We start from the raw sequence: 72089 nt of genomic DNA, 5'->3' as shown, positions 1-72089 counted from the left end.
ACACTTCCGCAACTGCGATACGTGGAAAGTGTCATGAATCTGACCCAACTCTGCAGGTAGCTCCAAGCGATACGCTACCCTGCCCACCCTCGCGATCACTTTGAACGACCCAATATACCGAGGTCCCAGCTTGCCCCTCTTTCTGAATCGTATCACTCCTTTCCAAGGAGATACCTTAAGAAGCACCAAATCACCGACCTGAAATTCGAGCTCGGATCGTCGTCTATCAGCATAACTCTTCTGGCGATTCTGAGTGGTCAACAACATCTGCCTGACCTACTGGATATGCTCAGACGTCTGAAGCACTATCTCCGTACTACCCATCACACGCTTCCCCACTTCTCCCCAACAAATGGGGGTCCAACACCTCCTCCCATACAACAGCTCAAAGGGTGGCATACCAATGCTCGAATGATGGTTGTTGTTGTAGGAAAATTCCTCCAAGGGTAAGTACGTGTCCCAACTCCCACCGAAATCCAACACACATGCCCGGAGCATATCCTCGAGCGTCTGAATCATCCGCTCACTCTGTCCGTCAGTCTGCGGGTCGTACTCGGTACTGAAATGCAGTCTAGTACCCAATTCCTCATGGAATTTCTTCCAGAATCTAGAGGTGAAACGCACATATCGGTCTGAGACAATCGAGATCGGAATTCCATGCCGTGCTACCACTTCCCTCACATACATCTCCGCCATCCTTTCCGCGGAAGAGCTCTTGCTAATAGCGAGGAAATGAGCGCTCTTCGTCAATCGATCTACAATCACCCAAATCGTATCGACGCCCCTCGCAGTCCTTGGCAATTTGGTGATAAAGTCCATGGCAATCTGTTCCCACTTCCACTCGGAAATCTCCAACGGCTGCAACTTGCTGTGAGGTCTCTGATGCTCGGCCTTAACCCTGCGACATGTTAGACACCTCTCCACGAACCATGCAATGTTCCTCTTCATACAAGGCCACCAATACTCCCTTTTCAGGTCCAAATACATTTTAGTGGCCCCGGGATGGATCGAGAACTTCGATCGATGAGCCTCTTCCATCAGAATGGTACGCGTTCCGCCCACATGCGGTACCTAGATCCGACCCTAAAACGTCATAAGCCCCCGACCATCGGTGACGAACTCTAATACTTGCCCGAGAACCCGCTCTCTCTTCTGGTTTTCTGGCCTAACGGCCTCGGCCTGAGCTCCTCGAATGGTGTCCAACACCGAAGTCATCACCGTCAACCTCATACAAATGTCATGCATCGGAACACTCTCCGCCCTACGACTCAAGGCATCGACCACCACGTTGGCTTTTCCTGGGTGGTACAAGATCTCGCAATCATAATCCTTTACCACATCCAGCCATCTCCTCTGCCGCATATTCAGGTTGGGTTGATCCATCAAGTACTTTAGGCTCTTGTGATCCGTGTATATGGTACACCGGACCCCATATAAATAGTGATGCCAGATCTTGAGGGCGAACACCACTGCCCCCAACTCCAAATCATGGGTAGGATACCTCACCTCATGAGGCTTCAGCTGCCTCGATGCATACACTATCACATGACCCCTCTGCATAAGTACTGCTCCCAATCCTAATATCGACGCATCACAATATACCATAAAATCCTCCATTCCCTCCGGAAGGGCTAACACCGGGGCTTCGCATAATCTCTGGCAAAGTGTCTCAAAGGAGGCCTGCTGCTCTGGACCCTAAGCAAAAACTACACCCTTCCGGGTCAACTTGGTGAGTGGCACGACGATCTTGGAGAAATCCCTGATGAATCTCCGATAATAGCCTGCCAGCCCTAGAAAACTCCTGATATCTGTGGGTGACCTCGACACCTCCCAACCCATCACCGCCTCATTTTTTGCGGGGTCGACCAATATCCCTTTCTGGTTAACGAGATGTCCCAGGAACTGGACCTCTCGTAACCAGAAATCACACTTGGAGAACTTGGCATAAAGCCTCTCCGATCTCAAAACCCCTAGGATCTCCCTCAGATGCTCCTCATGCTGCTCTCTAGATCTCGAATACACCAAAATGTCGTCGATGAATACGATTACCGAGCGATCCAACATCGGTCTGCACACCCTGTTCATGAGGTCCATGAACACCGCTGGTGCGTTGGTGAGGCCGAAAGTCATCACCACGAACTCGTAATACCCGTAACGAGTCCTAAATGCTGTCTTCTGAATATCCTCATCTAGCACCCTCACCTGATGATATCCAGACCTCAAGTCGATCTTGGAAAACCAAGACGCTCCCTGCAACTGATCGAACAAATCGTCAATCCTCGACAACGGGTAACGGTTCTTGACCGTTAATTTGTTCAACTCCCGGTAGTCAATGCACATCCGGTGTGAACCATTCTTTTTCTTGACAAAAAGGATAGGAGCTCCCCACGGTGAACTACTCGGCCAAATAAATCCCTTCCCCAGCAGCTCCTGCAGCTGCGAGGATAGTTCCTGCATCTCTGGAGGCGCAAGGCGATAGGTCGCCTTGGCGATAGGTAGCCTTGGCGATAGGCGCAACCCCCGGAACCAAATTGATACTGAAATCCACCTGCCTCACAGGAGGTACGCCTGGCAACTCCTCTGGAAACACATCCGGGAACTCATGCACTATCGGAACCTCTCCCACAGACCTCGGTCTCTCCGACTCAACCCTTGCGTCCATAACATATGCCATGAATCCCTTACATCCCTGCTGAAGGCTCTGCCTCGCCCTGGCAGCTGAGCAAAATGCTGAACCGGAACGTGTACCCTCGCCGTACACCGTAAGGACTCCCCCACTAGGGTCTCGCATGATCACCAGCTGTCGCTTGCAGTCGATGATCGCTCCAAATCTGCTCAACCAGTCCACGCCCACGATGACACACACATCCCCCATCGCAAATAGGGACCAAATCTATCGGAAACTCAACCCTGAAAATCTCGAGTACACAACCACGTATCACCTTGGTGGAATACACCGCTCTCTCATCCGCTATGGAAACTCTCAGAGGTCAACTCATCGCCTCTCTACTAGTATTGATGTGTCGGCTAAAGGCCAACGATACAAAGGATCAACTCGCACCCGAGTCAATAACACTAGAGCAGGTACAGAATTCACAAGGAAGGTACCTACGCATAACATAATATAAGCACAATCATCACAAAATGTAAAGGAATACATGAAAGAGTACATACCAGCCACGACATCGGGCACTGTGCGGACCTCCTCCGGAGTCAACTGGAAGGCTCTCCCACGTGCGTTCGGTGCTTCAACCTTCGCAGGCTGAACATTCGCAGCTCTCACCGCAGCAGGGGCTGATCCCGGAAATCCTCCCTGCGCTGACCCCCGCAAATGTGGACACTCTGCCTTTCGGTGTCCAGTCTGGTTGCAATGAAAACAGACTGAAAAACCCTTAGGGTAATCCTTGGCCATGTGCCCCTCCTCTCCACACTTGTAGAAAGACCCTGCTCTGCAAATCCCCTCGTGGCTCTTGCCGCACTTGCCATAAGTGCGGCCCTTCTGGTTCCCAGATCTTGAATCAGCGGGTTTGACTCGCTTGACTGCCGGCTGAGACTGAGTCGGCCACCGATCCTTTCCCTGAGTCTCAGCCTCCTCCCTGGCTTGGGTCTCCAACTCTATCTCCCTCTTCCGGGCATTTGCCTGAAGCTTGGCAAATCTCCGGTACGTCGAGTTCACAACGAACTCACGTATATCCCTCCTCAAAATGCTCAAATATCGGCTCATGCGTGCCTGCTCGGAGGACACGTGCTGTGGGCAGAACATCGCCCGCTCATGAAACATCCTCGTAATCTCCGTAACAGAGTCAGTACCCTGCTTGAGGGTCAGAAACTCCTGGGCCAAACGCTCCCTCTCCACCTGGGGAACGTACTCATCTCGAAACATAGCGGTGAACCTCTCCTAGGTCACCCAACAAGCTCAGCAGGTGTAAAGTGCGCAGTCACAAACTTCCACCAGTCCTTCGCTCCCAAGAGAAGCTGGTTAAGCACGAACCGGACTCTCAAATGCTCTGGAGATGAGCAAGTAAAGAAACACCCCTCTATGTATGAAATCCATCTCATCGCCGCGATCGGGTCCCGAGTCCCGTGAAACTCCGATGGTTTTGTGTTGTTGAACTCTCAGAATAACAATGCATCACCACCCTTCGGCCTAGTCACAGCTACAACTGCAGTGGCCGCAGCAACAGCAGCCTCATAAAGAGCAGCGTATCTCTCATCAAATGTATCCATAAGAGTGGTCTTGACAGACCCGAACATCTCTGGTATCTCTGCCCTGATGGCCGCAACCACCTCCTCCTGGATGATCCTACAGATCTCATCATCACTCGAACTGCCGATCACTGGTGTGTGGCGCGTCCCAGCCATGGTCTCATTCTGAAATACAACATAAGAATATTAGAGACCCTTTTCGAGTATAAATACACTCAATAACTCCACCATACTCGTTCCTTGGCGCCCAAAGGATTCTTACTTGGACTGCGTACCAACCCGGTATCTTCAGTAGTACGGACCCATTACTACCATCCATACCGCGTTGGCATTCATCCCAAGTCCTCCTCCTTGAGCTTCAAATCCCAAGTACTCTACTCTTTCTGTCAATATCTACTCACTAACAAAACTCTCATAAGCACCTCGCTGCTATCTAAATCACTCTTAAGCATCTCTAGCAGCGAAACCCCTAGACTAAGGCATCATGTATCAGGCCACTCTAGTCCTAATAAGAATATGTATTCTACTTTAGCCTGCATATCGTAACTCATCATATAGCATACATAACATATCTGATAATCACTTATTAGGAGGGTATTTTGGGAAATCACCGTTCGGGCGCTGGTTGATCGTACACACGGCTCTGCTCTGTTTGTCTCAAGACTCTTTTTACTCTTTTCAAAAAATATTAATTTATTATTAAAAGTTTCCTCAAATCCCCAGTTTGAGTTCAGATACGCCCGAAGATATATCCGAATCCCTCAAACCAAGGCTCTGATACCAACTTGTAACACCGTAAAAATTTGAATTTGAAATCATAAACAAATCATTATATCAACATTGTATCAATACAAAACCCAAGATCAAAATATTTATATATATATCCGGTATGCGCGTGTACGAATCATGCCGGCGCCTTCCCGCGATCATCACTGGTACCTGAAACACATAACACTGTAAGCATAAATGCTTAGTGAGTTCCCCAAAATACCACTATAACACATAATAGCCACTCGAGGCTGTAACTTTGTTGACCCTCAGGTCTATGTGTCTCAGTGGGGCCCTCCATCCCCAACTCTCTCTATGGGCCCTCTGGCCCTAACTCTGTGGACCCGAAGGTCCTAACTCTGAATCATACATATCACATATCACAATAAATCATAGCACACAAATAACATGCAATTACACTGGCATATAACTCTAAAATACTCTATCACATAACTCTGTTACCACACTAGGTAAAGTATAGTGAGAAGACTCACCTCAGACGTCTCGGTAAATCTCTGAATCGATACGAATATTGCCTAGTCTTCGCCTATTCACATAAAGTAAATACTCTTATAAATATAATTCTCAAGACTAGACTCAGCCTGCCTTTGGCACCCTCAGGAGGGAAAAAGGCTATTTTACCCCCCTCTCGACACAAGTACTCCATTGACCAAACCCTAAAAGTCAACGGTCACACTTTGACCCTACTCGCCGAGTGCACCCTGGTGACTCGGCGAGTTCACACATGTTCTTTAACACTTTGTCCCGCTTGGCATGCCGAGTCCCTCCCTATGCTTGACAAGTCATACTAGGCATGAATGGCGGGGCCAGCACGACTCAACTCGCCGAGTTTCAAGAACAACTCGGCGAGTACCGCCTTGAACTCCAGTCCTATAACTCCCTTCTGACTCATTGAGTTATCCCCCAACTCAGCAAGTCTACTCACTGAGCAATTTACATGAAACCCTAACCCTACTCGCCGAGTCTCAGGAACAACTCGGCGAGTTCATGCCATGCACAAACTCTACTGGCCTCCTGAGGTCAGATCTGTTTCCTCAAATCAAAGATCTGGCCTTCCCAAGCATGAAAGTCACGTAAAGCTCAAAACTTGATGCTTGTATAACAACAACAAGGCATCAAAAGGATATTTAGTCCCAAAAATGGCAACCTAAGTCCAATAACCCCAAACTGATCCATAAAGCTCCAAGGGTTAAGGTCTCTAGACATCTTTGAGTCCAGATCCAAGGCACAAACTCGAAGAGGGACCCTTTGCTCCACATAATCACTCTCCAAAGGGGTTAGAAAACCCTAACTCTAATGATCAACACCAAAAACTGAAGGAGGTTCGAACTATTACCTCAAAATGAAGTCTCTGAATCCCTGGAACTGCTAGAATCGCACCTCCCCTCTTGCTCTTGCACCTCCTTCTTGCTAAACCAAAGATACAAGGATCAAAAGTGACTTCTTCTTCCTCACAACGATTTGGCTCACTTAGGTTTCTCTCAAGGGATTGGTATCTGCAATGAGAGGCTATAAGTGCCCTTAAATAGGCTCCAAACTTGGGGATTTAGGGTTTCATTAAACAGCATGGACTCGCCGAGTCCAAAGCGAATCCGGATGAACAATCACGACCCTACTCGGCGAGTCTATGCATCAAATCGCCGAGTTCCTTCTCATAATTCAAAATAATTAAATAAAATAATATACCTGGAAGCCCGACTGTTACATTAATAGCATTGTACTTTCAAGAAAATATTTTCTCCCTTTCATTTTGATGTCATTTATTGCAGTTTGCTTGCTTTTTATATTCATTTGTTGTACTTATCTCGGATTGAAGTAAAAAATTATATGTATAAATATGATGGTGGTTACTACAGTGTTTGGAAATTTATCTATACAGCCTGTTAAAATTACATGCTCTACCCCTTATTGGTAATCTGGTGACATTAGGGGTCACACATAGATTTAAAACAAGAATCTCATGTTGGAAGTTTACAAGCAGTGTTACTTCATGGTTCTGTTGGCACTTTGAAAATATGGTGAATATGAGGATAACACATCTTTTTCTTTGATTTGAGAAAATTACCCCTAGATGGTACTGAAGGCCCTGATCCCATCTTCGGTTAATGAGATTTTGTTATATAATTCTCTTCGGTTACCAATGTTGACAAAAATTAACCAGATAATCTTCTTTATTTATTTTTTTTTTAAAAGTGACATTATTATCCTTGGTGTCGGTAACTATGGCTTCGAGGAATGGAAAATATTGAAACTTTATACTCCTTAAAGTTGACAAAATTTGTTATGGGTGCTTTGTATAAGATTTGCTATGTTTACAATTATAATAGTTTTTCATCTTTACCCCTGGCATTAATTTTCTTAAAGACTCAGACCAAGATATATTGATTGTTGTTGTTTCATTTGACCTTAATCTACAATTATGTTAATTGTGTGTCACAAGAGCTTATTTCTATTATAAACTTACTATTATTTTCTATTTTTCCTTCCATAGGCATTAACTTGGTGAGGTTTAATTGTAGGGAAAGAAGAAGGATGGGGTCGGTTGGTAGAAAAAAAACATGGAAACAAAGAAGAGAACGCCTAGGCATGGGTGATGTTTTAAAAATGTATCAGCATGCATGTCCATATACGTCTCAATATGCATATATATATATATATACACACACACACACACTTCATATGTATATGAATATGCATATGCATCTTAAGATGCATATGCATATAAAATGTAAGTGCAGATGTATACGTTCAAGCATATGCATATACTTATTCTTATTCATATACATATACTTTGTCTTATGCATATGCATGTGCATATGCATATGTATATACTTATTCATATGCATTTACTTATGAATATGCATATACTTATTTTTATGCATATACATATACTTATTCATATGCATATGCATATGCTTATTCTTATGCATATGCATATGCATATCGATATACTTATTCATATGCATATGCATATATACTTAATTTTATGCATATATATTCCATACTATTTTTGTGAATACACTTATTCATAAGCATATGTATATACTTATTCTTATGCCACATACTTATCAATATCCATATACTTATTTCTATGCATATAGAATATTATGCATATGCATATACTTATACATATGCATATACATATACTTATTATTATGCATATGTATATGCATAAACTTATTTATATGGACTATACTAATTGCTTTACATATATCATATTATGCATATGTATATGCGTATACATAAGCATAATCATATATATTTAATTACCTTATGCATATACTTATTCTTATGCATATAATTACCTTATGCATATACTTATTCAACTGCATATGCATATATTTATTCTTATGCATGTGTATATACATATGCATATGATCTTCATAGTATGTTACTTTCACCTGCTACTTTACAAGTATAGAACCGTCATATGAATATAATTTCAAGGTGATATAGGAATATAAAGTGGTCAATATTGTGTAAAAACCATGTGTATATACATATGCATATGATCTTCATAGTATATTACTCTACCTGCCTCTCTGGAGGTATTCCAAGCAGCTCATCTGGAAATACATCCGCATGCTCTCGTACCATCGGCACGCCACTCACCATCGCCTTGCCCGTCTCCCTGGTATCCAAGACATAGGCGACATACCCTGCGCACCCCTACTGGAGGTGACGTCTAGCTTTCGCTGCAGAACATAAAGGTGGTCCCCGATGTGGCCTCTCACCCTGAATCACAAGCTCTCCCCCACATGGGGTGTCCTGACTTGGACCAACTACTGCACATAGTCAATCACCGCCCCATTAGGGCCCAACCAATCCATGCTTATAATAACCTTGTTCCCCTGCAATGGTATGGGAACCAAGTCTACCAAGTAGCACTCCTCGAACAGTCTCAAAACACAATCCCTAAAAACCTCTGATGCTCGCAATGATCGGTTGTCCGGAATCTCGACCTCTAAAGGGCAATCTAACATGCCCGAAGACTCATGGAACCTCTTGCTAAGCGCAAGATAGACAAATGATTGGGTATCACCCGAATAGAACAACACCTAATATGGGATATCGTTCGCATGGAACGATCCTTATAAAACATATAACAAAATACATCAATATCACAAGCGACATATAATAAAAGTTAGAGAAAAGAAACCATACTCGTCACCACATCGGGTGTGGCACGTGCCTCCTTGGCTATCAACTGAAATGCTCAGTTCCTCACCACTGGAGCCTCTGACTTGATCTTCTGGCCATCTGTAACACGTGCGGTCGCTGGAGTCGGCTGTAACACCCATAGATCCAGACTAATCAATTTAATGATAATAGGGGTCGAAAATGACTTTTCGACAAAAGATTAATTAGAATAAATATTCTTAACCAAGTTGTAGAATATGTCTCAAGGGCTCCGTACATATAAAGAGCGCCGAAATCCGAGTTATAACGAAGAAGTTATGACCCGTCTAAGTTTTGCGACTAAACTGGCATGGCACCAGGGAGATGTAAATATTGAATTTATGATAGAGCAACTTTTAGCCATAGTGATCTAAATTAAAGTCATAGAATATGTTAACCTGATAGCGTCCATAAAAGAACGCCCAAATCTGACTTCGTATGAGGAAGTTATGATTTTTCTAAGATTTGACTTAGCAATGCACGACCCGAAACTTGAATTTTAGTTCAAGAGGTTTTTGGCTTACGCAACCTAAATGAGATTTGAATATCTCATTAGTAGGAACTCAACAATAAAAAGATAGATGAAAACGGAGTCTGTGTGAAGGAGTTACGAATTTTTCGCGGTCATTTAACAGTTTAATATTCTCGTACTGTTAAATTTAAGATCGGTCGAAATTAGTCGACGGAGTCAAAATGAAAGTTGTAGATCTTATTTTTACATACGCGTGGATATAAAGAATGTCAAAAATGGTTCTCGTATGTGAAAGTTACAGATTTTAGAAGTTGGAAGTGTGCTGTGCGAAAATGGGTGACGTAGCACAATCTTGGTCATTGCTCTCTCCCCAAGTCTTGCCACCAGATGGTGACATGTGGCACCAAGTTCAGCCATATTTACCCTATAAATAGAACCTCTCACACCCTCATTTTCTTCACACATTTCCCATTCTTTCTTCTCTTTACTCTCTCTCTCTCTCTCTCTAAAATCTCTCTCTAGCCCCGAACCCCCCCCCCCCCCCCCCGAAAAGCCTTGGGAACCTCCCTAGCATGAGGCGGAAGCCCCGGAGTGCTCGGCAGCTCCGAGAAGAAGAGATTTTTAGCTCGGGAACGCTACTCCAAGCAAAGTCCGGTTTTCTATAAAACCCGCTGTAAGAGAGCTACACCTACGCTATTTTTAATATAACTTTTATTTAATTATAGTAACGTTATTAGGAACTTATAATAAGTACTTTGGCTATTATTATGAGTTATATAAGTATTGTTTAACGCTTGTATAATAGTAATAATAGCTAGACTATTAATTAGTCTCGGTGAATAACAGACTAAACTCTAGTGGTAATAATACTAGGTTTCGTCGAAGGAAATTATTTTTAAAAAGCGAAGCGCTGTCTGAGTTCGGAATCACCACCTTTTAGAGTGAGTGCATAGTTACTTTCATCTTACACATAGATATGAAGTATTTTATATAAATTACATGCTATGTGTGCATATTATTTGAATACTTGTTGTCTATGTTAGATGAACGATCTTATACATGTTTTAAAAGATTTAAACGGTATATTTATTTTATATCTACAAATATTTGCGGATGAAACATGGATAGATGAAATAGTTGGTGTGAGATAAAATAAAATGATGAGAGATAGGTGATGATAGAAAGGTGATGATAATTAGGTAAATAGATGATGATGAATAGGTGATGTAGGATGAAAGGAGATACCATAACCTTAACCTGCAATGTGGCGATGTAGTCATCTACCAGAGTATAGATGGCGACCACAGACTATTCTAGACAACCCCGTGGAAACACCAGCAGGCCCATAACATGTAGGTGATGACTTATGAGTTTAGACGATGTTGTAACTACGTATTCATGCGATGATACTCTGACCCATTACTATGAATTACGAGTTCAGGCGATGTTGTAACTACGTATTCATGCGATGATGCCCTAAACCTTGTTGGGCATGTATTGAGGGAGTAATCCCTGAATCAATACAGTATATGCGATGTAGGCGATGATCCTTAGGGAGAGTCCTTAGGAACAAACATATAAGGAAATGCGATGTAAGGAAATGAGAGGTAAATATGATGTAGGAGACGATCCTTAGGATAAATCCTTAGGGAAGGTACTTAGAAATAAAAAAGATAATGGGGATGGGTAATTAGGTTAATTGTTTGATGATTAAACATAATAATTATATTACTATGGGTTGAAAACCCTATGTACTCACTAGGTTTCCCAACCTGAACCACTCAATTTACTTATATCATAGGTGACGAGGTGAAGTTACATTACACTGAGAGATTAAGGAGATATAGATCACTAGTGTCAATGAATGTAAGTTCTATTTATGCTCATGTTCTGTATTGATGATGACATCCCAAATGTTTTAAAATGAATAAAAATACATTTCTTCGAAAATGCTTTGATAATGAAATTATCATGTTTTTCTGGGAAGAAATTCCGCAATGTTTTTATTAAAAGAGATACTCTAATTTTTTTAAAGCATAAACAAAATCGGTATTTTCTGGCCGTGAAAATGGGGATGTCACATTTGCATGACCACTGGCGCAGCCGCTGCTGTCAATCTAGGGCAATTGGCATTTTTATGGCCCCTCTGATTGCAATGAAACCAAATCAGGTATGATGTCCGAACATTAGGGGCAGGGTAGTATAATCCCTAACAAGGTGCCCCGTCTTGCCTCACTTATAAACCCCTGATGATCCTGTTCTACAAGCTCCCTCATGCGGTCTGCCACTTTTCCTGCATCGGCTCTGGCCCGGCTGACCCTTTGACCTCCTGTTGGATCCCTTTGGTTTTTTCCCCGAAACCCCTATAACCTGCTCCGCTCTGCATTCCTCTTCCTGAGGTGCTCTAAGTCAATCTCTCACTCTCCCTCGCCCTATTAATCATGGACTCCAGGGTCGGACAAGGTGAGTAGCTGACATGTTCCCGAATATCATCCCTCAACATATCATGATAGCGGGTCTTCTGCATCTCCTTATCCCCTGCATAGTAAGGTACCAAAAAGGCCCTCTCTCGGAACTTGGCGATGATCTCCGCCACTGACTCCGTAGTCTGTCTCATGTCAAGAAACTCCCTGGACAGCTGTTGAAGCTCCACAGCTGGCATAAACTCAGCCCTAAACTTGGTCACAAAATCAAACCAAGTGTTATTTCTCTCATTTTAGTCTATCCAAATGCATGATGCCATGCAACCCAAATGGACCATGCCGGGTCGGGTCAAGTATATACCAATCATAGTTATGGACTTAGACACTAATCTAACAAGTATAACATTGAAGTTTGTTGAATATGTTTTCTTCTACCCTAATGTGGTCAAAATTTGAATGATGTTGACTTATTAGATAAGACTTACACCAGATTTCCTAGTTCTGACAACTTGCATCAAAAGCAATACCATTAGTCCAAGTTCACAACATTCCCTAAGCTTATTACCCAATTGTTATTGGATGAAAAAGGATAACATCGTTTTAATGAGAAATAACAATTCTCGTCTAGTTGCGACAAAGGAAATTCCAATGCCTGATGCTAATAATGTTTGCGGGTCTCAACCATGAAATAGGAACTGAGACAAGGGTCATTGTCTAAAAATACAAGGAATCATGGTGAGCCTAAAGCTCACAAAGCCAAGCGAGGCTTGGATTCTAATCTAAATCGACGCCGTGTGGTTCCCGGGAAATTTTGTACCATGAAGAACAACAATATGGTCAATTGTCCCAAAGTAACAGATTATGCTAATGATAAACCTTTATATTATAAATGTGGTGTTGATGTTCATATGCAATGGACTTGTAATGCTACTCCCAAAGAAGTTGAAAACTATAATAAGGGAAGGAAAGTTGAAGAAAATGCTATGAAAACAAACACACTCCTTGAGATCCCTGATTTTGTGGCTCAAATGGAATAATAGAGCTAAATTTTAGTGTTGGTATTTTATTCAAAAATTGTTTCCAAAACAAAAGATTTAGCAAGAGAAGACTTAGAATTTGCAAAACATAAAACTAGTTTTATTCCCACCAACGGATCTACTTGTAAGGATTGGACAGAAAACAAAAACCATGAATGAGGAGAAAGTATAACAAACTTTGTATACCTTTGAATCCTCGAGGGAAGGCAAGAAAGTTGATGCAGAAGGCAAAGATCCAAGATAGAATCTCTCTAAATGTATACACCCAACAAGTCACCAAAACCACCAATTGATGTTAGTCCTTCACTTGATTTTAGATGTTCTAAGCCTATAAGACTTATATCAATTAAGTATTCAAAGTAGAACAAACTAAATCACCATAAAATAGCAACAAACTTTGCAACAGAAATAGAGAAGGAAAGAGGATTGCCCTCGGATTTTTCTAGAAAAAGAAGAGAAGAAAAACTTTCTAGTTTAGCTTCTATTTTATACTTAAACACACATGATGTATCCCATACTTCCATTAAATGAAAAAATGGCTTGAAATAAAGTAAGAAGGTGTAAGAGTCTTAATGTCAAAGAAGAAACATCCATATCTCACTAGATATGGAGTAAGAAAGAGTTAGTGGATTCCACATCATCACTCTTATACAAAATGTAGACAACATATAAAATGATCTTCTATAAGTTCGTTATTTTGTACATGAAAATTAAATCACACTAAGTGATTAAATGTCACTAGTTATACTCCTTTTAATTATTATCTTTCATAAAACAATAATTCCCCAATTAAATACAAGTGATGATTTAATTTCTTAATAATCATATTACATAATAAATAATCAGTCAATGTTTACTTGTTATATGGTGTGACATTATAAGATCATACATTATTAGCAAATATCATTTCATAATGATCCTTAAGTATAAAGTTACTTTAATCTTCTACTTGCGTTAGTTGCACTATGATGAACTAATTTTAGATAATGATGAACATCTAGAAACATTTCGTTGGCCCCAATAACACACAGAGAAGTGCCATTCATCAACATGCAATTCTCACAAGCTCAAATCTATAATTGTTGTATCAGGTAAATAAGGTGTAATCATTTTATTACAGACATCATGTTGAACAAGATATATGGATAACAATCAATCTCATTCAAGTGTTCAACTTCTGATAAGTCATTAGATGTCTAACTCTCAATGAATAAAGTGAACAAATACCATCTTGACTACATACGCCTCTTGCATGGCTCACATCATACCTAATAATAGCCTTTATAACTATCTGATTAAAGAATAACATTTAACTACATTAAATCATAAAATTCCCCATACTCAAGTCCTAAATATGTATCTCAGTTGTTAAGGATACAAAGATGTTAGCTATATCAAGTATCATTTATGACAGTGATCCATGAAGTCATCTTGAACGGGTCAATCCAATACTAGCTCTTTAGCTAGTACCTATGAACCTCGTTGCAACGCTTTGTCAACCAATCCAATTCATATTAGTTTTAGTTCATTATCTCTCCTATAAAAATAATCGACTATGGACTTTAGAGTGACTAAATTACTCAAGTATTAAACATGTTAATATAGAACTTAAACAAGTAATTAATGAAAAGATCATGTTCCATATATATCACAATCGTTACATTAGCTGATGTCTTACATATTTCTAACATTCAATACCAGAAAATAGAAAAAAATCAAATCACTAGAATAGCAAAGTCCTATTCCTTGAGCGTGAACTTAAACTTTACCTGAGGAAGGGGCTTTATGAATGGGTCTACAAAATTTTGATTTGTGTTTACTTTGTGAATATTGATTTCACCATTTCCAAGTTCATCACGACTGCGGTTGAACTTTCAGTTAAAATGTACCTGGTCTTCTTATGTGATTTGTGTTCATTAGCAAAAGCAATAGCACCATCATTGTCACATAAGATTTGAAGTGGATGCTGAATGGAAGGAATAACCCCTAGAGCTCCAATAAATTTCTCATCCAAGCAGTTTCTTGTGCAGTTGTTGAAGCAAATATGTACTCTAACACTGTAGAGGACTGCGTTATAACACTTTTCTTGGAGCTTTTCCAAGACACTTAGCCCCCATAGATGATAAACACATATCCTAATTGTAACTTAAAAGCATCTAGATCTGTCATGAAAGAAGCATCAATGTAACACGTTACACTTAGATCTTCTTGCACACCTCCATAAACTAGAAACATTTCCTTAGTTCTTAGCAAGTATTTAAGGATATCCTTCACAACCATCCAATGATTTTCTCTTGGAATTTTTTGGTACTTTCTTGTCATACTCATAGAAAAATCAAGATCATGCATAGTACAAATCATAGTATACATTAAAATGAACTCAATATCATGCCATGTACCATTGGTACATACCATTACTTAGAGTTTTCTATATTGAACTATTTAAATACATTTTCAATACATGTCCTTTGGCTTAAAGCTAATAATCTTTTAGATCTATCTCCATAGATTTTAATAACAAGAATGTATGTTGCCTCACTAAGGCCCTTCATTGGAAAAAAAATTCCAAGCCAAGACTTTACACCTTGTAAAGTTAGAATGCAATTTTTGATGATGAGTATGTCATCCATATATAGGACCAGGAAGGTCACTGAGCCCTACTAGTTTTCATGTAAATACAAGATTCATCTTCACTTCTAACAAAACGTACTTTGTGATTTCATTGTCAAAATAGTGATTCTAATTTTGAGATGCTTTCTTTAATCCATAAATGCATATCCTGAGCTTACACACTTTATCAAGATGATTTTGATCAACAAAACCTTTAGGATGAACCATATATACATCTTCTTCCAAGTTTCCATTAAGAAAAGCGGTTTTGACATCCATTTTCCATATCTTATAGTCATAGTATGATACTATATCAAATAGTATCTAGATAGATTTAATCATAGTGACTAGGGAAAGGTTTCGTCATAGTCAACTCCTTGGGTTTGAGTAAATCCTTTTGCTACAAGTCTTGCTTTAAATCTTTGTAACTTGCCATCTATGTTAGTCTTCTTCATATAGACCCACTTACTCCCAGAAGTCTTACAATGGGGAGGAAGCTCAACTAAATCCCAGAATTGGTTATCTATCATGGATTGTCTCTTTGCATTCATGGCCTCAATTCATTTTTCAGATTCAATGTTTGTCTCTTCAATCAATAGTTGATGGGCTCGTTAGCATTCATCATAATGAAGCACTCATCAATGAGAAATCAATATCTCTCAGGTTCTTGATGAGTCTTACAAGATTTTTGAATGCATTATGTTTTACTAGGTTGAAGATCAACAATCCATTCATTTTTAACAACTTGTTTTTTAGTACTAACGCCAACTTGAGTTTTTATTGGGTTGTGGTTCTTGATCTCCTTCAAGATCCACATGCCTCCCAGTTGCTTCATCCATTAGAAACTTGTTTTGTAAGAATTAAGTTCTTCATGAAACAAATATTTTATTCTCACTAGGGATATAGAAGTGATAACCTAAACAAACTTTAGGGTATCCTACAAAGATGCATTTAGTAGACCTATGTTCAAGTTTGCTTGAAGAATCCTATCTGACATAATCTTCGCAACCCCAAAACTTCATATAAGATAAGGATGAAGCTTTTCCATACCACATCTCATTAGGTATCTTGTATACCTTTTTAGTTGGTGCCATATTCAAGATATGGGTTGCGGTGAGTAAGGCATAACTCCAAAATGATAAAGGGAGATAATTTACGCTCTTCATAGATTGAACCATATCAAGTTTGTTCCAATTTCTCATCTCATACACACCATTAAGTTGTGGTGTTCTAGGTGGACTAAGTTGTGAGATAATTCCACGACTTTTAAAACGATCTAAAAAATAATGGCTTAAGTACTTACCACCTCTATTTGAACAAAGGATTTTGATTGTCTTTTTGAGTTGATTTTCAACTGATGGGTTTTGAGCACTCTAACAACCTTAAGGTTAACATACAACCCAAAATTCTATGGATCTATGTTTTCTCTAATTATACATGCAATTTGATTTTCCAAAGAATTATCTTAACAAGCATACAAAACATGGGTACTTATATAACAAAACTAGTTAGATGACATACCTTTTCTTGTAACTTGATACCTTGGACCTTTAAGATCCTAACACCCCAAATATGATGCCTCAAATGCTTCATAAAACATCACCAACAATAGAGTACTTGAGAGAGAATAACTTGCACAAAAAAGTTGGCTATGACTCTCCAAAGATCACTAGTGGTTGACTTCATGAGCTAAGGAACTCTGTTTATAGTGTGGCAAGGATTAGGGTTAGACCCATGTAAACCTTAATGTGCATGACCTTTCATCTTACTTAGGCTCCATGGGTTAAACCTCCAAGGACTATCCATGGACTACCATGTTGGTTTAGCCTAACCTAAATAACCATTGGCCCATACTATAAGAATCATTAATTTACTAAATTAATAAGTATCCTTTGATCACTAAATTAATTCTTGATCAACACTAATTAAATAATATGATTTCATATTAATATATTAGAACTCATAATATATTAATAAATCATAAATAACCTCTTCTCGAAGTCCATCCTTACAAATTGTTCCGGTAAAATGCAACCCAAATGGACCATGCTACTTTCGAGTCAAATACATACCAAATATAGTTATGGACTTAGACACCTTATCCAACAGTCTCCCACTTGGATAAGTCTAATAACTATAGCCGCAAGTACAACTTCAGGAACCAACTAGAAATCGTAGCTCTTTAAAGCCTTTGTCGAATTGTGACATGCCATTTAGATAAGGGATCATAAAATCCTCTGTTCTCAAGATATCAGTCGGACAAATACATCGAACATAGTTATTCTTACTGTCCAACATTTGTTTCCCGATTTCCAATTTGTTTGACATAGAACTTAATCGAACACATCAATTGATTTCTGACCGGGCCCGACACATAAGTCAAAACAAAATCATCGAGGGGCCCAAGATATCACTTTTAATCTTCCAAGGACTAAAAGGAACAAATAAACTTCGACTCATATGTTTGTACTAACTACTCGTTAAATTGTACACAATAGCACGTTTTATAGAATCACGTTACTGATTCGGTTTTGCACTATCAACGTACAATCAACTCATAGTCAACAACTCATATCTCTTGGTTTGAAGACTATATGATATCATCGTCTCACAATCACTCAAGATAAATTCCATGAAGTAATTCATGTGAGCGTGGGTTTAATCCAATACTCAGGCCTTATGAGCACTCACGAATGTTGTAGCAATCCTTTGCTATGTCTAATACACTTCAGACAATCTAGAAGCCAAATTAACGATAGTCTTGCCTCAATACCTACTTCCAAAGTATGATCGACTGTGGATATTTTGAATAATATAATTATTCTGGAAGTCAGAACATGCAAAATGAAACAATAGTAAATGATTGACAAAAGATAGTAATAAAAACATGTTTTAATTAATCATCAAATGTCAATTACATTTCAACTATTACAAGTCTCTAAACAACTATCTAATCATTAAAAAAAATATCATCCTTCAACCCGGTGTGCCTTGCATGTTGTAAGTGCTTGGCCCTACTCAGTCCCTTCGTGAGGGGATCTGTTGGGTTCTCCTATGACAATACCCTCTTTTCTACGAGGAGTCCTTCTTCTATCCGGTGTCTTATGAAGTGATATTTTCTGTCGATGTGACTGGATCTGCCATGATCCCTTGGTTCCTTAGCTAAGGCAACCACACAATCGCTATCACAGAAAATCTCCATAAGCTCCTTTATAGTTGGTACAACTCCAAGGTCTAAGATGAAGTTCTTCATCCGTATCACCTCCTTCGCCACTTCGCTTGCTACTATGTACTCTGATTTGTATGTTGAATTAGCTACAATCTCCTGCTTCGAACTTTTCCAAGTAATTGCTCCTCCATTAAGGGTAAATACCCAACCCGACTGAGAGCAAAAGGTATCTCTATTGGTCTGAAAGTTGGCGTCACTATACCCTACTACTCTTAATTCATCACTCCCACCGAGGGTAAAGACCCAGTCCTTAGTCCCACATAGGTACTTACGAATGTTCATTACCGCAGTCCAGTGAGCCTTGCCAAGATTCCCTTTATATATTCTTGCCATGCTCAAAGAAACGACCACATCAGGGCAAGTACAAGTCATAGTATACATGATCGAGCCAACAACGGAAGCATATGGTATTCGACTCATCTCATCTATCTCAGTCCCTGTACTCAGACTTTGAGTCTTACTCAGTTTGGCATTGCTCTGGATCGGTAATTCACATTTCTTGGAATCCATCATGTTGAATCTTTTCAACACTTTTTCCAAGTAGGTACTTTGACTAATTCCAATTAGTCTCTTACTCTTGTCTCTCAATATCCTTATCCCAAGAATATAAGAAGCTTCTTAGAGGTCCTTCATAGCAAAACACTTCCCAAGCCAGGACATAACCACCTGCAAGGTTGGGATGTAATTTCCTATGAGAAGTATGCCATCCACATACAACAACATAAATTTAACTATGCTCCCACTAGCCTTGACATATACATAGGACTCATCCTCGCTTGTCGAAAAACCAAACTCTTTGACTTTCTCATCGAAACAAAGATTCCATCTGCAAGATGCTTATTTCAATCCATAAATGGATTTCTTAAGCTTACACACTCTATTAGGGTACTTTACATCGACAAAACCCTTTGGCTTACTCATGTAAACATCATCATCCAACTTTCCATTAAGGAAAGTGGTTTTGACATCCATTTTCCATATTTCATAATCATGAAATGTAGCTATGGCTAGCATAACCCTAATAGACTTAATCTTTGCTACTGGCGAGAAGGTCTCATCACAGTCAACTTCCGGAGTTTGAGTAAAGCCCTTCGCAACCAGTCGCGCCTTATATGTGTGTACTTTCCCATCTATGTCGGTCTTCTTCTTAAAGATCCATTTGCACCTGACTGTCTTACGACCCGATATATTGTCAACCAAGTTCCAAACCTGATTGTCATACTTGGACTGAATCTCACTGTCCATCGCCTCTTTCCATTTAACAGACTCAGGACTGCCATGGCTTCCTTGTAGTTGTTAAGTTCATCAAAATTTACCAGTATACTATCACTGATAAACGTATCACCTTCAGCAGTAATATGGAAACCATAAAACTCAGGTGGAACTCTAACTCTGCTGGAACGCCTCAGAGGTACGGACTCGTCAATCGGCTCAACAAGAGTTTCCTCCTCAATTTGATCGCTAGTGTTTAAGGTTCCTTCACCACTTAACTCTTGAATCTCTTCAAGGTCAATTTGCATCCTACTGTGCCCTTTGCATTTCTTCTCTCTCATGAAAGACTGCTCTCCTTGTAACGAAGACAACATTATCACTCGTTCTGTAGAAGAGATATCCAAAGGACTTCTGCGGGTAGCCGATGAAAATACAACGCTTACTGCGAGGTTCAAGCTTATCATGAGTCTTATATCTCACGAAATCCTCATAACCCCAAACCTTGATGTGTGCTAACGAGGGAACTTTCCCTATTGACACCTCGTGAGGTGTTTTTGCAACCTTCTTAGTTGGGACTAGATTACGGATATGGGTGGCAGTCTCTAAGGCATACCCCCAGAATGAGATAGGTAACAAAGCTCGACTCATCATGGAACAAACCATGTCCAATAAGGTTTTATTGCGCCTCTCAGCCACACCATGAAGTTGTGGTGTCCTATGTGGCATTAGCTATGAAACAATTCCACATTCCTTAAGATTGTCAAGGAACTCGATACTAAGATACCACCCCAATCGGATCGAAGCATCTTTATCTTCATGCCCAACTGACTCTCCACTTCTTGTTTAAACTCTTTGAACTTTTCAAAGGTTTCTGACTTATGCTTGATTAAGTAGACATGGCCATATCTACTATAGTCATCAGTAAAAGTCACATAGAAGCGGTTAGCATCCCTTGTGGCGGTTTTGAAGGGCCCACACACATTTTTGTGTACGAGATCCAACAAACCTTCACCCCATTCATAAGTACCACTGAATGGTGACTTAGTCATTTTTCCAAGAAAATAAGATTTGCAAGTGTCATCCACCTTAAGTCGAATGAATCCAAAACTCCAGCCTTTTGGAGTTGGCCTGTGCGCTTCTTGTTGACATGTCCAAGACGACAATGCCACAAGGAGGCCTTATCCAAACTATTGGAAGAATCAATATGTAACACATTATTTCCCAAGTTGTCTACAACCATCATAGTTTCATATACACCATTATAAGGCAATCCTTTAAAATAAAATACACCATTATAAAAAGCATTAATAGCACCAATTTCATTATCAAATGAAAAACTAAAATGTTGTTTGTACAAACCATGAAAGGAAATGATATTTCACACCATATCCAACGAGTAACAACAATTATTCAAATCTATTTCTAACCCACAACTAAGCAATAAAGAGTAAACTCCAATCTTGGTGACAGGTAAGACTTTCTTATTCCCTATGATCAAGTGTATCTTCCCGTGCTCCACATCCTTACTTGTTTTTAGGCCCTGCATATCAGAACAAATGTGAAATTCATAACTTGTATCAAGGACCCAAGAGTTAGCATGTGATGAGTTTTTAGATAGAATAGAATAAATACTTGCATAGGTGGGTTTAACATTCCCATCCTTAACATCCTCCAAGTATGTGGGGCATCTTCACTTTGAGTGCCCATTATCATGACAATAGAAGCACTCTGCTTCCTTTGGGTTGGTTGAGGGAGTAACAAAACCACATTTGGTTCCACTTGAAGGGGATCCATCAAGAGACTTTCCCTTGTAACCCTTGGAAGGGGTCTTCCTTTTCTTCCCTTTGCCATACTCAATTGCCAAAACATGGGTGGTAGTGGGAGTACTAAAACCAATTTACCTTTGAGGCTACTTTCAGCAGCCCTCAAAATCCCTTAAAGTTTGCTAAGTGTGACCTCCTCCTTGTTTATATGATAGGTCATGCGGAATTGATCATAAAATGGAGGTAAGAGTGTAAAATGATATATATAGCCAGCTTCTCATCGAAGTTCACATTCAACTTTAGCAAATAGTCCACAAATCTTTTCATTTTCTAGCAAGTGGGTCGTGATGGACTCTCCATCCTTCATCTTAGTTGTTATCATGGAAGAGATGATTTCATACCTCTCTTGACAAGCACTCTGATGGTATCTTTCTATCAGGTTTTGGTGCATCTCAAAAGGGTAAAAATCCTCATAGGACTTTTGGAGTCCAGCTTTCATAGTATCCAACATGATACAAGACACCTTGGTGGCATCCTTCTCGTGAGTCCTAAACTCAGTGATCTCCTCGGGAGTAGCAGAAGACTCATCGATTTCCTTAAGCTCCTTGTCTAGGACATATTCCTTGTCTTTATAGAGAGTGACCATCCTGATGTTCCTAATCCAGTCATTGAAGTTAGTGTCATCAAAGACGACTCTCCCACATAAGTTCATGAGAGATAAGGAGCTAGTAGGGTTTGAGCCAGAAGTAGTGTTGGAAGACATCTGAAAAGAAAGAAAGACCAAGTTTAGATTAGATAAGAGTCCTTAATATAACACCCAAATGAAATATTAAGGATAGGACCCAACACAATATTTTACAATTTGGAAGAGGGATGTTGTAATCCAACTTGCAAAATATTTGAAGGTAGGTAAATGACGATTTACCAATTTTCACCATGAAAAACGAAATTGATTATTAATTTTTAAATGAATTGAACCTCCTAGATTCTTTTGAGACTCATTGAACTTTTCAATGGCATGTTTAAATCTCGATTATGCCCTTCAGGTTTGTTTTTGGGATACCAAGGATCACAAACAAGGTGTGAATAACCATTCAAATTAACTTCATACACTTGATGCCATTTATCACATAATCGATGTGTCGGTTAACTACACACGCTCCACCGATCTATGACAAACATCAAGCTACCCTTTTTCCATCCTCACAAGTCCAAGTTAATGTGTTGGTTAACCACACACGCTCCATTAACAACTTGAAAAGGTGCAAAGTGCAATTTCATGGATTAGCATCAATTTCACATTTTCCTTAAGTAACTAAGATTGGGAATTTAATAAAACATTTAGTTACTTTATAATTATCATTATACTTTTAATGAGAATTAGTGTCCTATCCTACCCATTCGGCAAATGATCATCCACCAGTCAAGTAAGCGGTGAGTGAGAGTGACACCCACTAAACCACCATTTTATAGGCAGTAACCTTATACCCCCCCCCCTTATAGACCGACTTCGTGAATGAGGCCTACTAACAGTAATATTGACTTGTCTTATATATATATAATTATTAAACTTTTAATATTATAATAGTATAAGGGTTGAATTTTAAACTTTTAAAATTATAAGGTTTGGAGTTAAAGTATTCATAAGTGTGACTTTATAAATTCGAAAACTTGAGGACAAGTTTTGAAACCATTCAAAACTTTTCACTTCCATAACTTATGAGTTTAATGACTTTTTAAAGAAAATACTTTTCATTTTCCATAACTTGAGGACAAGTTATATAGTCCATTAAAGGAATTTAGATCATTATTTTAATTAACACAATAACAAATAATGCATACATGGTCTAGTTAAACTCATAAGAACAAGATAATTCATATAATCAATCTTCAAGAAATTAGCCTAATCATATAAACTAATACAAATCTTGAAATTATGACAATTATCATTTAATTGGACAAGCATGATCATTACCTTATGAAAAAACAGATTTCATGGTTCAAAAAGCAATTTAGGGTTATGATCCTAATCCAATTTCTGGCTAAAACTCGAAATTCTGCACACTAGAGCACCAACTCGGCGAGTACATGAACTGTACTCGTCGAGTCACCCAGTGGACTCAGCGAGCTCAACAGGCAGAATGCAGAAAATCGATTTTTTCCAACTTTGAAAATCAATAAACATCAAGTATTATAGAAAACAATCCTAGACTCTGATACCACTGATGGATTTTGAGCACTCTAACAACCTTAAGGTGCACATAAAACCCTAAATGCTTTGGATCTATGTTTTTTCTAATTATACATGCAGTTTGATTTTCCAAATCAATATCCTAACTAGCATACAAAACATGGGTATTTGTATAACAAAACTAGTTAGATGACATACCTTTTCTTGTAGTTTGATACCTTGGACCTTTAAGAGCCTAACACCCTAAATGTCATGCCTTAAATGCTTCACAAAACACCACCAACAATGGAGTACTTGAGAGAGAATAAATTGCACACAGAAATCAGCTATGACGCTTCAAATGATCAATAGTGGCCAATTTCATGAGTTAAGGGACTCCTTTTATAGTGTGGCAAGGATTAAGGTTACACCCATGTAAACCCTAATGTGCATGACCTGTCATCTTACTTAGGCTCCATGGGTTAAACCTCCATGGACTACCATGTTGTTTTAGCCCGACCTAAATAACCATTAACCCACACTATAAGAATCATTGATTTACTAAATTAGTCCCTGTATATTTAATTAGTCTCTTTTTATCACTAAGTTAATTCTTGATCAATACTAATTAAATAATATGATTTCATATTAATATATTAGAACTTATAATATGTTAATAAATCATAAATAACCTTTTCTCGAAAGTCCATCCTTACAAATTGTTCCAGTGAAATGCACCACAAATTGACCATGCTACTTTCCGGTCAACTACATACCAAATATAGTTATGGACTTATACACCTTATCCAACATCAAATTCACTTTGAAATAGTTTGAACTTTTCAAATGCTTTATGTTTATGTTTCATCAAATAAACATTACCAAAATGATTGAAGTCATCTATCTAGGTGATGTAATATCTTTCACCATATCTAGACATATTTTTGAAAGGACCACACACATCAGTATGTATGATGTCTAACAAAATACTTGCACTTTCACTCGAACCATAGAAAGGGACGTTGTCGTATTACCATAAAAAATATTCATATATATCAAATGACTCAGTGATATTTGCCTCCAAAAGCCTACTCTTCAGGGTTGGGATATGCGCTTCTTGTTATGTAACCACGGCGATAATGCCGTACATATGTTTGGTTCAAATCTTGTTTGAGCCTTTTGGTTTCAACATTATAAATGGATTTATTTTTTTGAAGAGTGAGCGAGTTTTAATTCATAAATTCTATTTATTGGTCTAGCCTCAAAATAAAATATTTCAATCAAGACGGAATGAATATTGTCATCAAAAAATTGATAATTAAAAGCATGTTTTCTTAAACACAAAACTGAAATGATATCTATAGTTATAGTAGGTATCCAAAAAAGATTGTATAAACTTCAATGCAAGCCAGATAGTAAACATAATTCAAATTTTCCTATCGCTTGGACTACAACGCATGCCCCATTTCTGACATGTATTACTATATCGCCTTTTTTCAACTCCTTACTCTTTCTAAACCCCTGCAACGAGTTGCATATGTGAGTTTCATAAGTAATATCAAATACCCAAGTGTTATATGTAAAAGTAAATAATCCCATTTCAATCATGAAAATTAATATACCTGAAGGCCCTTCCCTGACCTTCTTTACTTTCAAACCTACAATATAGGTAGGATAATTCGTTTTTCAATTCCCAACAACACCACAATCAAATCATGTTTTATCTTTGGCTACCTTCTCCTTTTTCTTTGGCAGTGCGACTTGGGGAGATTTCTTCCCTTTTCCTTTTCCATCTTGTAGCTTGCCCTTGAAGTTCTTGCACTATTTCTTATTCTTTGGCATGCTCGATTAGAAAGATACATCTCAAACCACTTCACGTAAAACCTACAAAAGTGGTTTCTTGTTTTCTTGAGAGAATTCAAGGGGATATTTGTGAACCTATCCAACCAACATGCTGACCATTTAAGTATTTCATGGTAATGTTTGATATATCGACATGATGGTCTCACGTAGCTTTGTTGTCCACGAGAAATACAAAATTTCTTAAAAGCCAAGCCTAGATCATTAAATTGAGGGCATATCATCTGGATTATCCGATAAATTCAATTAGACGTGATAATTTCACAGAGTTTACATCGAAAACGTTCGATGAATATTGCATGACATTAAGAATTGATCTTAAACACCGTGTTGTATATGTTCATTCCCCAAATTCTCTTGAAGAAGCATTTACTAAACAAATACAAATAATTTTAAGAACTTTGGTTATGCGCACCAAAATTCCTGTTTCTACATGGGGTTATGCGATATTGTATATGGTTGCATTACTCTATCTAAGGCTCACGGCCACCCAACCACTTTTTGTGTACCAGTTGGTAACTAGATATGAGCTTGACGTCTCACATTTACCTGTGTTTTAGTGCTTAGTCAATGTTCCAATTGAACCTCCAAAGCATTCGAAATTTGGACCAAAAAAACGATTGGGAATATATGTCGGTTATTAATCCTCATCCATCATATGTTTTATAGAGCCCTTGACATGAGATCTCTTTAATGCTAGACATGTGGATTGTGACTTTGATGAGGCAATCATTCCATATTTAAGAGAGATTCACACATAAACGTTGATATAGCATGGCATGTACCCATTTGTCTGTTACGGATCCCCTACTACACATATTGATAAGGAAGTGCAAAGAATCATAAGTCTACAAAATGTTCCTAACCAGCTATCATACGCATTCAATGACTTAGAAAGTCTACAAAATGTTGCTAATCAACTATCAGACGCTTTCAATGACTTAGAAACTGTTACGAGATCAAATATACATGTTGCAAATGTGCATGCGAGGATAGACTTCCTTGTACGACACCATGTTCTTGTTGAACTTATTGCCTTGGTTGTACCCACCGTACAAAGAACACTGCCATCGGTTGTCCAATCTGCCACACTCCCCATGAAAAGAGGAAGACATGTTTGTTCCTAGGATGTTCTACTTCAACATATGAGAAATTATGTTGTATCTATTTTGTCACACGAAATCATTAAGGTGCGTGTTTCCAAAGAAATTACAATTGCTCATCATCCCAATGATCTTGAAATATTTTTCAAGTATGCTAGCTTAGACAATATTTTAAAGTGAAACAAGATTGTCATCAATGATGTGTTTATATACCTTATCTAGCTTTAAATGTATAACCTAACTACTATCTATTTTTGCACCTATACGCAGTGTACCTAGTCAGTGTATAGCATAGGAAAGTAAGTTGGGGTTGAACACGGGGGACGGATTTAATTAACTATTAACTACTAAAATTTAACCTAAAGAAAGAAAATTTTTAAATGGTTTTTATCTAATTTTGCAAGTTCAGAAAAACTTAACTCTTCAACTAACAACTCAATCAATTACTAAAAACACTTCCATTTAGTTTGAATTCACTTCTCCTTTATGGTTAGCTACTGATTATGGATTGTTAATGTTGGTTATTAATTAATATTTTATTAGCAATTCATGTCCAAATTTACTAATATTTTCACTAATTCATTTAAAACTATGTATGGTCATACACTAGCAAACATAGAATCGGTTATAAGTTGTAGACAAACTATGTATGATTGATCAAAATAAACACAATTGTGGTCTCAATATATGTTTTCCATCACAACTAAATTAGTTAATTTTATTAATTATCTAAGATTAGGTCGATCCTAGCGCTAACAATTTAATGTTCACTAAAATACTTGGTAACAAGTTCATGTAATTTAATGTTCACTAAGCTACACAGAACTTGAATTCATGTAATGTCCCAAAAACACGGTCCAAAAAATTCTTTTCAATTAATTAATAAAAATCATATCGTTCATAAACAAAAGTTGTCATATCAAATCAGAGTATCATAAACAAAAGTTGTCATATCAGATCAGGGTATCATCTAAAAACTTGTTCTTTTATCAAAGTAAAAGCCTCCCAGGCTAAAGCTTCTTGGTGCGTGCAATGCAGTCGTCCCGAGTTCCTCCTTCCGCTACTAGAAGTACTTGAAACCAAAACTGAAAACTGTAAGCACGAAGCTTAGTGAGTTCCCCAATCTACCACAGGCCATACATAATCACATACTGCAAACACTTGGCCTAAGCCGCTACATCGGCCCCGCCCGACATCAGGCCCCGCCTAGCATCGAGCCCCGCTTGGTATACAGATCTGTTTCTACCAGGCCTTGCCCACTACACACATACAACAATAACAGATAAACATGCTAACATAATCATTACCCTATAAATGCTAGCCTCAAGGCCCCGCCTATCTTGGGCCCCGCCTCTATTATGCTACTAATAACATATGGAAACCCGTCCACACTCAGCTTGTTCTGAGATAAGGGCCCCCGCCCACACTCACCCCCCACCAGGTACATACAAGTATCATAAAGACAACAAGTATAACTACACATACACTACTGCCTCGGGTACCACCAGGCATAGAACCGTAGCTAGGAAACATACATATAAACCTTCCACAGGCATCGCCCGACATCAGATCTAAATCCGGTATTCACTAACATACATAAAGGGTCCATCATTGAGGTCTTAGACCCGTTCCTACTAGACAAAACTCACCTCGCAAAGCAGACTGTAGAATCCTACGAATAACCCCTCGCTGCTAGCTGGCAAATCCCCGAACTGCTAATCCCTCGACTCCCCGAGCTATCAATACCAAAATATCACTTAGCCAAATCAATACTCCTCCTTAGGGTAAAATGACCATTTTACCCCTAGTCCAACTTGGTCCATATCTAAGGCTTAGAATCATAATATAAAAGGCCCAACACTAGATGGGCTTCCCAAACCCACTAGTGGCCCACTAATGGCCCAATTTGCTAAATCCGGCCCAAACCCTATAATGGGCCTTACCCTAAGCCCAAAAATCTTCTTGGCCCCCATCATCTGACTTTTTTTGGCCCACTAAGGCCCAAAGTCCAAAGCATGGCCATATCTGAGGCCCAAAACACAAATCCCAAACTGACAGAGTACGCGGGGCGTACATTCACGTACGCTAAGCGTACTAGCCAATCGTGTGTATGTTGTGCGTACCTACATGTACGCTCAGCGTACTCCCCCTGTTAAGTCACTTTCCCATTAAGTGCTTAATACTCTACTCCAGAAGCTACAAACAGAGATCCAAGTCCTTTTTCACATCTTAATCCATGAATTCATTGACTTGGTGACTTAACTTGGCCCAAACAACCCCAAACTCCCAAAAATGATGCATTACTTCCATGAAGAGGGATAGATCTCATGCATGAACCCATTAATACATTCAAGATGGAGACTTTACTGCTTATGGGACCCTTTTAGCTCAGAGGGTGGCAACCTATGCTTAAAAACGAGATTTCATCATAAAGGTCCATTATAGGGACCGAAATGACTCCAAAACCAAACTACACTAGATCTAAGCACTCTTAAGTAAATTTATGAACTTTATACCTCCAAAGAGTTCCAAATGATGATGCTATTCTAGATCTGTAAGCTCCAACTTCCAAAGTTCTTCCTTGCCAACCTTCTCTTTTCTTCTTCAAAGCTTAGACCGCCAAAATGAGCTTCTTGAAGTCAAAATTACCCAAGGATGAAGATATGAGGCGTTCTAGGGTTTATCTGAGGTTGGGGAACATATAAGGACGCTAGGGTTTGAGCCATTATGTTCTTTATATAGTGGCTCACCTAAAAGTTAGGGTTTTTGGACACTGGACGTATGTTGGGCGTACATCTTGTACGTTGGGCGTACGCCAAAAACACACACGACCATATGACCTTATACGTTGGGTGTAACCCAAACTTACGTTCGGCGTACTCTTGCACTGGCCACCTTGCATGCATGGTCCTTTCTTGCCATCTTTCTCCCTTAAAGACCAATATTGCCAATAACTTCAAAGTGTTATAACTCCTTCGTTCTAAATCCATTTCTGGCGAACTTTATATCCTCGAAAAGGTGGCGAGAAGCCTTATGCTTCTAGTAACACACCCCGACCCCAAACCTCTCGAATAAAAACTTCAAGACCCATAAAAGACCAAATTGCCCCTAGCATGGGCATCTGAGATCTATAAACAAACATTTTCAGAACAGGGTGTTGCAGTTCAAGCAATTAAAGTATCAAATATTAACATGCTATGTAGAGATAATCGAACACAAGCTCATAACCAACAATTAAAATCCATAAATCAATAAATTAAACCATAGAGTCAAAGATTCATCTAGCTAAATGGAAGCTACTAGATTCAAATATTAATGCCTGAAAACACAAACTCAACTCCAATAATAAAAGACATAATCATAGTGTACCAAACTAAGATGATGAATATAATCTTCAATCTCCTGATCTTTAATTGAATCACCTTCAAGGTATGTAAATTCTCGATTTTCTGAACAATTCCTCTCCAGAAATCTATTTCAAAACCTTCCAAGCCTCCTCAAATAATGAAAGTGAATGAATATATATAGTTTTGGGAATTTTCGCACTTCACGATGTGAACATGTATTTCACGTCGTGAACTTGAGATAAATCCTTATCAAGCAAGGACTCTGACTTCCCGTGAACTTATCTTCTAGAACACTCACTCCAAGCCATGTAAATAATGGCCACGTCGTCATTTGGACTTTTTGCAGGATTTTTCTTCTTTTAATTCTTCATTCCTCCAAAGTTCCAATTGTTGTCAATTATGGTCCTTATTCTTCAAGATTGTTCCTTTTGGCTGCAAAATATAATTTAATCTCATAAGTACCATATATATTTGCAAATAACCAAAATATTAATAAAATTGTATTAAAATATTACCTAAAAATGTGTATAAATATGACAATACCAAATACCTCATGCTTATCATTTGCTTGCCCTCAAACAAAACTAATTCATTTTAAGCCAAACTTTGATCACCAACATCACATAAGACAATCCATTTGAAACTCAGTCATCATACCAAGACTTCAATGCATATATTTGTTTCTAAAATCCTAACAACTTCCCAATCCTAAATACTCACAATCTTTATCAACCTTCACCCCTAAGCTTATATGACACTCATATCTGCAACCCCCCAAATCAATCCTTAGAAATCTTTTTTAACCTCAAGGTATTTTTGGTTAAATTACCCAAGCGTACATAATCTAAAAAAATTACAACTTTTGATACCACAATGGAGCTCTTTGGAATTCTTAACTTCTTTGAATAATTGATCTTTGAATTCATTAAATTCAACACCTTTTTGTTTGATTTTTTAGTATCTTAAACTTTTTTGATTCTTCAAAATTTTGATATTTGATCTTCATACTTTGACTGCTCCAAAATTCTTACAACTTTTTGTAATTTCTCTCTATTTTTATGTAACTCCTTTTTTTCGCTCAAATCCTACATGTTTAATTGCAATGACTACATAAGCTCTCATGTATAGATTTCAGGTACACGATGCAAAGTGTATTATGCGATATAAACTACCAGATTATCTTTCATATCTCATGACTTTTCACTAAAAGTTAGGAAGCCACAAATATACTATAACATATATTGGCTCAATTAAACATTTGAGCTCGCATTACATCATCCCACATAACACTAGCAACTTAAGTTTAAACTATTACTAGATTCAAAATTTAGATTATTATTCAAATCTATTTCTAAATTACCAAAATTTTAAATTTTAAAATTTTCTATCAATTCACTTTTTCGACCTCCTACCCTACACTTATTACATACAATTCCCTCATTGTATGTAAAAATAATTTAAAAGAAATAAAAGGGAGAAAAAGGAACATACTCCCATGGGATAATAGTGGCGAGATCGATTATGAATGTGTGGATAACTTGAACACCTATGAATATGTGAATGGAACTTGGATCTTTTGAGATATGTGAATATTATGGCAAAATGAGAATCAGAAACTTGAATCTTCAACAAATATGGTGCATAAAATCTTCAAAGTATAAAATCTTAATGTGGGAAAGCATACGCCACATTGTAAGATTGGAAGTGTGAATAAAAATATGCCATTTTACTTGCCATGGTGTGGTATTTGAAGTCACGCTATGTTGTCGATGTAAATCGTTTTCGAAATTGTGATGGTTTCCAAAGTCATGACATGGAATGAAGGGTCGCCTCGTGAAAACTGGTCTTCACAGAATGCAGTTGCGTATTAAGTCTTCTATGCAAGTGGAATACAACTGAATATATACATGTTTTGAGACCCTTCTAAGACTCTATTATTTTCTTGACACTTCCCTCATCTCTATTTTCTCATGAAATTAATCCCACACTTATTAAAAATAATGGGCTTCAACTCATAACTTCGAATGGCATGGCTTAACTCGAACGCTCATATCTTTATTCTCTCATTTTCCCGCTCACTATTGCTTACCAAATCTACAACATAGAAAATAAATAGTGGAAAGAAGAAAAACATCCATCCCATAGTTGGTTACAAGTTCAAAAAAAACCAAATACAAACTTAAAAACCAAAACAAAACAAATAAACTAAAAACTTAACAAAGGATAGAATTAATAATCACCCTCTTCCTCTTGTGTTGCACTCAATCTAGCTCTGTCTCCTTGCCTTGTCCATAACTCCTTCCAAGTTGGAATGTGCGGGTAATGAGGTGGCATTGTTGGAGGTTGCTCCACATGAAGATGCATAAATAAGACATCGATAGCATGATTGTGGTAACTGACACCCCCACAGAGATTGTCAAAATAAGTACCCACCCGACTTTGAAATGGGTCGGTTGGTACCCCACCCTCAAATGGTTAAGGTGGTTGTTGTTTTTGGACCATTTCCCCGTGAGCTATAACATTTCACCTTCCCCTTTGTCGTGATTGCTCCTCTTGTTGACTAACGGGTTGCTCACCATCTTTCGGGGGTATTACAAATCCATCACCCATGTTTACTACCACTCGTATAACACTCAAGAATTGAATTGTCAAATCATTATCCTTGAAGCGTGTAAGGTTCCTAATAAAATTAGGACTCAAAAATACCATAAGAACGGGCGAGTTGAGTGACCAAATGTCCACCCATAATGGGACTACCGGGATAAGAACTTTCCGCCTTCTTCCCCAAAATTTTCGCAAGCATGTAAGGTAAGTCACATAAAACTCCGGGTGTAATGATGCTCCAAAGATATAAAAAAATGTGTAGGCACCTTATCCCCATGATGCTTATGGTTAATGGAGAAAGTGATCAGACGAATTTAACCTTCACAAGAATCACATGAATTCTATGCTTCTCCAAAATTATACATCTAGCAATCCCGAAGTGAAATCCCGAACACAACCTTGTAGGAATAAAATAAAATCGGGAGATTGAGTTTCTTCTTCAGTATATAGTCTCATTCTCCATGAAAAATCACGAAGGCTACATTCACAGTAAACAACTCCTAAACGGAATGTAAGAGCTCGGTTGTATGTTGGATTGGTAGCCCTTTCTTCAAAATTCACTGTGGCAAAGAACTCAACGGACAATTCCCGATAAACGGGTTCTTGAATAGAAAACAGATTCCGCCACCCGTTGCATGCAAATGTAAATCCCTCTCCAACAAATAATTTTGTCCAATGTCTCTCCACTACCATGACCATGCCAACCCCACACAACCATGCCCAATTGACCAAGGGAACAATTGAAAATTCTCGATTGTATAGCCATCCTAGCCAGTTCACATAGTTGTTGAGCACTGATTGCGAGATGTTTTGTGGAAATCTATCAAGCGGATGGATACTTGAACGATGTATTCCTGCTCCTTCGGAATTACACGTCTAGGCCCCATAATACCTGAAAAATAATGAACAACAAGAAAAACAAACAAACCACCAAAGAATTAAGCCATTAAGCAAAAACAGAAAATTGTAAGCCCAGTTTTCACATCGTGGGCTTGAAGTCCACCTCGTGAAATCAATTCGTGTCGTGATTCTCGGTCCGTCATTCTTAGGTCAAAACGAACTAAATATGATGCTTGGGGTTTGTGTATTCTGCTATTCTAAGCCTTTGTAACACATATGCAAACAAGATTTACCAACAAATCGACCCAATTTTGACATTGAAACTTAAAGTACAAACCCTAAGTTTAAATGTGTAAATCTAGAAGAAATTAAAAGAACTAAGGAAATGACGATCTTACCATAACATGAGATTAAGCACGGAAGCAAGAAAAATCATAGAAAATCATCACAAAATCAAGGTGGGGGGTGGCTATGTGTGAGTGGAGTTTGAAATTGATGGTTAAGAAAAAAAATATAAAGTCATCTATGTAACTTGTCCCCCTGTGAACTTTTACTCCACGTCGTGAAGAGGAAATTTCACGTCGTGAATTTTGAAACCCTTGAATAGTTATCAGGATGAAATTTGTGACTACGACGTGGGGTATAAGACCACGTCGTGATATCGAGGATTTTATTTATTTACATAAAAATTCATTTTTCTTCTAAAATTTTTACCACTCTATCAATTCTAAACCCCACACTTGATTTTTACGATTCACTAATAATTAAGATGACTCTGATGATTATTTATCCTAAAACTCACTTAGAAATTTAAAAATCGAAATTAAAAAGAATAAACAAAATGCAAACCGAACTCAGGTTGCCTCCCGAGAAGCACTTCATTTTATAGGAATCATGAGCCGGACTCCGTTCCATCTCACGTGAATCAGTTGTAGTGTCAAGCACCAAGTGCACCTTTTGTTCCTTCCATCTTCTTTTGTATCCTTGCACTCTCCAAATATATGCCTTCTTAGAATTTTCCTTTTTCAATTTGGAATCACCTTCTTCAAGCTTTCGTTTAATTCCCTTATGCACCATAATTTTAAGTCCTTTTTCTTTACTTTTTAGTTCCATAGTTTTAACCTTCTCATTGACAAAAGCTAGTGGGTTCATAACTTGGGTGCCTTCTTCCTCATCACGCAACACCAAATCTTCTTCACTCTCCTCACTCACTATAGAAGTTGGTGTTTTGTAAGCAAAAACTTCGAAAAATATCAGAATCAATGCTCTAGGCTTTGTAAGCTTAACTTCTTTAATGGTTTGAATCTCTTCTGCCATTAATTTCTCCAATTCTTCAAGCTTATTTTCGTCATCAATATTGAAAACTTTTTTTAGCATTGTCTTCTTTGAATCCATCTTCCACTCCAAAAGGCATCTCTTCATCATCCACTCGCAATATGAGATTTGACTCATGTATATCTACCAAGGCTCAAGCGGTATTGAGCAAAGCACGCCCAAGGATAATTGGGGTGTTTTTATCCTCCTTCATATCTGATACAACAAAATCAATTGGAAAAACAAATTTTCCAATTTTTACCAAGATGTCCTCAACTATGCCTCGAGGATGAGTCACTGAATGATTAGCCATGTGAATCGTCAATTTAGTAGCCTTCAAATCTGTAAGGGCGAGCTTCTGATAGAACGAGTAAGGCATCAAATTTAGATTGCCCCAGAATCAGCAAAAGCGTAAGTCTTCATATTATTTTCAAGTTCACACAGAAGTGTATGGCATCCAGGATCTCCCATGTTCATTGGTATTTCTCCCCTTATCACCTTAGAACTCTGCTCACTTAGGACCACCATGGAGGTGTTCTCTAGTTGTTGGCGAGTGTCAAGTAAGTCTTAAAGAAACTTTACATATTCGGGAACTTGTGCCAAGGACTCAATAAAAGGAGTATTAATAGAAATAGCTTTAACTTGCTTCATAAACTTTATATGTTCTTGTTCCAATGGATGAATTCTTGCTCGGGAAGGAAACGGTGGCGGAGGATGAAAATCTTGGACGCAAGATTGATCTTTCATTTCATGCTGTGTCCACGTCATGGAGATTGAATCTCCACGTCGTGATGTCAAGGATTCAACAAAAAATTTCTTTTTGACTTTTGACTTCTTCTGCTGTGGTTCAGGCTGATTTGGCTCTTCCTCTAAGGCTTCTAGGAACTCAGAAATAGTATCCTACTCAGTGTCGATGGCCATGACATGTGATTGTGGTTTTTTCTCAGGAATTTGTGGAGATAATCTTTCATTAACCAATGTAGTAAATTTACCAATTTGATCTTCAATATTCTGGATCGATGCTTGATGATTTCTAAGTAAAGCTTGTTGGTCTCTTATTGTCGTATCGGTCTCATCATGTCATTTTTCCGAAGCCTCCATGAATCTAGCTAGCATGGACTCTAAATCAACTTTTTCTTCAGGCTGTGGTTGCTTTTTTCTGTAGAAGCCTCGGCCAGTTTGCCTAAATTTCTCCTCTTTTTGCTTTTTGTATTCATCGTATGGTAAGAATTCTTTCTTTGTCTTCCTCCAATCTTCATCATAATGATCTCCATTCGAGTATCATACTTAAGCTTTCTTATTCCCATTCTTAACCAAATGGTAATGTTTCGTCAAATGTATACCACTGCATCATTCACAACCCACATGAATAGCATGTATGGATTGGTCCATTTTTGTCATTCTTTGGTTCATATTATTCAACATAACTAACACAGCCCCCATTTCCTCAAAGTGTCACTCCCAATTCTTTTTGTCCCATCATTTTGAGGATTGTGATACTCACGTGATTGCTTAGAAAACTCTTCAATCAACTCCTTAATCTCACCAGGATTTTTCTTTGTTAAAGGTCCTTGAGAATCAAGGAGTTTCCTTGTCATCACATTTACCCCATCATAGAAGATTGATACTTCTTGTTGCTCAATTAAATTGTTTTGGGGACAATTTCTTATTAATCCTTTTTATCTTTCCCAAGCCTCATACAAAGACTCCCCTACTTGTTGATCGAAGTTTATTATGGCCTTCTTGAATTTAGCAACTTTAGAAGGTGGGAAAAATGTTCTAAGAATTGTTCACGCATTTGTGCCCATGTAGTAATTGCACCGGGTGAAAGTGTCTTTAGCCAATCCTTAGCAACTCCTTTGAAAGTGACTAGAAGCATTCTCAATAACACCGTTTCTCATGGAACATTCAGGATGTTGAAGTAACCAGCTATGTCATTGACTTCATCAAGGTGTTAGTAACCATCCTCATGATCTTTCCTGAAAAATTCAACTTCCTTAAGCGCGGAAAGAATATGTCATTCAAGCTCGAATGTTGTGGTAGCAGGAATCGCAGGTTGCACTAGACCTGGACCGGTGTCTTATTAGATTCTTTTCTTGTATGCCTCCATAGACATGTTGGCAATATTCCCCATCTCGTTTTTTTGGCTCATCTTCAGGATCGCTCTCTTCTTTTTCTGATTTGGGTTCAGACTCGTATTTGGATTCTTGTGTATTAAGACTTTGCTCAAAGCTTTCAAACTTGCTTTCGTCCTTTTAGGGATTGCTCGATTCTCCTACGTTCTTTCCTTTCTTCTTACCAAAAACCGATTTAAGATATTTTAAAGGTGATTTCTTTGGTGTGTTGGTTTCTCCTACATTCTTGTTCGCCTTTTTATGAAGGGCTGGCTCTGGATCTTCAAGCGGTGGTATCAAAGGTGTGTTGGATCCACTGGTCATGTACTATTGCAATAAAAATGTAAAAACGAACAAAAAGTAATTAAAAGCTCCTACTAAACGTTTACCACGTTGTGATAATGCTACCACGTCGTGTTGAAGTATAAAAACTAAATAGAATGTAAATCAACCTAATTCATGTCGTGAACTTAAGTTTCACGTCGTGAGTTCAGTAATTCAAAAAAAACTAATGCTAAAAATTAACATTTTGCAGGTTTAACCCCATAAAAAGGATCGATTAAAATAAAGTAATTAAATCTAAAACTAAATACCCGTTCCCGAGCAACGGCGCCAAAAACTTGATGTGGTGCACACTATATCTTATCTAGATTTAAATTTATAACCTAACTACTATCTATTTTGCACCTATAGGCAGTGTACCTAGTTAGTGTATAGCATATTAAAGTAATTTGGGGCCTAACACAGGGAACGAATTTAATTAACTAATTTAACTACTAAAATTTAACCTAAAGCAAGCAAAAGTTTAATTGGTTTTTATCTAATTTTGCAAGTTCATACAAATTTAACTTTTCAACTAACAATTCAATCAATTACTAAAAACGTTTCCATTTAGTTTGAATCCACTTCTCCTCAATGGTTAGCTACTGATTATGGATTATTAATGTTGGTTATTAATTATTATTTTATTAGCAATTCAAGTCCAAATTTACTAATATTTTACTAATTCATGTAAAACTATGTATGATGATACACTAGTAAACACATAACCAGTTATAAGTTGTAGACAAGGTATGTAAGATTGATCAAAATAAACACAATTATGGTCACAATTTATGTTCTCCAACACAGCCAAATTATTTACTTTTATTAATTATCTAAGATTTGGTCGATTCTAGCTCTAACAATTTAATGGTCACTAAATTACTAGGTAACAAGTTCATGTAATTTAATGTTCACTAAGCTACACATAACCTGAATTCAAGCAATTAAAGTATCAAATATTAACATGCTAGGTAGAGATAATTGAACACAAGCTCAAAACCAACAATTAAAATCCATAAATCAATAAATTAAACCATAGAGTTAAAGCTTCATCTAGCTAAACGGAAGCTACCAAATTCACTTATTCATGGCTGAAAACACAAACTCAAATCCAATAATAAAAGACATAATCATAGTGTACCAAACTAAGATGATGAATATAATCTTCAATTGAATCTCCTTCAAAGAATGTAAATTCTTGATTTTTCTAAACAATTCCTCTCCAGAAATCTATCTCAAAACCTTCCAAGCCTCCTCAAATCGTGAAAATGAATGAATATATATAGTTTTGGGAATTTTCGCACTTCACGACGTGAATAGGTATTTCACGTCGTGAACTTGAGATAAATCCTTATTGAGCAATGAGTCTGACTTCCCGTGCACTTATCTTCTAGAACACTCACTCCACGTCGTGTAAATGATGGCAACGTTGTGATTTGGGCTTTTCGCAGGATTCTTCTTCTTTTAATTCTTCAATCCTCCAAAGTTCGACATGTTGTCAATTATGGTCCTTATTCTTCAAGATTGTTCCTTTTGGCTGTAAAATATAAATTAATCTCATAAGTACCATATACCATTGCAAATAACCAAAATATTAATAAAAATGTATTAAAACATTGCCTAAAAATATGTATAAATATGGCAATATCAACTAGGTAGTACGTTGGGTGTACTAGACTGAAGGAGATGCATTTTTAGGGTGTTACGCTATGCTTAACTTATGGTACGCTAAGTGTACCGTCGTAGTGTTAAAACCCTAATTTTGTGGTTTTATGCCCAATTTAAGGACTCTAACCCCTTGGGGTCCTTCCTAACATCAGCCACCACCCTGTTGAGCCTCTAACTAAAAAAACCCTAGCACATAGAGCAAATCATGAGCTTTTTTATGTGTTTTGGTTGCATTTTAAAGAAAGACAAGTCCAAGCTTGTTGATTGTTGAAGCTCAAGCTTGTAGATCTAGAGCCTACATTGCTTTTCTCAACTCCAAAAGGTATAAAGTTAGAAACTTGATGAATGTTTCCTTATATCTTGTTATGTTCTTAAGTTTTATGCATTTTAGTCCCATAATCTTGGTATTCATGAGTATGGCTTACTCTAATCTAAATGAGTTGTCCTTTCAAACGTCTTTGGGTGCTTTGAGTCATAAAAATGTGATCTTGGTCCCTTTCTTACCTCCATGCAAGAATTATGATGTTTTGGTTTGTGCATTAATTTAGGATTTTGGTGTTTGGACTCCTTCTATCCATGGAAAGTCATAAAGTTGGAAATGTTATGACTTATATTAAGATTTGGGACTAGATCTAAACTTTGGAGGTAATGTCTTTATGAAATAAGCACTTAATGAAGAAAAGTTGAATCAAGTCGAGTACATTACGTGTACCTGGTGGTATGTTGATCTTACTAGGAAAATGCCATGTAATCTGGCCAAGGATCTACTATGCTAAGCATAATGATTGAGTACGCTGGGCGGACTCACTCTATGTTAACCCTTTGACTTTTTTTTACTTTGACCATTGACCAGGAATTTGACCATGTTTGACATGAAGGCATTTTGGGTAGTTGAATAGTAGTTTGTTATTTGGGTCCCTGTTAACTGTATAGGTGGCCGGTAGAGACAACATTTGGAGCAGTGATCTGTTCAGCTATATTTCAGACTGTGAGGAGAGTTTTCCTCACTGTACGTGTAGGTCGAAGGCACCAATGTCGACCCACTGGATTATGTATTTTGATATATTGGATTGACGTTATGTTGTTTATATGATAGACTAGTAAATCTGTATGATTACCTTTGTACACTGAGTATGTAGCAGATTAGTAGATCTATATGATCACATGTGTTAATTGAGTATGTATTGAACTGGTAGATCTATATGATTACTTGTACTTGTTGGTTATTGATTATTATTGTATATGTCGACATGTTATGGTTTTTTGGGTTGAGGCGGTCTTGCTTTGTGCTGAAGACCAAGATAACCATAGAGCAGTCCGAATAAATTGTAGGCCTTGCGAGGCAGTCCAGTCATGTCGAAGGCTCAGAGAGTGGTTCGGATAGTCTGTAGGCCCTGCGAAGCGGTCCATACATGCTGTAGGCTCATATATATTTGTTGTTATCTAGTTGGTTGTGTGTTTTACTTTGGGGGAACTCACTAAGCTTTGGCTTACAGTTTGATTGTTAAGGTTTCATGTACTCCAGAGGATAGGGGTAAGGCGAAGGCCTGATCGTGCACATCATCCTGGATTTTTATGAGATTATGAGTTTGGGATATAATTAAGACTTTTAGAAATTATATTTTGTAAACACTTATGGTTTTGGATTGGTTTCAAAAATGAAAATTTTTATCCTAGTATATGGGATGTTACATCTAGACCACAAAACATGTTTTCAATAAGATTGATGAAAAGACTTTATGGATTGAAACAATCCTGATGGATGGGGGTATAACCATCTATGTGAGTACTTGATCAGAATGAGATATTTGAACAATGAGATATGTCATGCATGTTCATAAAAAAATCCACATTAGTATTCATAATTATCACAATTTATGTAAATGATATGAATCTCATAGGAACCTCAAAAGAGTTGTTTGAAACTGTTGAAATCATGAAAAAGGAGTTTGAGATGAAAGATCTTGGAAAGACACGATAATGCCTCGGCCTATAGATCGAGCAACGTAAAAGATGGGATTTGACTCCATCAAAAAAAATTACAGCCAGAAGGTGTTGAGACACTTTAGTCATCAAGACTTAAAGTCGTTATCTACTCTCATTATCTTTCATTATATAGACATTAAAAGGGATCCATTCCATCCAAAGGAGGATGAAAGTTATAAGTGTTCATATCTAGGTGCAATAGGTGCATTATTGTACTTGGCCCAATCAACTAGATCAGACATCTCGTTTTTTGTGAGTTGTCTTGCTCGACACAGCATTGCGCCAACACGTCGCCATTAGAATGGTATTAAAGACATCTTTTTTACCTTAAAGGTACTATAGATATGAGTATATTCTATCCCTATGTGTCATCGACTGGATCTACCCTGAATGATACTCGAAATAATGTGACCGTTGTCAGCTATGCCGATGCAGGTTACTTATCGAACCTACATAAGGGGCGTTTCTAATTTGGATATGTCTTTACCATCAGGAACATGACAATATCTTGGAGGTCTTGTAAACAAACTCTAGTTGCTACCTTAACAAATCACTCTGTACTACTCGCGCTCTATGAGGCAACTAGAGAGTGTGTATGGCTTTGAGCTGTAATTGGCCATATTCAAAGTACATATTATTTAACTTATGATCTTAATGAACCAGTTGTCATATATGAAGATACCATTGTTGTTATTGATAAAGAAATATGGTTACATCAAACAGGATAACACTAAGCACATGTCGCCGAAATTGTTCTTTACACATAAACAACAAGCAATTCAAAAGATTGAATTGCAACATATTGGATCAAATAAGAATCACGCAGACTTGTTCACCAAGTCATTGCCGAAGTAAACTCTCTGAGCTACCTAAATGACATGTATCATGCATCTATTTGTGTGTGAATAATGATTGCATCCCAATGTCTGCTTTGTACCATGTTGAGTGCATGTGAGAGGGAGCATGCCGACGAATGCTCATATACTCATTTTCCTTTCATTCGAGGGTTGTGTCCCGTTGGGGTTATCTTGACAAAGTGTGTTTAATGAGACAACAAATATATCCCATTCTCACTAAGAACCGTTGAAGTCAATGGGAGCATCGAATTGAATACTTACCAACCATTATGCACTCTTTTGTCCTTCGTTAGAGTTTTTGTCCCACTAGGTTTTCTCTTAACAAGGTTTTAATGAGGCACGTCATACATGGTTCTTTCCCTCACTCAAGACATCCAAATCATACTATTTTGTCCTTCGCCCGGAGTTTTTGTCCCAAAGAGTTTTCTCCGATAAGGTTTTTAACGAGGCAAATGTCTGATGGATTGTCTAAAAATACAAGATGAATAAGTAAAAATATGATTCGGCGTAAATCTAAGCACACAATGGGAAGTGTTGTAACTCATATGAAGATGAATGGTAGCTCACATTTATCACCTTCATAAGTAGACTTTATGTCCGTAAAGTCTACAACCATTAGCTTACCCCAAACTCTACCTTATAAATAGGGGTGTTATGTGTTTGTCTTGTATATCTCATGTATCTCTAGAAACACTTGTAAACACTTTTATATATTTGAACGAGAATGCTGTCATGATCCTTTGAATTGAGCTAATCTGCCTTAAAATAGATCTATAATAATAAGTTGTTTTTAAAAATTTCCCATTATTGAATTACCAAGATGCATTATTACATTATCAATGAATCCTATATGAGTACCAATCTCTGAAAATATATTTATCATAAAGATTTATGTTAAACAAACATAAAACATTAGTAGACACATCAAGGAGCTTTAATAACGTATGCTATTTCAACAATAAGTTCTATGTAACAGTCCTCTGTCGACGCGTTTTGCATTTCTCTTATTCACAACAATAGGAACAATCCAAATCATTAAGTATCAAGTGGCGTTTTCAATCAAAGTGGTTATATAGATTTAAAATTCAGTAATTAACGTAAAAAATATATGTATTTTTTTTGTTTCTTTGCGGTTACCGACACAAAAGTTGGTGTTGTGATAGCAAAGAAATATGGTGGTTTGTGACTAGCTCTTTGGGACCCATCGTGTTTTCCACTTTTGCTGATCTTGTCCCTCTTTTAAGAAACTATTTCATGTCTCATCTCTCACAATCTGTCTACTATTCCTCTCTTTTCTATTGTATAATATAATAAACAAATCAAATTTCACCTCAAAGAAAATATGAACCCATATTCACACTTTTTCAAATTCATATATATATATATATATATATATATATATATATATATATATATATATATATATATATATATATATATATATATATATTATGTGAGAACGTAGGGAAAATTTACGTTGTTGATGTTAAAATATCGTGTCGTTGTGGTTAAATCTCTAGACCATACGTAGTTATAAATAATTACCCATAAGCAAATATCATCTAACCAATTTGATCTCAACCACACAATTCTTGAAGATCAATGGCTAGAAATTGTTCCTGTGTTCTCACATATTTTGTTAGTTCTCACTTGATCTTAAATCATGATGATGGTATGGAAATCCATTGGACTTTGAAAGGTTATAAGTATGAGAGAAGTTTCAAGAGGGAGTTGTATAAAAAATAGAATGTTGGTGTGACAATGCATCAAATTATTTAGATAAGTGTATTGAAGATGATATTAGTGGCTATAATAATGTTGGAAAGTGATTAACTCCTTGAATGAAAGTGTGCAGGAATAAAGAAGTAGAAAGGGTACTACAGTCAAAGCAAGCATGAGCATGTTTAATTTGGTTCTTCTCCATGGAAAGTCTGCCAAGAAACCACTAACTTTTCAACAATTGAAAGATAAGAAAACACACACACACCATTTCTTGAGTGATTTCATGTCATCTAGACTTCAAATCATTTTGGTGCCAAATTGTGTTGACACATGGATACACATTATCTTTTCTTTTTCATGTTATGGGTCTTATTTATATAATAGTATAATATCCATAGAATTATAGAATACGGATATATATATATATATATATATATATATATATATATATATATATATATATATATATATATATATATATATATATATATATATATAAAATAAATAAATATATAAAAAAAAAAAAAAAAAAAAGGATAGAAAACAGTCAAAAAGGAATTCGCATACTTTCTTTGAGATGGGGTGTTTCTTGATTCTTTCACACTCTTTCCAATTTAAAACAAAAAAAAAACACATTTGGATTAACCATGATTGTGGAAGACAAATCAAGCATGATTCTAGTAAGAAATGCCTAGAAATCTGTGCAAAACTTTCAACAAATTCCAAGAGTAACATGCATTAATCAATCCCAAAACTTGTTGAAGACCAGTAAAACTAAAAACACAGGGGGGCCCATTTCTTGGTCAATTTAAAAGTAATACATTCAATGGAGGTTTTAACCTTTTTTCTTTCATGTTACTAAAAGGGGAAATTGAAATTGAATAATTTAACTGAAACGCTATGATTAAGTCTCTATTACTCAATTCTGTCTGACATGCATGGCATAATGTAGGTGTGACATAAGAAAAAAGTATAATATAACCACCCTTTGTCTTTAAGTCAAAGATAACAAAGGTAAAAGGAATCATTTAGGCCACAAATCTTGTGTTTTTTTTGGCATAATTCAAACTACTTGCAAAAAAAGCAGTTGGAATCATTTAATATACACCCAAAAACCAATTTTTTAGCAAGCAGCCCAACTTAATTGGAATTAATCATTATCTAATGAAAGAAATCTTGTTAATTTCTAGCACTAACTTAGTCAAAGTCAACCTACCCTAGAGCTATGCCCCTTTTCGTGCTCATTCATTATTCACCTTGTCTATGCTCCTATATGACATATAGTCTCACACCAATCAATCAGACAAAGAGATAAATTACAGTATCTATAGAGAGAAATAATGTAAAGACTTGAACCTGTAGAGATAAATTACAGTATCTATAGAGATTCTAACTGTTTGGAGTACTTAGTGTTTGGTAAAGTACATAGCGCATATGATGTTTGAGAAACAAAATAGAATAAATGCTCATGATCAACTGCTAAAGATGTTGAATGACTCAGACCACTAAAGGAATTTAAGATAACCCTCAGCTTGAAGTCCACTACTTCAACACTGTACAATGATTGCATAAACTCAAAGATAAGTACATGATCTTTAATGGTGTGATGTGGCCCATGAATCATCCGCCATGGAAACCATTTGTTGTCAATCGACTTTTATGTATGTCTAGACTCACATGAACCACAATTTGAATTTTTTTTAGGAACTATATGTTCATGTAATGATTGTTTGTTTTGGTGTGTTAATAGACCCCACAATTGATAATAAAGTTGTGTGTATATATCAAAATTTCTGTTTACTTGGATAAACATCAAGAATGACAATGAATTTGGCCTGAATGCCTACCTTTTAACCCCCACCATTTTTATGTACCCAATCAAATTAACATATACTCGCAAAAATCTCAATCAGATAAAATGGTTGATGACATTAAAATCACCAATACAGTAGAGGTTCACTCAGGCATTTTGTCAAACACTTTGTTTGATTGCCTTTATACAGACTGAGACTCGTGCTTTAGGTTCAAACATATGAATATGATGGTTTGAAGACTGTTTTCAGGGAACTGTTGGAGGTTTACCAAACTCAATTGTCAATGAGACAGTTTCTCTCAAGCATTTTCTCGAACAGTTTAATCGCCTTTATACATGTTGAGACTCACGAGCATTTATCACAAACCAGATGGTTTGAAACAGGGTCCTGTCAGGCATTTTATCAAACAGTTGGTGGAATCACAAACCAAATTGTTATACATGTACACCATTCACCATGAACACCCCAATCTAATTTATCTACTTCATGAAATGGTACTCAGCCTCAAAACACACACAAATTTTGACACTTTACAGTTTATACACAAGACTGTTGAAAGTTGTTGCCTTTGCGGAGGTATAGCGACACTAAATCTGATATTTCTACCATTAATATCCTGCAAAAGAAACAATTAAAAATGGTCACAAAAGAAACTAAAACATGGTGATAGAAGAAGCTAAAGTTAAGTGATGAATACAAATGACTAATGAGTGGAGCCTACCTATTTATATGTGAAATTGAGTCCTTCCGCAATATGAGGAGACAAGAAATGAATGGACACTATCTAGAAAAAAAAAAAAAAAAAAAAAAAAAAAAAAAGGTCATATTCTAGATATTTTCAAAGATAACTCCATTAATAGAAACTCTTGAAAGAAATATGTGTATTGACATTCAGGCGTAAAGACCTGGATTTTTGGATGTTATATCTATGAAATTTTCAGGTGTATCATTTAATGTTACATATGTGCCTCAAGTTAGTTATAACTTAATGTCAAAAGATAATTATTTTGTCACAATTGTTAACAAAATATATGCTTTACACAAGATTATATACATCGAGGATCCAGAATGACGCTGGTGAAAAAACAAATGATACACCTACTCTCCATAACTTCTTTACCATGGTAGAAAAACAGTTCAATAAGAAAGTTCAAATTGTGTGTAGTGATAAGGTAACCAAGATTCCTTTGATACTAAGTACTTATAGCATGAATATGGATATATTTATTACTTAATGAACAAACTTGTGAGAACATTTATGAGATCTTTGTAGATAATAATCGACTCACCTGAATCCTTAGAGTCAGGTGATCAAAGGAAACCCTAATGTGATTCAAGGGACACTAGCAAGTGGCAACACCATTATTAGTGCTTCCAACTACAAACAGGAAGATGTGGAAGTTGATGTAGGGAATGTCGATAATGGTTGTTAATGTGTGTGAATTCTCGGCAAGGTGTTCAACTGGTGGAAGAACAGTTGAGCCAAGGGTTTAGAAACACCAAATTTAGGTCTCAAAACACACAAAAACTTCAAACTCCAAATCATGATGAACTGAATTAAGTTCAAAATCAATGAAACATGAAGAATTACATTCTTCTACAAGAAATCGAACGAAAATTAGGTTGAAAACAGTAAATCATACCTCGGCGACCTCCACATTTCCAGAGCGTTCAAACAACCGAGCAAGAGCTGGTTATCAACACTAAACGGAAAACTACACACGAAGAGTTTAAATTCAGGGGAGAAATGCTGCTCCGGTAGTTCATCAACACCGGTTGACAAATCATCATCCAACTCCGAATCCAATGAAAGGGAAAGTTCTGTGACAACTGGAGACGAGGGTGTGGCCTCAAAGAACTTACTGGAAGTGGGTATGGAGAAAAGCTTTGAGGAAGGGGTTAGGGAGAATAGGTGTAAGGAGGTGGGAAACACCGAAATGTGATTGTGGAGGAAGGTAAAGAACGAAAGCGGAGGGAAACTGTAGACGAAGCCATGGACCGAGGTTTATGGGGTTTTAGCAAAAGGACGGCGTCTGCCGAACCGGATCGGACCGGGTCGGGTCGGACTAGATCAGACCGGACTGTATATATTTTATAGGGTCAGTAACTCAGTATCTGGTTTCGTATTTTCTGTTTTTTGATTCTATGTATTTGTTGGTTTGATACTTGACTAGATCTCCTTTCTCGTTAGAGCTTACTTCCTCCTAATATTATTGTCCATAGATAAAAACACAGATAATTTTATCCTTACTTTGAATTTAATGTTCTATTAAATGTTTAGTTTGCTAAGTAATATTTGAGTGAGTATTTTGGTAAAAATATTATTTATTTTTAAAAGTGGATTATTATTTTTGAACAAACCAAAAAGAAAATATGGATTATAATTTTGGGACGGATGGAATATTATTTAGACATACTTTTATTTTTGAGATAAATGACAAAATTTTAAAAGTTACGTCGTCTTCTCTGTTTTTTTTAACCCTTCATATATATTCGAACTCAGTTAGGAGATACATGGAATGAATTTTCATCCCATGTATATACAAAAAATTATTATGGCACAGTTCCATTATAGGGATAATGACAAAAAAAATTATTATATTTTGTCACATTTTCTAGTTTAACCACAAATTTTAATAAGTTCTAAAGAAATAACCAATTTTTAGTAAAATGTTTCAGCATGACCATTTTTACCTATTATAACCTATTTTATATACAAAAAAATACTATATTTTTCTAAAAGTTCGGTTTAATTTTTTATTTCATTGCATAAGATAGTTTTCATTATCATATACTTTCATTTTTTTTGTTCGTTAATGATTCGTTGATCTTTAACACTTATTTATGGGTTAATGATATTTTTAGAATATATTTTCTAACTAGGTGTAAAACTCGTGTGTTATACGAGTTGATTAAAGAATATAAAAAAAATTTATTTATTAGAAAGGATATTATAATCTTATACTTTTATATATATATATATATATATATATATATATATATATATATATATATATATATATATATATATATATATATATATATATATATATATATATATATAAGAACAAAAAAACATCAAATTTTGATATTTGATGGGCTTATTTTTTGTGTTTATCCTGGCCTCAATTTTATTTGGGCCGTGGTCCCATACTTGATGCAAAATAGATATTGATATAAAAACCATTAAGTTGTTGATAAAATTATGGTTTTAGCTTGAGTTGATCTAACTTTTCAATTTTTTCTACTTTTCTTCTTGTTACTTATTATTAATGGTTTCGTCCAATGAAATATAATTTGTAAGAAAATCCTCGAGTTTATAATTTTTTTTTATGTTTTTTTTATATTATATGTATTCATAAAAATATGGTTTTAGATTTATACATGCATTTTCAGAAATATAAATATAGAATTTTGATATATATTTTTAGAAGTGTATACATTTTTCGAAATATTAATATGCTTTTTAAATATATAATTAAATATTTTTACCTTTTTAGAGGTACATACATATTTTTTAGAAGCATAATACATATTTTTACTTTTTTTAATATAAATAACGTTTTCAAAGATATAGACATTTTTTAGAAACATAAATAGTATAATTATATTTTAGAAGTGTAAATATGTATGAATACATATTTTTAGACATTTATAAGTATAAATATATATTTTTTATGTTTTTTGAAATATAAATGCATTTATTTCATATAAACACGGTTTTTATTGATATACTTCTAAATACGTAAAAAAAAATATGTATGTATATTTCTACAAATATATTTTTATATTTTAATCCATATAAATAGAAAAACATACAATATATAAAGAAATAACATTTAAAATTTGTAAACACGATGTTTAATTAAACATGGTTTTCGTCTATATGTTTTTGATGGACGAATACGTATAATATGAAGAAAAAAAAAAAGATATTCCGGGTAAAAATATAAAAAACTTATAAACTTAAATGTTTTCTTGCAATTTTTATTTCATGGTAACCTAAAAACGTGTGATAGCATGTAACAATGGAATTGTAGTAAAAAAACACTTTAAAAATTTCGATTTTAGTGCAACCAAAAACAATAGTAAGGAATAAAGATTTTTTTCAAGTGAATTTTCTAAATAATTTTTAGTATTCATTTGTAATTCTAATTGTAATGTTATATTGTTACGTTGAAATATTAGAAAAAGTAATGTTTGATTATGTTTAGGATAATGATTGAAATTGTATTATTAATGTAATTTTAGTTGTAAATTATAATATTGTATTGTTTTGTTTCATTAGTAGTTCTAATTGTCATGTTGTATTGTTTGTGTTAGAAAATTACAAAGTTTGTTTAAATTAGTTGTGCTTATCCTTAGAATGATGATTGAAATATTTGGAATTGTATCATTTTAAACATAATTTCAAAAATGCTTTTTAGTGTTTTTTATTTTTTTCTCTAAAATAGTTTTTGTTAAAACTTTTTTTTGCATGGATAGTCTCTTTAGAGCAAACATTGCACACCGTTAGTCCTTATGACTAACGTGAGTTTTTCTGTTAAATAAAAGTGGAAAGACTGTATTGCCCTTCATTCTCTCTCTCTAGCACACCATTTCTCTTCTGTAAGAACGCCAATCACCTCGCAACATTAATTCTTTCTCTCATCCTTTTTTTCTTTCACAAAATGTTCATATTTTGTTTTCACCGATAAAACATAACACAAAGATTACACATACACGTACATAATTAGAGAAAGTACATCTTTCTTTCTTCTTTTTTCTTTACCTAATTGCTATTGAGTTTGAGTTCAAATGCTTTCTATATTACAACAATGGAAGGATTTATTGGTTCAGAAAGAAGGGTAAGGGTGGCGCTAATGGCCAACATGGAGGTAGAAAGGGAATGGAAGAGGATGGTCTAGTCATGTTGCCAGCTATGATGTTGGTTGAGTCGCTTCACTGCTACAGTGCTTTACAACGAACTTGAATCCTAAATCAAATTAGGAAGAAGCGGGAATTAAAGTGCCAACTAGAGAAATAGGGGCAGTGGAGGTAGGTGGAATGTTGGTGCACCACCACTTTTATTGTGACCTCATACCCTTTCACATTCCCAATCCCCTTTTCAATCTTAACTAACTATGACTCCATCCTCTAATTTGGTTTTTTTGGGTGTGAAACATGATAAACCCCACCATGTTCAAGATAAACCTTAACTTTTCAAAGTTCAAGCTCGATTTTCATCATATTTTTCATTTTTGTTTGAGCATCAAATGTTTAATTTATTGTTGTGTAGGTAGAGAATGGAGCCGCTTGATGGTGGGGCCTATAATTTCTCTGCCCCGGTATCGCAAGCGCCAACGAATGGAGTTGTGGCGAAGTTATGGAGGACGCTTCTAAGGCTCTATTGACATCAAGACTGGTAAGTTTGCCTAGATGTTATGGCGAAAAGTGATCGTATTTTAGGGTGGATAATTTAGATATTGAATCCATTTGGGGTTGGTCCTTTTTCCGACACCGGTTGATAATTGATTATGTGAAACTTATGCAAAAACTTTAAAACTTAGGTTTACAGAATCATCAAAATCACTAAGATACAACTCTTTGAGCTATCTTCTAGCCTTAGGTAATTGTAACACCTGTTGCCAAGTATTTCCTTTTCAACCCTTAGTATTTTAAATGATTGCAATTTAGCCCCTTACGCTGGGTGTACCAGGTTGTACATCGGGTGTAAGTCAACATGAAAGTCGTGGCGGAGGAGGAGTACGTTGGGCTTACATGTGGGTACGTCGGGAGTACTTGTTCAGTCCTTTAACCCTAATTTTTTACGGTTGTGTCCCCTATTTAAACATCTTAATCCCCCCTTGGACCTCCTTATGACCAATCTCCATTCCTCTAAACCCTAAAATTGAAACCCTAGCCCTTGTGAGTGAGATTTGAAGCTTGAGAGTGATCCTTAAGTGTTCTTGGTAGTGAAGGAAGATCATTCAAGAAGTGGTGGAGCATTCAAGCCTTTAGATCCATAATCTACATCTCTTTGTTCATCTTTTAAAGGTATAAAGTTCATACCTTGGAGCTTATTTTAATAGATCTTGATTAGTCTTGGATTTATGTTCTTCTTATCCCAAAACCTTGATCTTTGTGAGTATGAAATGATGGGATTTAATCAAAACAAAACAATCATATGTGTGCGTGCAACCCTAATTTCCATTGATCTATGTTTTCTCTAATTGAACATGCCACTTTTGAACATCAGATAAAAAAACCCTAGAAACCCTAGTGAATTACCAATAATCTAATATGAGTTAGGGTTTACATACCTTTTAGTTATTGTAGTAACTAACAAATTAAAACCTTTTTGAAAAACTCTTGGAAGCAAGCACCACAAGTGTCGTGCCTCTAATGGTTCACACCTAAACCCTGACAACCAAGGAGCTTGAAGATAGAGAGGGGAATAGTGGAATTTCGGCCATAAGACTCCAAAGGGAAGTGTTGGACGAAAATCTAAGACCAATGGTCTTTTTTTTTTTATAGTTGAGGTAGCTTGGTGTCAATGCTAGTGTTTAAGGAGGAAACCCTAATCCCTTTGCTTGGTAACCAAGCAACCCATTCCCCTCTTTCAAGGGGCTTGGACGAAATTCATTGGGCTTCCCTAATAGATTTTCATCTACCTCACCCAATGAGGTCCATGGGCTCCTTTCCTCAACTTTCAGTAAATGAGAAAACAAACCCTGCACTTTTAATAAATCTAATTAATCCCAAAATTAATTACAATTAATTTCTGATTAATTATTAATTATATGATATGATTTCCAATTAGCATATTATTCTCAAAATATATTAATAAATCATTTATTATGATTTCTAATTAGTTATTAACCATATAATAAATTAATAAATCATTATCTCTCTTTAAAAATTATCGTATTCAATTGCTAGGTTTGAGGGCAACCCAAAAAGACTATGCTACTATCAATTCAAGATTATACCGGTTATAGTTATGAGCTTAGACACCTAATCCAATAGTCTCCCACTTAGATAAGTCTAATAACTATAACTGGCAGTATAACTTCCAAACTGATCAGCAAATTGTAGCTTCCAAAAGCCATTGTCAAACTTTGACCCAGTCAGCTACGTGTCCTAAGATAAGTGATCAAATATTCAACCATTATTCAAGATATCGTATGGAGATGAGACAAGGATTATAATGAATCTCATTTTCTAAGTTTTGTTTCCCGATTTCTGATTTATGACGACTGATTTAGACTACTAATTGAACGTATCAATTCAGTCTAGGCCTGGCCAAGCACTTCAGATGTTGACATCAAATCATCGAGGGGCCTACAGATATCGCTTTTCCTGTTAAGGAAAAAGCAATGGATAAACTTCGACTTATATGCTTATACCATTTACTCATCAAATCACGCATATTAATACATTTTATAATATCAAGTTACTGATGTGTTTACGTATTATCAATGCACAATTGACTCGTAACCAACAACTCATATATCTCCATTTTAAGAATATAAGATATTACCATCTCAAAATTACTCATGATAAAATCCATGAAGTAATTCTCTGAGCACAAGTTTATCCAATACTTAAAATCTCCATTTTCAAGTACTTATGAACATTGCAGCAAAACTATTGCTATGTCTACACCCTTAGACAATCTACAATTCAATTCACGATAGTCTTAATTCGCTATTTACTTCCAAAAGTACGATCGGCTGCGAATGTTTGAATAATCCAATTATTCGGGAAGTTAAACATGCAAAGTGAAACACAATAATAACCTAATTAACTATGGTCTCAAAACTGTTGAATATAAATAAAACTCTTATTATTTAAGCACCATATTAATTAGACTTTATTCATTGTAAAAAGTTTCGAGTAATCAACTAAACACTTCAATTAAACATCAGTTATGTCATGTTATAAACATGCATACTATGTCTCTTTATGGTCTTTCCTTTGTGAACAGATCGATTGGACACTATTCCAATGATGCTCATTTCACAATTTCAAATTCTTGTTATTACTAAATGTGTTAGAGTTCAACCTTACATGTAATATCATTTTGTTATGTCGAGGCTTCAAAGTCACAAAGACTTTACCAATTCCATTGAAACTTTGCTACTAAAACAATTCCATGGTAACGAAGTCTCAAATTCAAGATACACTCCTTGAACACCTTCCTTGCATTAAGGTTTCTAACTCACATGTAGGTTTTATTATCAACTTCCACTATGGAAACATTTCTATATACCCATATGACTATTAATTATGAACAAGAGTCACCTCCACTCAGAATTATATAAATATGGTCTGTCCAAAATAATATTATACTTCCAACTATCCAAAAGTAACCAATCTTTTGGTAAACCTCATACTGTCCTTGAAATTTGTTTAACAACCTTAGTCACACCAAGTTCTAGTCTTTTTCCCTCTTAATACCCTATGCATTTGTAAAATCGGACAAGTGAATATTAATATTATAGCATATGTAATCAAACCTATATCCCAAGCATATGGGATTCGATACATAATGTCTTACATAAAGGCATGATATATGATCACTCTCTTGCTATAATATTTCCATATATCGAATTTCCTATGTTGAATCATTTCAATACAATATTCATATATGTCCAAGACTAAGTTTTATTAAAACTTCAATCTAAACTTTTAGATTCGAAATGAAGTATAAATGCCCTCTCCCCTAAATAATTTTGTAGCGAAAAAGTTCCCAACCTTTGCAATTTGCAAATTTGAATTATTTGTTTTCTACAACTAGTATTGCCAACCTGCAATACTTAGCATAACAACTATGCTCCTGCTAGCATAATAATTATATTCTCACTAGCTTTGACATGTATCCAGAAACCAACTGCGCTTCTAAAAATCAATACTATTGACTTTCTTAGTAAAGTACAGACTTCTAGTATGTGAAGTTTTGATAAGTCTGTAGTCAGACTTCTCAAGCTTATACACCTTCCTTAGATAGCATGTGTGTGTTTAAACCCTTTAAGAGCTTATAGCTATAACCAAAACTTGTGGTCTCTATTAAGGGTATTTTAGTTTTTTTACTTAAGTTGTAACATTCTCATTTTAATTTATATTAAGAAAAAAAAAACTTGTGGTCTCTATACTATTAAGGGTATTTTAATCATTTAATGGACCGCGAACATAAAACACACCATCTCTAGAAAGTGTTGATCCTCAAACGTCTGGTTTGATAAAAAATTAATTTCAATATATATATATATATATATATATATATATATATATATATATATATATATATATATATATATATATATATATATATATCTTAACTATATTATTAAACACATTGCCCATTTCTTGAAAATTAAGAGGTATACATTTTATAGCACAAAGTACAATCTATTAAGCTTACAATGTATACGTATACACGAGTATCATTATACCAAACCCTAATACCCTTTTGACACTATCAACATCATTTATTCCAAATCCGTCTGCCTCCTCACTTTCTTCGATCTCCGATACGCTTCCATTACCACCACCCTCCTATAGACGTCGCCATCGCCACCCTGCCGACGTTGTCCCCTACATCGCCACCAGACATCGCACACTAGGGATGAGATTTAGAACCGGAACACCGGACCGGAACCGGACCCGTTAGAACCGGAATATATAAAATCGGGTCCGGTTCCGGGTTTAAAAATTGGCTTTATCCGGGTTCCGGGTAATCCGGGTTTGGGTCCATTGGGTCCGGGTAAACCGGGTCTAAAATCCGGAACCGGTTTTTGGAACCGGAACCACTTTTAGGGCCGGAACCACTTTTTGCGAAACGTTTACAAGATGCATATCTTATTCGTTTCAACTCCAATTGACATACGGTTTTTTCCAACATGTAGTTTAGAGTTTGTACATGATTCTAGACTATAAATTTGTCATTTTTAGTTTTATATTCATTGACTTACAATCCTCAAAAGTTGAGATAACAAAGCTGAAAGTTTTTAGTTTTTTAGTTTTTTTGTATTCGGTGAAAGTTTTAAAACATGCATACCTAATTCGTTTGAAGTCGGATTGACATGTGGTTTTTTCCAACTTCTAGTTACAGTTTGTACATGAGTTTAGACTATAATTTTGTCATTTTTGGTTTAACATTCAATGATTTACAGTTCTCCGAAGTCGGGATATCAAAACTGAAAAGTTTCAACTTTTTAGCTATTTGTTTTTGTACTTTGTATTATGTGAAAATATTAACACAAGTATATCTCATTCGTTTAAATTCGGATTGACATGCGGGTTTTTCCAAAGTGTATTTTAGAGTTTGTACATGATTTTAGACTCTAATTTTGTTAATTGTGGTTTCGTATTCAATAAGTTACAGCCCCCCAAAGTCGGGATATCAATATGAAAATTTTCAAAGTTCAACCCACTAAGTAGTAAGTAATTACAAAAAAATTCCGGTTTTTTCGGGTTTTTCGGGTCTAAACCCACTTTATCCGGTTCCAACCTACCCACTTTGATGTTTCCGGGTTTTCCGGTTCTAGACCCACTTTACCCGGAACCGAACCGGAACCGGTTCCTATATACCGGTCCGGTTTCCGGTTCTATAAAATCCCGTTAACCGGTTCCGGGTTTTCCGGGTCCGGGTCCATCCGGTCCGGGTTTGGACCCACTTTCATCCCTATCGCACACCATAAACAGATCCGGAGATGGTCATTGTTCATCCGAACACAGAGGGGAGGAGGACTTCGCTTATGTGTTCATTGTTCGTCCTATTCACATCGACATGCCCCTTGCCAACCTCTCTGCATCTTCGATCTTGAAAAACCCTAAAGATCTACGTCAATCATCTCGAGAAACCAGTGCTGACGACGATTCCGCCGCCTACCACCACCTTCGTAACCCCCCTCAGCCACCACAGGTACCCTCTAGACACAAGGATTATCCTATTGACATTGACAACACCAAATATGCCCCTTTCCTGCCTTCGATTTTTACCCTAACACGCTCTCAGGTCTCAGCTATCAAAGATACCGAACACAGAGGGGAGAAGGACTTCGCTGCTGACGACGAATCACCTCTCAGCATCTTCGATCTTGAAAAAACCTAAAGATCTGCGTCAATCATCTCGAGAAGCCGCTGCTGATGAACAGATCCGCCACTTACCACCACCTTCGTAACCTCCCTCAGCCACCACAGGTACCCTCTAGACACAATGATCATCGTTTCTTCCAAAAACTTCTTCCAAATCTATAATATAGTAAAGATATTCAGGGAGGACAAGATTTTGTCAAAGCTTCCTGTTGCTATTATTCAGTCTTGGTATCAGCGACAAGGTTATGTCAAGTTTATGGCTGATTTAATTCAGAAGGAATTGCAAACCTTTTGGTCTCCTGATGAGGTAAAAAAGTCTATGGCTCCTGATTTAATTCAACAATAATATTCAGTCACTGAAGTATATATATACTCTGTTATACGTGTAGTATCATCATAAGAAGTATATATATACTCTGTTTCTTGATCTAATCTTCAATTCTTTGAACATATGATACAATTCTGCAGGAGTTGGTTTTGAAATCAAAGTTACTGAAGATGTGTCTGGAAGAGCGATCTTTGCTTGAAGATGTTTTACAGAATTATATAAAGTGGGAGCACCATGCATGTTCTGCACTGCATGATGCCGAGTCATTGTTGAATATTCTTGATGTCAATCTATCCTATGATATTGTCTTCAAAATTGGAGATCAGATTACTAAGATGGAGTCCATAATGAAAGCTGAGTATTCACTTCGTTTTGACTCCCTTGTCATTCCAAAACTACAGGAAACTTGTGCAATTCTCCAGTGGTGCTTTATAGCTCTTAATTTCCATGCTGTTGATCCAACTCTCAATGTGAGTTAAATTTCGACATGCAATGTGATTGCTTCCTTTTTTCTCCTAATTGGTGTCATGTTGATTTTTGTTAGCCTGTAGGTACCATGTTTCCTAATGATATTATCTGATCTTTTTTTGAACATTTTGCAGGAAGTTCTAACGTTATTGGAGGATGCAGAAAAACATCATGTTACATATGCATCTCGTCCTTTTTGGAGGTCATTGGTTGATGGTATGAATTGGCTTAAGAAAGCCTTAGAGATCCTTGGTCCATGCAATGACAATAAAAGGTTTGATTTGAGTGACGTTAAAGAAACTTTGAGACAATATAAGGTATTAGTTATTATTCTCTCCAGTGTTAATATGCGATTAGTGGCAGAAACATTGTTTATTTTGTTCAAGTTTATAATAAAGAAAAAAGGGCATGCTGTTTATCCTTTTTCTTTTTTCTTCCATGTATTTTACTTATGACATTTTTTGATGGCAGATGATTAAGATTTCCTTTTCGTTGATCGTTGACCGATTACTTGATGCTGTTAAGAGGCACAAGTGAGTTTCACCAATCATCCAAATTCTCCTTTAGTTTTTTGCTCTCTTTTTATTAATTGTTTGGATTTAATCTAGATATATAAGTTGATGGCTATAGCTAAAGTGGAAGATTTCTTGTAGTAAATATATGTGAACTATAAAATTATTGAAAAAAATTCATAAAATCAGAAAGGTACTTTTTGTTCTTCTACTATTAGATGGTAATCTGCTTTTCGGTTATTGCAATAGTTCTGATTGCTGGATTTTAAATGCTCGTATTAACCTAGCACTACATTTTCGTATGATGCCATAATGATGGGTACTTTCAACTACAGTTCATGTTGCATACCTTCTTAATATGTCATTAATTTTTGATCTAACAACTTACATTACATTCATAACCCCTGGAATAGCTACCTCAAATACCGAGGATCCTTGGCCCATGAAGATTACGCTCGAATTTAATACTAAGGGAATTGTTTATCCCCTAAATACAAGGGATTAACCAAACAATTGGATTGAGATTATTATTAGTTTTCTCTAGGCTTTGGATGAGACAATCGACTTCTTGGAAGACTAGAGAAGCTTTGTGTTTGTCATTAGTTAATTTAATTCAATAAACTTGTTTGGATCCTATTTAAATAAATACTTATACTTGGTGGAAACAATTTAACTAGAATTTACATTGAGGGAATTGATAGAAAAAAGAGATACTAACATAATGTCATATTTTCTTGTGCTGTTCATTTTATTTCTTCTTCTGTAATCCAAATGAAACGAGGCACAATGTGACCAAGCATTGCCATCTCCTGCTTGAGCCCCACATTTACACTTGAGTAATAAATTAACCATTATTATTAATTTGAAAGAATCAATAAGAATGTGAACGTCTATTTAATGGGCAAAAGAAAAGGTTTGACTTGTTACGTTATATTAAATGATAATACTAATTGTCATATACTGTAACATTTATAATTATAAATTCTTATTAATCCAGTGGTAATTATCTTTTTCAAGCAACATTTTGGCTTTGTGTTGTGCAGTGTATGGGTGGAGGAAGTGAAATCTTTTTTCAACTGCAGCAGTGGAGATCGATCATGGTCTTTGTTACTGCAACTTGAGGTGATGTTTTTTTTTCTTCTTCTTGAATGAAGTTATCAATAGAGAACCAGTAGTGGTCTCTTACTGTTCATGGTAAGACTTTACCCTCCATTTCATATGATTTGAAATATTTTTGGTAAAGATTTCTACTGTTATTATATTAATTTTTAAATTTTTGGTAAACGATAGTATTCATGGTAAGAATTTACCCTCCATTTCATATGATTTGAAATATTTTTGGTAAAGATTTCTACTGTTATTATATTAATTTTTAAATTTTTGAGTATATTTGTTAAGTTTTGTATGATTTTTAAATATTTTTGGTATGGATTTTGACAGTTATTATATTCATTTTTAAATTTTTAATTATATTTGTCAACGATAGTATTCATGGTAAGAATTTAATTTGATTATTTTGGAATGATTATTAATATCCAAAAATACATCATTTTCTATTCTATAATACCTTATTCCAACTATAAATTTAATATATGTTTTTCATTTCTAACTCTCAGAGCACAATTCGACAGTTAGGGTTTGAGACGATTGAATCATTCATTTGGAATCGGGAAGACTGCAGCATTGCATTGCATTCCGTGACACACGAATTCAGGTTCTCTTTACTTCTTTCTATCTGTTATAACTTCAAGTATGTCTATAATATTTTATTTCTTCTATTTGAAGTGATAAACTTCATCTGTGTCATGTAATACACTTATATAATATGTAGATTTGGTGTGTATGTACGTGTTTGTTACATTGTATATATGTATGGTTGTATATGTATATGTTTTGACCTTGTGTGTATGTCTATTTCAGTGACTGTGTTTGCGGTCTTAAATGGCAGGGACTTTAACAAAGTTTTCTGTTTTTTCTTCTTGAAAGAGAACATGGTTTTCTTTACATGAGAAAAACTAAGAAATTAATGTTTAGCAAAATGTTGTGACCATCAAACCAATATCTTAACATACACAAAAAAACAGTTTTTTTGAGTTTGAGTGAATGTGTCTTCGTGTTTTTATGATTGTAATAGTAGAGACTTCATCATTTTTTTTTGTATGTGCATTTTTATTTTTGCCAATTAATTTTAGTATATACTTAAAGAGAATATACCCTTTTTTGTTTACTCATATAACTATGGTCTATATACGTATAAATATCACATATATCACAAATATTATATATATGATATGATATATCCACAGTTTATGAATTTACCGATTTGCCCTTGGTTCAACAAAAATATAGGATGTGAAAAAAAATCCGGTTCCAAATGCTGCAAAGTGTAACTAAAAAAACATAGATTGGAAATATGAAAAAAACCATAATAATCCAGAAATGATGTCCGTTTAGTAATTTTTGAGGCATTGGGGATATAGGCAACTTAGGGTTTTCTACTTTTGAATATTCTTTTCCCTAAACTTTGTCATGAAAATGGTCAAATAAGTGCTGCTTTGATAAACTTTTTCATGAAAATGGTCAAATAAGATATAAATTGATAAAGTTTGTCATCAACTTGACTTCTGATAACTAATGTAATAAAAAGTCTTATTGCTTGGATATTTCAAATTTACAATACCTGTGTTATTATACATTTGGCATTTAAATCGATATAACTTTTTATATAAATAATGATGTAAATCATTTCTACATCAACATAATTTTTTTTTTACGTAGAAATGGTGTTATGTTTAATGTCACATTAAATTTGGTGATGAAAGACTTTATTAAACACCAACTTTAGTATTGATGTTTCATCGTTTAAAATCGTTGGTTCAAAGTTTAAGTATAAAACCCAAAGTTTCATTACCTTAGATTAGATTAGGCTGGTAATTTTAGATGGAAATAAATTATTTTAAGAATTAATACTTATCCATTTGTAACAAATTGTCAAATCCTATCCACGACCGTCAGCTAAAATGGAATCTCAATTGTCAATTGTAATCGTTTAGTTAGTTTGTAGAAGAGTCATTGTATTGTTAAACAATTTTAACCATTTCAACAAAAAGTAAGATTTAAATTCAATTTTGACAATTTTAATCAATCATATATGACTTTTGTTTTGTATAATCATTAACGGTCACATTTATGTTGATGCATTTTCATTGCTACTGAACTTCCATTTGTGGTATATTTTGACACCCGTTCGTGTGAATTTCATTTGGAGAGACGTAAAAGCAAACAAACTCTTCATTATCCTCATTGATCAAAATGTATGTTTAAAAAACTATTTATATCTTATATTCATTTTCATAATTTATCATAAGTATTTTGTTTATAAAAATATTACATTTTCTATTAGAGAGAAAAATTGGTAGCAGTTGTTCCACAACAAATGATGCGTTTTATTTATGGAGGGAATCTATTGGGTGGTGTGTTCTCTTTAAACCATTTCCAAATCGAACCAACCTATGCTGAGTATCCGAGGTATCAAAAATACAGTTTATTACGTGGTGATTTGATGATTAGGATCAGCAATAACACGCGGTTTAATCGTTTGGCCGATTCTATCATATCATGGTTTCCGGTTTTTCCATTGGTTCCCTCGATTAAAAGTTTAATAGAGGATCGGACAGAGAGAAAAATGATGATCGGTAAATTTAATAACTTTTATATATATTTTTAACATCCTAAATTTTTTAAAATAATAACTTATCCTTTTAATAATCGTTGTTTTTAGATATTGTTGGAAAAATCATCAAAGGCAAGCGAAAATATTCCCGTTACTTTGGTTTAATGTCGTTAACTTCGTTCACTTTATATCTCCAAGACGGCCCGTAAGTGATTATTATTATTATTATTATTATTATTATTATTATTATTATTATTATTATTATTATTACACTAAAACAAATTTAGATGACTTTGGAAATATTTGATTATAAATAGGGAGAGTATAATAAAGTTGAAACTATATGTAACCGCACGAACACGCCATCAAATTGTGAGGACTTGCTATGCAATAAAGAGAAACTATATAATATTTGTTTCTCGGGTAAAATTGGTTCATTTGGATACAAGTAAGTTTTTTTTAGAAAATTATATACTTGTAGTGATATTAAAATAACTAAATCAATCTGTTTTAATAGTTTTTATATTATTTTCAGTGAACATTTTGATATCAACCGAATTAACCGACGTAGAGTTCCAGCCGAGGATGCCGGAAGCATTTAACATCATGAATATGCCTAGAAGAATTTTTGATTCCGTGTGACACATTTAGTGGTGTTTTTTTTTTGAAGTTTTGAGAATTTTTACGAGTGTGTTTTCTTTTAGAGTTGATCTACATTAATGTTAGACATATTGTGGTGAATTTTTTCATGTACGGTTTATTTTTCTTATGTTGCTTTATGACTTGATAAATAATAATTTTTGGATATTAATGGATAATTCTTTTAACTATATATTAGTTTCTCCTATTGTGTTTTTGAATTACAAGTTTTTAGTATATTTGGTTATTTATTAAGGGTTGTGTTGGTATTTAAAAAACAAAAAATAAATTAATGTTTAAATCAAATTTGATTAGTTTTTCAACAAAAAATTAGTTTAACGTGAGAATCTCTTGTTGAATTAATGAGCATGTGTACAGTTGCTAATGTTTAGATCTGATATATGAAAAGTTTGTACTAATATAAATTGTTATTGATATCAACCAAACTAAGCAACGTAGAGTTCCAACCGCGGATGCCGGAAGCATTTAACATCATAAATATGCCTAGAAGAATTTTTAATTCCATGTGAGACATTTGGTGGTGTTTTTTTTTTGAAGTTTTGACAACTTTTACGAGTGCGTTGCTTTTATTGTTGATCTACATTAATGTTAGACATATTATGGTGAATTTTTTCATGTATGGTTTATTTTTCTTGTGTTGACTTATGAATTCATAAATAATAATTTTTGGATATCTATGGAAATTTTCTTTTAATTATGTATAACTTTCTTCTATTGTGTTTTTGGATTACAAGTTTTTAGTATATTTGTTTATTTATTAAGGGTTGTGTTGCTTTTTGAAACACACACATACATGACTACTAAATCACATGGTCTACATTACAAAATGTTACATTCTTGATGATATAATATGTGCTTATTCTTAACATTTCCATTATAGTGTTCAATGGGGACTGTAGATAAGGGAAACGAAAACTGTGATGATTCCCAAAACCCGATAGATATAGAAAAAGGTATGTCGTTTATATGAGTATATATTTGCATTTATAATATATAACTATTTATCCAAATAATATGTTTGTAGAAAATCGAAAAAGATACAATAGAAACTATTATGCACGAAAAAAGGAGAAAAACAAAAAGAGAAGAATAGCTAACGGTGAAGGATGTAGTCAACCTACAACACTCACAAGTTGCACTATAATGGAGACAAACGAAACAAATATCAACGAAGATTCCTCTGTGAGTGTTATAAGTGCTGCTCAGAGGACGAGTACTTATAATAAAGAATATTATCAACGAAGAAAGGAACGAACTATGATGACAAAAAGAAGAGTATACGCCTTTCAGGACGATCCGTATGATTTTGTTTATGAAAATATCCGTATGGAACATCGTATATTAAAGGCTCAAAACCCTTGTGTTTATTGTGGAGCAAAGCGACTACAATATGAATTCCCTACCTTTTGTTGCATGAGTGGGAAGACAAAACTGGCACACTCCCCTATTCCCACAGAGTTGCACCAACTCTTCACAAGGCAAGAGCAGCTAGAAGAAAGCTTCAGGTACAATATAAGGGTGTATAACTCAAACTTTTCTTTCGCATCACTAGGTGTAAATGTGGATAAAGAATTGGCCAATATGAATTCTGGAGTTTACACTTTTTGTGCGCACGGAACACTCTATCATAATATCGATCAGCTAATTTCAAGGGATGGTAAATCGAGGTATTTACAGTTGTATTTTTATGACGGTGAAGCTGAAATATCACAAAGATCCTCCTGGAAGAATGTTGATAGAAGAATCATCCAAAAACTAACACGTATTCTAGCTTCGAATCCGTACGTTAGAACATTTAAACAACTTTCTGATCTAGGACCGCTTGATAATTATAGAGTGACTTTGAATGCATCGGTGGAGCTTGACCAAAGGGTGTACAATAAGCCTACCACATCTGAGGTGTGAATAGTAGCATTTAATTTTATTCATTTTAAAATTAAATGTCTCATATTTATTGTTATACATATCATATTAATCACCATATTGAACTACACCTTTGCATAGGTTGCTGGTATTTGGGTTGAAGGAAATGACAACATCACTGCATATAAAAGAAGTATTATTATCTACGGGAGGTCTAACTATAGTACTGAAATTCAACCTCACTTTGGTTGTTATGATCCTTTGTCGTATCCTTTATTCTTTCCTAATGGTGAGTCTGGATGGCATCCTAAAATACCAAGATATGGGGTGGCCATGGATGAAATTATTAGTGACAATGAAGACAATGATGAAGGTTCAGAAGGTACACCTTTAACATTCTTTTACATGTTTAAAACATGTAACACGTATTGCCTTAAATATTTGGATATTAAATTTATATTTTTCACATAAATTATGATATCACAGGATCTACTTCAAAAAAAGGCAGAAACACTGTAAGTATGCGGGAGTACTATTGTTACAAGTTCCAGATACGGTCGAATGATAATGTGATTTTGATGGGAGGGAGATTGTTCCAGCAGTTTGCAGTAGATACCTATATAAAGATTGAGACTACACGTTTGGTTTTTGTTGAAAAGAACCAAACCAAAATTAGAGCTGATTTATATCAGGGCATTGTTGATTGTTTTAATGCCGGTGAGGCTCAACCAAGTAGGGTTGGACAGAGAGTTGTGTTACCTGCAAGTTTCATTGGAGGTCCACGTTACATGCGCCGAAGATTTCTGGATGCCATGGCTTTAGTTCAAGATGATGGGAGGCCTGATATATTTCTTACAATGACTTGCAACCCAAAATGGAAAGAAATCGATGATGAGTTATTGCCTGGACAGTCAGCTCAAGATCGACCGGACCTTGTTGCAAGAGTTTTTCATGCTAAGTTAGAGGATCTCAAGGTACAATTATTGCAGAGACATATAATCGGTGTGGTGGGGTCATATGTGTATGTGATAGAGTTTCAAAAGCGTGGATTGCCACATGCACATTTCCTCTTAATAATGACCCATGGATATAAGATGAATAATCCAAACGATTATGACAAACTTGTGTGTGCCGAAATTCCCGACCCAATAAGGTTTCCTGAAATGCATGATCTTGTCAAAAGTCACATGATGCACGGTCCATGTGGTAGCTTACGAGAAAAAAGTTCGTGTATGCAGGGTGTGCCAAAAATATGTCGTTTCAGATATCCTAGGCAATTCAATGAAAAGATATCACAAGGAGAGGACTCATATCCATTATATAGAAGGAGAAATAATGGAATTGAGGTTACTGTAAGAAATACATCATTGGATAACAGATGGGTGGCTCCATACAACCCGAAGTTGTTAATGATGTTTAATTGTCATATCAACGTTGAGGTTTGTTCGAGTATAAAGTCTGTGAAGTACCTCTTCAAATATGTTTATAAGGGCCATGATAAACAAGTTATCCATATTGATAAAGACCAAGAAAATGTTGTTAGTAATGAGATAAAAAAAAGTTTCAAGACGCACGTTATGTGTCCCCTCCCGAGGCATTATGGCGAGTTTTTAGCTTTCCTCTATCAGAAAATCTACCCTTGTGTGATGGCGTTGCAAATACATCTCCCAAATCAACAGTTGGTTAGGTTCAAAGACGTTGACAGAATGGAAGACATTGTTGATAGAGAGAAAGAAAAAGATTCAATGTTGACGGCATTTTTCAAGAAGAATAAAGAAGATTCCAAAGCGAGAGAATATTTGTATAAGGATTTTCCCAAACATTTTACATGGAATCGGAGCAACCATTGTTGGAGGATCCGGGAACATAAATCAATGGTTGGTCGACTTGTTTATGCTAATCCAGCTGAAGGAGAGAGATACTACCTACGCCTGCTTTTATGTCATATCACCGGGCCTACCTGCTTTGAAGATTTATACACAGCAAATGGTGTATTACACCCTACATTTCGAAAAGCAGCTCTTGAAAGAGGTTTAATAGAGACGGATGATAATTTATCACAGTGTCTTGAAGAGGCTTCCTTATTTCAATTTCCCAGCGCACTTAGAAGGTTATTTGCGACGATGCTGATTTTTTGTGAACCAGGAAATGTTCGCAAGTTATGGGACGACCACTATGATTCTCTTTCTGAAGATTACAGGAAACAATATGGATGCGCCGAGCGAGTGCAAAATATGGTCCTCATCGACATTAGAGTCTTCCTAGAATCTATGAGTAAAAAGCTTAGTGATTACGACCTTCCAAAGGTCAGTGCACACATCGATTTACAATCAAGAGGCTATCGTGAGGTGCAAGAAGAATACTCTATAAATGTGGAATATGAAGACTTACATGCGCGAGACTCTCTCAATCCAGACCAGAAGTTTGCATATGATGAGATAATGAGGCATGTGGATCAAAATATTCCGGGTGTCTTCTTCATAGATGGTCCCGGTGGAACTGGAAAGACATTTTTGTACAAAGCTTTGTTGGCTAATATTCGTGCTCGTGGTCTTATTGCACTTGCAACTGCCACGTCAGGTGTTGCGGCTAACAACATGCCAGGAGGGAGAACAGCTCATTCACGATTTGGAATTCCGCTCAATCTTGATAATAACTCGATGTGCAAGATCACTAAACAAAGTGGGAAGGCTCAGATACTTCGCGAGGCAAAGGTAATCATATGGGATGAAGCAGCAATGGCTAAGAGGCAGGCAGTAGAAGCAGTTGATCGCACAATGCAAGACATCACAGATGAGAAGCTCCCTTTCGGTGGAAAGATAATGGTTATGGGAGGTGACTTTAGACAAGTGTTACCGGTCGTGAGACGTGGCACTCGAGCACAAATTGTCGACTCTAGCTTACGAATGTCACCTCTATGGGCTTCAGTTAAAAGGCTTCGATTAAGTATCAACATGAGAGCGGTAAATGACCCATGGTTTTCTGATTTTTTATTACGAGTCGGTGATGGAAAGGAGGAAACATTGGACGAGTCCTATATTCGTATACCTGATAACATGTCCATTCGGTACACTGATAAAACTAAATCAGTGGACGCTCTGATTGATGCAATATTTCCTTCTTTGGAATCCAACGGCGCCGACTCAAAATTTATCATTTCGAGGGCGATACTGTCAACTAAAAATGAAAGTGTTGATGAGATTAATAATAAGTTGATCGAACGATTTTCTGGCGAGCAAAAAGTTTACTATAGTTTTGATGAAGCGGAAGATGACAAAAATAACTTATATCCGATGGAGTATTTGAACTCGCTAAATGTTAGTGGTGTACCCCCTCATTATCTTCGGTTAAAAACTGGGTGCCCTGTAATACTTTTGCGAAATATCGATCCTTCAAATGGGTTATGTAATGGCACCAGATTGATATGTCGAGCTTTCCAACAAAATGTCATTGATGCAGAGATAGCGGTTGGCCAACATGCTGGAAAAAGAGTGTTTTTACCAAGAATTCCTCTATGTCCGTCTGACGATGAGATGTTCCCATTCAAACTTAAAAGAAAGCAGTTTCCAATTCAGCTTAGTTTCTCTATGACAATCAATAAAGCTCAAGGACAAACAATTCCAAATGTAGGTGTTTATCTACCAGAATCGGTATTCTCACATGGCCAGCTTTATGTGGCGTTGTCCAGAGGAATATCACATGTCAATACCAAGGTATTAGTAAAGCCAGAAAAAACGTTTCATAATGATGGAATCTACACATCAAACGTTGTGTACAAAGAAGTGTTATGTGATTAACAAGGTACAATCAACAACTTATTATTATACAATTTCTTCAAATATGTATCTTAGATGCTTATTTGATGTTTAATGCAGGTCTAGCAGATGAAGCAACATGATTGCAGATTGGTGTAGGTTATATATTGGACATGTTATAAATGTACAAAACTATATGGTTGCAGATTGTTGTTATTTATATATTGTTAAAATCAAGTATGAACTATCAGATGAATTATTTGAGATGTAGACTCAACTTTTATTGTATTGTATGACTATACACCTAGCAAGAAACTATATGTTGAAATGAACTATTCGACACATAATAGTCTACCAAATGGCCACAATGAATAACTCACGTCTAAAGGAAACTATTAAAACTATCTTCCGAAAGAAACTTTTTGCCGTCCGGCGCTTAGCGCGGGTAAACGGCTAGTGTATATATATATATATATATATATATATATATATATATATATATATATATATATATATATAGAGAGAGAGAGAGAGAGAGAGAGAGAGTGAGTGAGTGAATGAGAGGTGGGTAGGTTCTGTTGAGATTAAAAATAAAATATAAATCTTGATATTCAACCTCGGCCACATATTTCACATCTGCCGCTCTAACCCTCTGGCGTACCGACACGACATGTATGTTATAATCATAAATGATTATATATTGGCGTATGTTCCTTTCTCCCCCGCCACCATCCCTACCACCACGACCGCCACCATCACCACCACTACCACCACCTTTGACACCAGACGACTCCACCATTCTCACCTCCGTCACTTATATCACATCCACCTTTGTTAACACCACCTCTCCTAGCACCAATTGTCATAATCATATATGATTACTCAATCTGTGAACAGACATATATATATATATATATATATATATATATATATATATATATATATATATATATATATATATATATATATATACACACACTTATTTATGATTAGTCATATACGTATAAACATGTATAATCATATATGATTATACCTCTTTGCCACTGGAGCATTAGAGCGACAAATGATAAATATGTGGCTAAGGTTGAATATATATATATATATATATATATATATATATATATATATATATATATATATATATATATATATATATATATATATATATATATATATATATATATATATATATATATATATATATATGGCTTATTTGTTTTTATACCGGTTATATATTAAATTTAATTTAAAATACAATAATTCCATTATGTTTATTTATCTAATTTCAATTTTATAACACCTAGTAATACATCTAATATTGATAAACAAGTCCACAACATGGTATAATATTAACCGTGACTATCTTTACTTTTGCAATATAATTTTTTGCGTATTTGTAATAAACTAATAAAAAAATTATTTTTCGGATCGTGAACATTAATATATATTAATTCTAAGTAATTATTATAAAAATCTAAATAAAACTTATATCTTATTAATTTAATAATATTTTATAAATCTTTAATTTTTTTATTATTATTTTTAATTATTAATATTGTTTTTATTTTTCTTACCCGTGATTGTAACCTAGTCTCAAAGAGAGAATAAAGCATGAACTAGAAATTAGTAGCATTGCCTCTATTCCCAAATTAGAGTAAAAAGTAGAAACTCTTCTATAAATACAAAGCAAAATACATTGATGGTCATGTTATATAGTTCAATTATTCTTCTGAATATTATTATGTGCAATGTGCAATGTTTTAAAATGTTATCAACATTCTTGTAAGAATATTACAGATTTTATTTATTATGAGCAATACTGTTTTTATATTACCCAATTATAACTATGATCTTTTTGAAGAAAAAAAATTGGGTGTTTAATTGACAAAAGTCAATTTCATATATTTTTGTTGAACTTCCTTTTTTATTTTATTTTTTGGTCTTTGAATATATATATATATATATATATATATATATATATATATATATATATATATATATATATATATATATATATATATATATATATATATATATATATATATATAGATAGATAGATAAACGTTTTCGTCTCACAAGAATATGATGACCTAATTTGAATTTTGGTATTTATAATATAGAGTAAATTACATTCGCGAATGGTCCCTATGGTTTGGGGTAATTTGCACGTTTAATCCCTAACTTATTTTTTTAACTCGGAAGGTCCCTACTGTTTGTTTTTGTTACGTACTTGGTCCCTACTGTTTGTTTTTGTTACACGTTTGGTCCCTATATTAACTAAAAAGACTTGTATTTAAATAGGTAAAAATGGTGGGTAGGTAAGATAGGGTGAAGAGTGTGAGATTCGGGTGTGTTTATTTAAATAAATCAAAAAAATCAAAGGTAAAATAGTCTTTTTAGGTAAGTCAGAGACCAAGCGCGTAATAAAAACAAAAAGTAGGAACCTTCCGAATTAAAAAAATAAGTTAGGGACTAAACATGTAAATTACCGTAAACCATAAGGACTATTCGTGTAATTTACTCTATAATATATGTAATGTATAGTATCTTTTTGTAAAAGTAAATAAAAAAACATGTTTTTTCTTTTAAAATTTGTTTTATTTGAGAGGTGTCTCAATTGTGGGTCACCCTTCGTTGCATGTGGAAGTGTCGTGTCTTTTTTTTTTTTTTTTTTTTTTTTTTTTAAGTATAAATTATTTGATCTATTATTTCAAACCCGTATATATTTTTGTTAACTACAAACATAAAAGAAAACAATGATACGAGCAAGGGTCCTTAACGCCACGGTGGTAGATTTTGATACATTTAATCTCTTGAATAAATAATCCAAATTATTATTAGAATTTCATATATGTCCTTCTCAAACTTCAAAATATCATATTTGCCTAGTTTAATTTTTTAATATCATATTTACCTTTCATAAACCTTCAAAATATCATATTTACCCAAATCATTTTTTATAATGTTTTTAATATTTTATAATCAATTTTATACCTTAGAGTTATTATAATAATTAAGAAATTTAACAATATTATCCTTACGTCTATAATAATGGAATGTGAAACAGACAAAAAGATTTATCTTTAACCCTTTTTATGGAATGTATATTTTGATTGTTTAGTTTTTGTTGTTTTTTATTATTATCATTTTGTAGATAGATGATATTTTAGATATTATCATTGATATTTTGATGTTTAAAAAGTACATATACGATATTTTGATATTTAAGAAGGGCATATATGATATTTTGATGTTTAAAAAGGACATATATGATATTTTGAAATTTTATGAAGGGTAAATATGATATTTAGAAAGTTTATGAAGGGTAAATATGATATTTATAAATTATGTTGGGTAATATGATATTTTGATGTTTAAGAAGGATATATATGAAATTCTCCCTTAACATAAAATAGTTTAGCAATTGATATGTAACGTAAACCAGGAAAAAAAATATTCATTTGGATAAGTTACATATATTGCAAATTTATTAGCTCAATTATGGTGAAGGTACGATTTCTATATTTGCGGTATGATGTATTGGCAAATTTACTTGTCACACGCTTCCTTTTTAGGAGAACATGGAGTGTTACAATCTAAGTGTGATGTTATGATGTTTGATAGATACACTGGCTTTCCTTTTATAAAGTTTTAAATGTAACACACTAACATGTATGTGACACATTAGTTCCGAACCATGTGAATTTTGTGTGGATGGAAATGTGACAAAAGAGAACATATAACTATTTGAAGATTAGACGTAGGTAAATAGCATGTGACTCGTCTCTAACTAATATCATGATATTCTGATTCTATGTACTTATATTAATATTTATATGTTAGATAAACCTTTTAAATGAGCAAGAATGAACTCATTTGACCTTGTAAAGGTTCTCCTAATTAAAGTAAAACTATTATTTACTCTAATTTGGTTTTACGAAAGATCTATCTTTAAAAAAACACCGTAAAAAGAGAGTAGATCCCTCGAAATCTTCTAAGTAATACTATTCAGATCCTCATGCTTACATCAAAGAGGAAAACATGTGCTACATCCATTTAGATTTTGACTTTTGACCTTTATGTTTATCATTCTTTGTGCTTTTCA

The 72089-nt window shown here is 35.5% G+C and overlaps 2 protein-coding genes, 1 long non-coding RNA gene and 1 other non-coding gene across 8 annotated transcripts; 3 read left to right on the top strand and 1 right to left on the bottom strand.

The window, feature by feature from the left end:
• The first annotated feature begins 36802 nt into the window (after window positions 1-36802).
• LOC145028033 (small nucleolar RNA R71) lies at window positions 36803-36909 on the top strand. The gene has a single exon (XR_013675791.1). It is a non-coding gene; the product is annotated as a small nucleolar RNA R71 (small nucleolar RNA).
• Window positions 36910-45712: 8803 nt separating this feature from the next.
• LOC144997726 (uncharacterized) lies at window positions 45713-47622 on the bottom strand. Its single transcript, XR_013659918.1, has 3 exons — window positions 47287-47622; window positions 46365-46427; window positions 45713-46259 (listed from the first exon to the last, which is right to left on the bottom strand). It is a non-coding gene; the product is annotated as an uncharacterized LOC144997726 (long non-coding RNA).
• Window positions 47623-56368: 8746 nt separating this feature from the next.
• LOC145034625 (lysine-specific demethylase JMJ17-like) lies at window positions 56369-60177 on the top strand. Of its 5 annotated transcripts, none has more exons than XM_078983097.1 (9): window positions 56369-56552; window positions 56646-56830; window positions 56898-57032; window positions 57194-57523; window positions 57656-57838; window positions 57993-58054; window positions 59077-59155; window positions 59650-59747; window positions 59982-60177. In XM_078983097.1, the coding sequence occupies exons 2-9, from the start codon at window positions 56777-56779 to the stop codon at window positions 60040-60042; spliced, it is 1002 nt and encodes a 333-aa protein (XP_078839223.1). In that variant the 5' UTR covers window positions 56369-56552; window positions 56646-56776; the 3' UTR covers window positions 60043-60177. The 5 variants fall into 5 exon arrangements, with proteins under 5 accessions (XP_078839223.1, XP_078839232.1, XP_078839239.1 ...); XM_078983106.1 differs by having other exon boundaries at window positions 59954-60099; XM_078983113.1 differs by lacking the exon at window positions 59982-60177 and having other exon boundaries at window positions 56906-57032; window positions 59650-59941.
• Window positions 60178-63252: 3075 nt separating this feature from the next.
• LOC145005529 (uncharacterized) lies at window positions 63253-68127 on the top strand. Its single transcript, XM_078964619.1, has 5 exons — window positions 63253-63319; window positions 63391-64265; window positions 64371-64611; window positions 64716-68018; window positions 68105-68127. The coding sequence occupies exons 1-5, from the start codon at window positions 63253-63255 to the stop codon at window positions 68125-68127; spliced, it is 4509 nt and encodes a 1502-aa protein (XP_078820745.1).
• Window positions 68128-72089: the final 3962 nt, after the last annotated feature.

Source organism: Lactuca saligna, chromosome 1 (assembly GCF_052625555.1).
Source record: "Lactuca saligna cultivar CGN05327 chromosome 1, ASM5262555v1, whole genome shotgun sequence".
NCBI classification, from domain to species: domain Eukaryota; kingdom Viridiplantae; phylum Streptophyta; class Magnoliopsida; order Asterales; family Asteraceae; genus Lactuca; species Lactuca saligna.
The sequence above is the reverse complement of the archived record's forward strand: the minus strand, read 5'-3'. Positions and strand labels throughout refer to the sequence as shown.

What these genes read in the sequence shown, in the direction of transcription:
- LOC145005529 (XM_078964619.1), top strand. Translation starts at nt 63,253, where the DNA reads ATGGGGACTGTAGATAAGGGAAACGAAAACTGTGATGATTCCCAAAAC. An exon ending in ATAAGCCTACCACATCTGAG is followed by an intron (nt 64,266 to 64,370) that starts GTGTGAATAGTA and finishes ACCTTTGCATAG; the next exon opens with GTTGCTGGTATTTGGGTTGA. An exon ending in TGTGTACAAAGAAGTGTTAT is followed by an intron (nt 68,019 to 68,104) that starts GTGATTAACAAG and finishes TGTTTAATGCAG; the next exon opens with GTCTAGCAGATGAAGCAACA.
- LOC145034625 (XM_078983087.1), top strand. Translation starts at nt 56,777, where the DNA reads ATGAACAGATCCGCCACTTACCACCACCTTCGTAACCTCCCTCAGCCA. An exon ending in CCTTTTGGTCTCCTGATGAG is followed by an intron (nt 57,033 to 57,193) that starts GTAAAAAAGTCT and finishes ACAATTCTGCAG; the next exon opens with GAGTTGGTTTTGAAATCAAA. An exon ending in CTGTTGATCCAACTCTCAAT is followed by an intron (nt 57,524 to 57,655) that starts GTGAGTTAAATT and finishes AACATTTTGCAG; the next exon opens with GAAGTTCTAACGTTATTGGA.